We start from the raw sequence: 72,089 nt of genomic DNA on the forward strand, positions 1-72,089 counted from the left end.
AGTTATATATGACTGTCAATATAGTAAACTTCAGGGGGTGTCGTTGTAATTAACCCCAAAATTAAATATGCCTGTGCAGACAATTTAGTCATTTCATTATTTTAGTACTAGCCACTCCCATGCATGTGCGCGTGGATTGGATCTACGTGGGAAGAGGAATGTCGCAATACACACTGGTCTATCTCTCTACAGCTACTAAAAAGCTGCCTGGCGGTCATAGTATATAAATACAGCGTAAGAAAATGTATAGTCCATTTTTTACTACTTCAGAAATTAATCCCTTCCCCCCCCCCCCCCCCTCCCCACCCTCCTTCTCTCTCTCTCTCTCTCTCTCTCTCTCTCTATATATATATATATATATATCGTACACAATCAGTGCCCTGGATCCATACCTTCCCTCAATCCAACACACAAATCTTAGATCACTCCATTCTAGGGCTTTCATTTCGCGCCACCTGGGAACCAGAGTCTCAAGTACACATGCACACTTATTTACAAGTTTACAAGGTACTATGTATTGAACTCCTCTAATTTGTGTGAAATTTGAATTGATTTATAGGGTTTTTATATACTTGTATATGAGGAAGTTTTTTTGGTTTCTGAATGAGTAGATATAATTGATTTTATGTGATTAGTAGTGATGTATGAGGTGGGTTTTGTTCAATCTTGGGTTAAAATCTGATACTTGGGTTGAGACCGTTGAGCTTGGTTGTGATTGACATGGAAGAAGAGGAATTTGTGGAAATAAAGGGTCTCATTGGTGAAAGGTTGTTTTCTTGAAGGTGGGTTTGTGTTGTTTGTGTATAATGGGTTGTGTTTGTTGTAAGCCCTCTGCTATTGATGATAGTAGGGAGAGTCCAAGGGAGAGGTTGTCGAGTAAGACCTCGTCAGACTTGCGAGTACCAAGGTTGAGTTCTCTGAGGAGAGAAGAAGAGTATAGAGTTAAGGATCGATCTGATAATAATGATGGTAGGGCAGTTTTGATTGACAAACAAGCAAATGGTTCGGTTCGGTTGCATAGTGAGAATTTTGAGAGGAAGAGGGAGAAGACTGAGTATATTGTTGCCACACACCACCCTGCCGTGGGCAGCATTCCGAAAGCTACAGAAGGAGAGCAGGTTGCAGCAGGGTGGCCGGCATGGTTGGCAGCAGTGGCTGGTGAAGCAATCAGGGGATGGGTACCACGGCGGGCAGATTCATTTGAGAAGTTGGATAAAGTATGCTCCTTTCCTTGTTTTTGATTGCAGAATTATATTCATCATGGATTAAGAGATGAATTTATTGTTACTGTGTTCATGAGTAATGATTATATTTTATTTTGTGCTCTTGATAACCCCTCAACTAGAATTTGTTTATCACTTTATAGAAATTCAAATTTCGGAGACAAATTTTTTATATGAAAGTTAGTGCCTATTAGCTTGGTAGAAAATGTAATTTCTTGAACTAAATGAATGAAAGTTAATAGAAATGTCAGTTTGGATGCACTTAACAGGTATATAAGAGTTCTTAATAACAAATGACACCCTATTATGGTGAACTGATTATAAATTCCAGAAATAATCACAATCCTTGATGATTTTGTACTCATCTGCTTTGAAGAACAGTGGGAATGTTAGAATAGAATTTTAAAGATTAAGTGAAGCTCCTAAATTTTAGTTTTGGTCTTGTATGTACTAAATTTTCCCACACTTTGAAAATTTTAGTAATGGAATGTGATAAAATTAAAGGCGAAGACACTAAATGGTCCAATATCATCCATATTTTCTAATATATATATATTTTTACCAAGCATATATTAGCAGGAATTGGGATTATAATTTTGCAAGAACCAATTCAATTATGCTTTGAAAAAGGGATTTATGGATGTCAAGTAGTGTTGGGCATTGAGATCTCAAGGCAAAAACTAAAGTGCAATAAACACTAAAAAGTTTCATTGGTTTTTGTATTAGGTGGATTTTATATGGACAAAGAGTTATTGTTGAAAGATATAAAAAGTTGAAGTAAAAATTAAACATGAAGAACACAAGAATATAATGTGGCCTACATCCATGGCACACAAAGCCCAAAGGACTACATCTCTTCAATTACATTCTCTCTTACTTTTGTTTACAATAGTCATCTCTATTTTTAGGTGAAAAAAATATAAACATGTGATAAATATGAAAAATATATTGGTGGAGAGATTCCCAAAATCGATCCCATGAATAAAAAAGAGAGCGAAAAAAAAAAAATCGATCCCATGAATCACTCTAATCAATATTCTATCAAAGGCTTAAATCACTCATATAATGATATTCTCCAACTCCCTCCCCATCAAGTTGGTACTTGGCACACGGAGAGTTCAACTCAACTTTACCAACTTGAAATGACATATGAGACGAGAATATCCTAGACAAGCTGATCTGATTAAAAATCCGAGATGAGATGAGATGAGTCGATCTGATAAAAAATCAGATCTGAGACGAGACGAGTAGAGAAATGAGGCATGAACAATGGATCTGAGATGAGGGGTATGGTGTAGGTATAATAGACCTACTTTGATACCATATTCGAAGATATAAAAATTGGATAGAGAAATTAAACATGAAGAACACAAGAATATATAACGTATATGCATGCTGCTTGTAATGTATATATATGTTACTTGTGCACCTGCATGCTGGTCCGTGTGTAATTCATAGTTAGTCTGAAGCCTCTAAAAAAAGGAGGGTTGCATTAGATTGCCGGCAGGTGAAATCTTTAGTTCAAGCATAATAAACATAAATACTGCAAGTTTAAATATAATGTTGACAAAAAAGTACGAGTAGCTAGCCCAAGTAATTGTTATGAGGAGTTTTTGCATTGATCTACTCAGTTATTCAAAACTCTCGAGGTCGAGGAAGTTATTGGTTCAAATATATGTTAATTGTTTGACTACTTTGCTTCCTTGCCATCTATTGTTTTCTCATTTGAATTCTACGAAAAAGCCCCTCCCACCCCTCAAGTTTGGTATTTGGCACATGGAGATTTTAACTCAACTGTACCAACTTGAAATTACATACGAGACGAGCTGATCCGAGACAAGCTGATCCAATTAAAAATCTGAGATAAGACGATTCGATCTGATAAAAATTCAGATCTGAGACGAGAAGAGTAGAGAAATGAGGCATGAACAATAGATCTGAGATGAGGAGTATAGAGTAGGTATAATAGACCTACTTTGATACCATATTGAAAGATATAAAAATTGGATAGAGATATTAAACATGAAGAACACAAGAATATAACATATATATATGTTGCTTGTGCACCTGCATGCTGGTCCGTGTCTAATTCATAGTTAGTCTGAAGCCTCTAAAAAAAGGAGGGTTGCATTAGATTGCCGGCAGGTGAAATCTTTAGTTCAAGCATAATAAACATAAATCCTGCAAGTTTAAATATAATGTTGAGAAATAAGTACGAGTAACTAGCCCAAGTAATTGTTATGAGGAGTTTTTGCATTGGTCTACTCAGTTATTCAAAACTATCGAGGTTGAGGAGGTTATTGGTTCAAATATATGTTACTCAACTTTATATATATATATATATATATATATATGTTACTTAACTTCCTTGTTTGAGTACTTTGCTTCGTTGCTATCTATTGTTTCCTCATTTGAATTCTACAAAAAAGAGAAATGTTATTTTAGTGGTGTAGACAAAGATAAGATTATTTTATCGCATTTATCCACTGATACCGCATCACGTCCTCTATTACTTGTTGCTGTACTCCATAAGTTGGCTTTACCTGTCATTAGTTAGTTTTGAGTTATTTGTCTGATAATCTCCCATTTTACAGATTGGCCAGGGAACTTATAGTAATGTTTATCGGGCTCGCGATCTTGATCAGGGGAAGATTGTTGCTCTGAAGAAAGTAAGGTTCGATAACCTGGAGCCTGAGAGTGTTCGCTTCATGGCGAGAGAAATTCACATTCTACGCAGGCTTGATCACCCAAATATAATAAAATTGGAAGGTCTAGTTACATCTAGGATGTCTTGCAGCTTGTACCTTGTTTTAGAGTACATGGAGCATGACCTGGCGGGGCTTGCTTCACACCCTGGTCTTAAGTTCACGGAACCACAGGTACTTATCGGAAGGTTTTTGTTATTTTACCTATGGCTGCATTTCATACTCAATGTTGTTCTGTAGAACTGCAAGGAAAGGTGACATTTCTACTAAGTGGATTCCTCCAACAATAGTTTCACATTATTATACATGTCTTATACTGCAGTACTTAATTACAGATTGATCCTATTCAGTCCTGAGTTATTGAAAAATAAACTGTTTATTTTTTACTTTTTTACTTTGGAAAGTCTCAAATAGTATTTATTTCTTTGCAGGTTAAATGTTATATGCAGCAACTTTTACAAGGACTCGATCATTGCCACAGTCGTGGTGTGCTACACCGTGACATAAAAGGTTCCAACCTTCTAATTGATAATAGTGGGATTCTGAAGATTGCGGACTTTGGTTTGGCAAGTTTTTTTGATCCTCGTCAGAGTCAGCCACTGACAAGCCGTGTTGTGACTCTGTGGTACCGGCCACCAGAGCTTCTACTTGGTGCTACTTATTATGGGACTGCTGTGGATTTATGGAGCACTGGTTGCATACTTGCTGAATTATATGCCGGCAAGCCTATTATGCCTGGAAGAACAGAGGTACCTAGTCTATTATTTTGTTTCCGTCAGAAATGCAGGATTAATGCCTTTTACATTATTTGTTCTGGGGTCTGGATGGTTCATTTTACTGGTTTTACAGACGTACCTAATCTAATATTCTGTTTCTGTCAGAAATGCAGGATTGATGCTCTTTACAGTATTTGTTCTGGGGTCTGGATGGTTCATTTTTACTGGTTTTATCATCAAAAAGTACCTTTGATTTGAAGTTACTTTACAGTTTTTTGTTGCCCATGAGCTTCAAGTGATTTTCCACTCCAATATATTTATGGGCAAAATTTTGTAGCAAATTACTGTTTTTCTAAATTTTTTTTTTTGATAAGTAAGATTTTATAAAAAACGCTCAAAAAGGGGAGCGGAACCCACAGAAACAAAAGGGCTACAAGGCGCTTTAAACCTTCAAAGAGGCCAAAAATACAATAATTTCCTCAATAGATCTATAATCTCTCCCTGAAACCTAACAAGAAAGAGTGGAAATAATAGAGAACTTAAGCGTAGAAATATATTTCTTCTTTCCATCAAAATATCTCCTATTTCGCTAGAGCCAAATGCACCACCAAATACAAAGAGGCTTAGCCCTCCAAGTCTCTTGAATGAGAACCCCAACAGAGACACCTCTCCAAGCCTCGATCAACCCTCTAGAGGAACAGGGCATAACCCAATGGATCTCAAATAATCCAAGCATCAAATCCCAACAGTCTCTGGCCATGTTGCAGTGCAAAAGAAGGTGGTCAACTGTCTCCTCATTGCACAAGCACATATAACAATGATTGACCACCACCTGATTCCTCCTCCTTAAATTATCCTGGGTTAAAATCTTACCCAGGACGGAAGTCCAAGCAAAAAATGCAACCTTAAGAGGGGCCTTAGATCGCCAAATAGACTTCCAAGGGAAATGGCCTCCAGAATCAACTGAGAGGCACTTAAAAAAGGACCCAACCTCGAAACGACCCTGAGAGTTAGGAACCCAAAGCCAACAATCCGAATCCCCAACGATACAGAACTTTTAAAAAACGAGTAACATCCTCAATCTCCCAGTCCTGAAAGTGCCTCATAAACTGAACATCTCAAGTCAGTCTCCCGTTATAAAGGTGATAACAGTTAACCACCATGGTCTGTCTGTGAGAAGCGATCTAATAGAGCCGTGGGAAAGCGAGAGCAAGAGGAAGCTTCCCACACCAGAGATCCTCCAAAAATCTGATCCACCTACCATCTTTGATCCAAAAGCGAACATGTTTGCAAAAATCATCCCACCCCCTCCGAATAAGATTCCAAACCCCCACCCCCCTAGGACCACGAATCTCAGTAGAACACCACCCACCACTGCTTTCTCCAAACTTGCTTGCGATAACTCTCCTCCAAAGCCAATGCCTCTCAATCCCAAACCTCCATAACCATTTTCCAAGGAGAGCCCTATTGAAAGGTAACAACCTCCTTAACCCTAAACCTCCACACCGAATCGGACGGCACACATGCTCCCCCCGAACCAGATGATATTTGAACTCCTCTCCTCCCCCCCCCCCCCCCCCAAAAAAAAAAAAAAAAGAAAGTTGCGTTGCAATCTCTCGATTCTCTCAGCCACATAAGAAGGAATCTGGAAGTTAGAGATGAAATAAGTGGGGAGGCTAGAAAGGGTACTCTTAATAAGAAGGAGCCTGGAAGTTACTGCTTTTTCCAACCCGCCAGCCTCCTCTCAAATCTCTCCACGACCGGATCCCAACTACCTACACATCTTGAAGGGGTTCCCAAAGGCAACCCTAAATAAGAAATGGGAAAAGAGCCAGTGCGACATCCAAGAATCTGAGCAAACACCTCAATATCAGGGACATCCCCAACAGGCACAAGGATGCTTTTACCAACATTCACCTTAAGACCAGAGACAACTTGGAACCAAATCAAGACACATCTCAAATATCTCAACTGGGACGCATCAACATCACAAAGCACTAAAGTATCATCCGTAAGCATCAAGTGGGAAATCTCCAGTTGGTTAGCAACATCCCTGCCCACCCCGAAAGTCTCTCAAAAAACCCAACTCTACAGCCTTCTTTAGCAATTTGCAAAGAGCCTCCATCACAAAAAGGAACAAGAATGAAGAAAGCGGATCCCCTTGTCTCAAGCCCATCGAAGAAGAGAAAAAACCTGTCGGAGCTCCATTCACAATGACAGAGAATCGAGCACTAGAGATACAGAAAAGAATCCATCTCCTCTAACGCCCGCCAAACCCCATCCTCTCCAATAAGTAGAGGAGGAAGCTCCAACAAACATGATCATATGCCTTCTTAATATCCAGCTTACATAAAACACCCGGAATCCCGCAACTCAAACGGGAGTCCACACATTCACTAGCAATAAGAACTGAATCCAGAATTTGATGACCTCCCACAAATGCATTCTGAGAATCAGAAATAATGCCATCCATAACTTTCCTCAACCTAGAGGCCAAAACTTTCGCAATCAACTTGTAAAAATAGCCCACCAAACCCCATCCTCTCCAATAAGTAGAGGAGGAAACTCTAACAAACATGATCATATGCCTTCTTAATATCCAGCTTACATAAAACACCCGGAATCCCGCAACTCAAACGGGAGTCCACACATTCACTAGCAATAAGAACTGAATCCAGAATCTAATGACCTCCCACAAATGCATTCTGAGAATCAAAAATAACGCCATCCATAACTTTCCTCAACCTAGAGGCCAAAACTTTCGCAATCAACTTGTAAAAACAGCCCACCAAACTGATAGGGCGAAAATCCCTAACATCCATCGCTTCACCCTTCTTCGGAATAAGAGCAAGAAAAGTGGCATTCAAGCTCTTCTCAAAAGAACCCTGACCATGGAAGGCGTGAAAAGAGTCCATCATCTCCTCACGGACCACCTCCCAGCACTCCAAAAGGAATCTCATAGAGAAACCATCTGACCAGGGGCTTTATCCCCATTATAGCTCTTTAAAGCAGACAAAACTTCCTCTTCCGTAAAAGGCTCTTCCAAAGCAGAAGACTCCTCACTCGAAATAGAATCAAAGTGTAGTCCATCAAGCAAAGGGCGCCAACCAGCTGGTTCAGTGAACAACTTCGAAAAGTAATCAGTAAAACCCTTACAAATCTCCTCCTCCTTGCAAAACATTACCCCATCCACCCTAATCCTCCCAATGTGATTGCCCCTTCTATGAGCATTGGCAAGTCAATGAATTTTTTTGGTATTATTGAGCCACAAAGCTCTAGACTTTTGTCTTCACGAAATCTCCTCCATGGCGGCGATCTCAGCAAACTCTGCCTGACACTCCACCCTCCTAAGCTTCACGGGAACCGGCAAAAGACCCTGACCCTCCATCTTATCAATATCAGCAATCTCAGAGAGAACACGATTCTTCCGCCAAGCCAAATTTCCAAAAACCTCTTTGTTCCAAACTTTAAGATCATTCTTCAAAAGACGCAGCTTGCCTGCCAGAGAATGACTAGGGGAGCCACTCACTCCGTATCCCACCCACCAGGATCGGACTTGCTCCAGAAAACCCTCAGCCCGAAGCCACATATTCTCAAATCTGAAAGGGGACTTTCGGCTACGCAACCCACCACAGTCCAACATCAATGGAACATGATCGAACAAAGGGCGAGCCAAAGTGGATTGAACAATATCGGAAAACTTCTCCTCCCAATCACTCGACAAAAAGAATCTATCAAGTCGAGAGAGAGTAGGAGGATAGCGACCACTAGACCAAGTGTAAGGCCCACCCACCAAAGGCAAATCAAACAAACAAAATGCATCTGCCCCCAGTCAATCTCTCAAAAGGGGAACGCACAACATTGAAATCCCCACCGATACACCAAGGCATCGATCATCTCCTACGAACCTCCCCCAATTCCTCCCAAAGTAAACGACAGACACAATCCTCTGGAGGGCCATAAACACCAGAAAAAACCCAACGAAAACCATCCTCCACCATAGAGAGAACGCAGGAAGCCGAGAAAAGCCCAACTTGAGAGTCCAACAAAGTGACCCATCGATTATCCCACGTAGGATACCTCCCGAAGAGCCAATCACATTCAAAGCAAACCACTCCACAAATCTCCCTCCCCACAAGCTTCGAACAATCACATCCGTCATTGAGGCAATCTTGGTTTTTCTAAATTGAATTAGTTTTATTTTCTACTTGGTTTATTTTATGACATACAAATCAGATTAGAAACTGGAGTTTCAGGAGTCTTAATTTAAGGAACATTAGTGAATTGATATCAGGGAGTTTCCTTCTTAACGGGACAAATGACTTGTAAATATAGTTGTCTGATGCCGTCTGATGTTTGGTATTAAAAAAATGTTCTGGCTTTGGCCTTTGTTCCTAGATGGCAGACTCTCTTGTTCTTGCTTTTGTTCTTGGGCTGCGCTCCCCTTTGAGTGCACTTTTATGCAATCTTATCAACAAAATTAAATAAAAATTGATATTAGGTATCCCATCTAATCCATCATTAATTCATGAGGATTTAGTTCTAGAACTTGATTTTTGTTTAGTGCTTAGCAACTGCTGTGGAGTGAGTTGAGTAGCTCAGTATTAAGAACTGAAACGTTCAGTTTGAGAGATGTGATGCCATCTCAGAATTGAATTATGATCTACTCCTGAATATAAACCAAGTGATTGCTTTTTCTCCTTTGCTTTTTGGTTCATAAAAGATAATTTTGTTGCAAGAGAAGGATTGTTGGGATAAAATCTAAATATTGGGGTAGAAAGGATCATCTGAGAAGGGGCAGAATGCAATATTGGGTTAAAATTTATGGTTTTTTTGCTTATGCAACGATAACAGATTACCAAGGTTTAGTAAGGCACTTTTTTAACCACCAGTGATTCTGATTAAACTTGACCCTCAATGATTCTTGATTCTTCTCTAGGTTAATCAAAAGATGGTATGAGGGATCAATACATACATTCTTCTTTTCCTAGACCAAGTTTAAGTGAGGATCGGAGAGCCATGCAAGGTAAACCAAGTATGGCAGAAAAACTGCAAAAAGAATGTAAATGAACAGTAAATCAATAGACTATCCACCTTTTGGTGCTAGAGGAACATACAATTCCACGGTGAAGAGCAGACCATTTTCTAGCAATGAGGTAATCCTCACCAAATTATTGTCCTAAACATCCTATCACATCATCCCAGAAGAAATTCCACCATTAGGTATCTGGTCCACCCACCTCCTCGCAAGCATCACATCAACAATTACTTGTTTATATTTGATTTTATAGTGAAATAAATAAAATGAGATATCTTTTTTTTTTTTTTTGATAAGTAATAATTGAAAAAAAAAAGGCGTTCAAGAGGGGAACGCATCCCTTATACAACCGTGGAACCGGGGTTTAAGGCCCCAAAGAATCCAAAAAAATAAAATGAGATATCTGAAATAGAAGAGCCGCCTCTAGCCATTTTATCTCGCGATTTAAATGGGAGCCTTATGCCCTTGCATACTTATCTGGCCATGCATTCTGACTCACACAACTAGGAACCCTCAGTTTTTACTTTTTATCCATACGGGCTTGGCTGTAAACAGACCTCATGGTTTCCATGTGCACATTATTACCAATGAGATCCCCTCGTCATATACTTATTGCGAAGGCATACTGATGTAGTATGTACACAGTCTAAGTTAGATGCATTAAGGCGATATACAACGCGTGGGGCGGGGTTGGGGGAAGGTCATCCCGCCCCGCCTCGTTTATATTGAGAATTTATCATTTTACCCTTAATATATGTGCGCGCGCGCGCGCCTTGCCCTACTCTTCCCGTTACTCAAATAATACTTTGTTGGAAACTTTCGAACTTATCAATGTTAATGTTATTTGGTTTGAAAAAAATGTTTATTTGACTTATATTTTTAAATCTGATGTTTTAAAATTTGAGTGAGAAAATTAGGAAAATAAAATTGGGTGGGAGTTTAAACAGGACGGGAAAACTTAAATGGGAATGGGAATGGGAGGGGGGTTACAAAACGGTTTTGAATGGGGATGAGGCGGGGAATCTTAAATGTAGGCGGGGACAAGGAAGGGCCCCCTTGCCCCAAAATCACTCCGTTGCCATCCCTATTATTGACTCTTCAGGCCCACTTCGAGGTTTGTTGACATAACCCAGCCCCCTGGTTACCTAGGTGTACTTGGCTTAGTGGCTGGAGTTTGGCCTTGTCAAGGTAACCTCACCTCGAAGTCTGGCAAACCTTGACATGACTTAAAGAGAGAGATATATCATGTGATTTCTGAATGCCTTTATGACGTGGGAAGTTGGGAACACCCTTCTGAACTATCATAGAATCTTGTTGGAAATGCCTAGCCACTTTGGTGACATCCTGACCATATCACCTCAATGGACTGTTTTAGAGGTGGTGGTGACACACAGTTGGGCCACGTGGTGATACGTAGTTGGGCCCTCACTATTGTCACCTGACTGGACGTATACATTGCAGCATATTATTGGACCACCTAAGAGACGTGGGACAAACCCATTGGACTCCCACATCGGCATGAGCGGGTCTTGCCTCCATCTGCAGATTATATATACACCTTCAACACACTTGGGAAGATGACTTAGAAGACTAGTTGTTCGTTATGCACCATACTTCATATAGACCTCTAAATCCCACCTCTTGACCTTGATACTCGGTTTCTAGATCCAACCTTACAAAGTCTGCGATGCTCTCTCGTTGGCTATCTGCCATTCTCTCCCTCATAAGTCAGCCTAGGTTTCCACCCTAGCCTAGTCCAGCTGGGATATCTATGATATTCTCTATCCTAATTATGTACTCGACCAAACACTACCCAACCAATACCTACTGATTTAAAGTGTAACTAGCATAGAGCCTCACATCACATCAGATATCGATAATGCATTGGGTTCCGCTGGGGCCTGTAAGTTGTAACTGGGTTTATATACATTTAAAATGCATATTATACTTTGGTTAATCGTTTGACTTTGACCTCAAGTCACATGGTTGTGACATCAAATTGTGTGCCTCAAAGTTTGATTTTGTGGCTTGGCATTGCACACAGAAGTAATGGCCATTGGCTGCACACCTGCGTATGGATTTGGAGCTGCGATAATTGTAGACGACCTGTAGCATCAGATGATGTTTGACTGTTGTGCTCGTGCCTTTTCCCCGTTATGGCTGTATTACAACAGTGACCCACTCAGTCAGGATGCTATATTTAGGTGGTGGTTTTCTCATAGGGATGTTTTGTGCTTTTGGTGAAAGTGGTGGCACTGGCAAAGGCATGTACTTGGAGGTAGTGATGGCAGTTATATTGGAATTTTTTGGGTGGTGGTAACGTGTTTATGGGAAAGGTGACAGCTACAGTTGAATGGAGGCAGGTGCTTTGCGTTATATTCTAATATTTTAAACTGAGAATTGAAATTAAGCCTTTTCTCCAATGTATTGGAAGTAGTCTGATTCAGTTTGCTCACCTTTGATTTTTTACTATCCATAAGTTTTAGAGTTGAAATCTTCAGCGTGTGTCATTTTTGTTCTTTCTTCGCAGAAGGGTGACATGAATGTGATTGAACACCATAAATGTGCTCATGGATGTTATCCGTACTCCCTTTTACAGATTAAAAAGTTCTGTTATTGTTGTTCATGCAGTTATTAATCGAGTAAAAATATGATTTTCCAATCTGCTTCTTTTTGTTATTTTGTCTCAATTTTCTTCTATATAAAATGAATGGCTGTTATAAGTTAGAATCTTTCTCCCTTTAGGTGGAGCAGTTGCATAAAATTTTCAAACTTTGTGGCTCACCCTCTGAGGAATACTGGAGAAAATCAAAGTTGCCTCATGCAACGATTTTCAAACCCCAGCAGCCTTATAGACGCTGTGTTGCTGAAACATTTGAAGACTTCCCTGCACCAGCATTAGTGCTTATGGAGACCTTACTTTCTATAGATCCTGCTGATCGCGGATCTGCAGCTTCTGCTCTGAAGAATGAGGTATGGAGTTTCTAAAAAATGAATTTTCTGGAAATGTTGTGAACATGATCTTCCTTATACAGCTGATATATGAACTATTTTGATCTTTCCCTTTAGCTTTTCCCACTCCCTTCTCCCCCACCACCAAACAAATCATTTTTGAAAGTATGTTCTATTACTATTTTGCATCCCGCTTTGGTGTTGCTTAGTGTATCATATATTTGAATTGAATAAATTACTTTCTGATCCTACTTTGTTGTCTGGTAATAGGCTTTTAGTGTTGGTAAGCAGGCATGATTAATGAACTGTAAATTTTCTGGATTTGTCACTTGAACTTTTGTGGTCCCCAAAATCTAGAGATTTTGAGGAATAGTTTAGGCTACTACAAAATTGTTGCGTTGGTCCACCTGTCAATGCTTTGTCTTGTATTGTTGTGTACCATCTTGTTATGGATGTAATAACTGTTGCTATCATATCTGCAAGCTGCAACCTTCTTTTCTTTGCTTAATATATATATTTTTTAAGTTATTGAGGAGCATGTTTGATTCTTTGTTGTGGAGTATTTTACGTCTTCATCCATTTTTTTATTTCAGTTCTTTACAACAAAGCCACTTCCTTGTGATCCTTCAAGCTTGCCAAAGTATCCTCCCAGCAAAGAGTTCGATGCAAAAGTACGGGATGAAGAAGCTAGAAGGTGCATCTTTATTATTATGTTATATATATAACAGCCATTTCTGTTATTCGAAACCATTATGCTGGAGTAACATTCTCATTTTATAAGCAACAAGGCAATAACTACAGATTTATGCATCATGTCAAAATCAGTTATGTCCTAATTGCTTGTTAGTTGTAGGTTTGACAGTTATGGTCGTGATGTTCTAATTGCACTCGCAATATGAATTCTGCTACTTGTCAGTCTGATTTTTGGATTTTGGTTACCTTAACTTCATCATGTGATATACTATGAATTTTTAATGTTCATTTTTCTGGTATACATTGATGATCCTTGTTTGGTGCTCCAATACTACCAAACAGATAATTGGTAAGAGTGGTTTATGTTCTGAGAACCTTTTTTTTGTTGCTGGTAATTATAGACTAGCAGCAGCAGGGAACAAGGGCCACAAATATGACCTAGAAAGGAGAGGAACAAGAGAATCACGAGCTGTTCCAGCGCCTGATGCCAATGCAGAATTGGTCTTGTCAATGCAGGTAATCTTGGTTTTTCTGAGCCATGTTGTGCATGGTGAAACATTTTTCTTGTTAATTCTTGTTACTTGTTTCATTGCATACTTTTATTTATTTATTTTATTTTTTTCCCATTTGAAACTCACACACCCACTTTGCCACTATGGAGACTTGAAGCCTCGACCTTCTACTCAGGCTACTTCCTTTTTAATCATAGCTCCTTTATTTCATCGTTGCTATAATAAAGGGCCCCTCAACTCTCTGGCACATGTACTGTCTTGTTAATCCCAAATGTATTTTCTTTTTAAAAAACTTCTATTTTTACCTCAATTCCTCATAAAGTAATTCCTCCTGGTTACAGAAAAGACAAGGTCAGTCCAATTCCAAGAGTCGGAGTGAGAAGTTCACCCCTCATCAAGAAGAAGTTGCTTCTGGCTTCCCAATTGACCCACGTATGCCATCTCATGCTGTGGAAGAATCAAGCATTGATCCCCAGGGACATATTCATAAGAGGGCTTCCCATTCTGGGCCACTGGTTCACCGTGGTACCTGGGCAAAGGCTGGGAAAAACTTGGATGATGCTCCAAAGATTTCGATGGGGGCCGACTTATCAGCAATGTCTGGTTTGGTAGCAGCAAGGAGGAATTTGTTATCTGAGGAATGCAGAGGGAAAACTGGTCATTCACAACAGGAAGTTCCAAAACTAATAGGCCGGTTTCCTGGATCCTTCAAGGAGGCTTCTGAAACCATGATAAAGCGGAATCAAAAGGTTCAAGGGCAGAATGTGGCAGGTGGCCATCAGAACGATGATGGAAGAAACAGCAAGAATGATCCAATTATGGTAAGTTGTCACACTCACTCCCCCCACCCACGTGCCATCCATTGGTGAAGAGTGGCTTGTGAAACAGATAATGAATTATGAAGCTGAGACACTTTTACTGTTTCTGATTTTTGCTGGTAACTTTCATTTTCTAAGAATATGCTGTGTTCTTGTTTATGTATCTCCAGCTTGGTTATGGATCAAAGGGTAAGAAAATTCACTACTCTGGGCCGCTACTAGTTCCATCCGGCAAAGTGGATGAGATGCTGAAGGACCATGATCTCCAAATCCAAGAGGCAGTAAGGCGAGCGCGCCTTGACAAGGCAAAAGTGAGAAAAGTTCAGGCTGATGGAAACCAACTATCAATTAATTCATTATTTGTTTCTGGTCACTAAGCTGGGTAAATAAATCCCAATTAAGATGAATCAAGAGAGAAATCACTCTGAGTAATATAATGGTGATTCTCTTGTAAAATGAGTTATATGGTTGGTGGTGGGGTTGTTGTACAGCAGTTGTTCCACGAGAGATGGGAGGTGGAATATTTTAGGCCATCTTATAGTTTACTAGGAAACCCCCCTCTCATTCTCTTTGTATTTGAGCAATCTGTTACAATTTATTCTCTCTGCACTCTGTAACTGCAATTCCTAGAATTTGAGCTATTCTTGTAGAGCTTATTACTGCCTAAAATAGGTATTGTTCTTTCTATGGCACATGGAAATTGTATCATGTTTGCTTTCACTACCAATGGAGGTGGCAACACAATACTTGGGTGCCATCTAACTTCTTTCAGTTCTCAGTTTATGAGTGGGCCTTGTACACGCTACTTTAGTTGATTGGGGGCTACAAAATCATTTTCTTCATCTCACTACTACTACTACTACTACTCTTGTTGTGTGGACCGGTGGGAGTACTCGTACTTGAAATGCAACATACTTATGATTTTCATAGTGGGTTGAAACTTGAAAGTACTAATTTAGAAGAATTGAAGATAATTGATGTTGTCATTAAGGGTTGTTATGTTGTTTAATAACACTGCATATTGTTGATTTATAAAATTCCACTAAATTCATAACTTAATTTTTTGTGGTTGTAAATTGTCGTTAATTGTGGGTGATACTAATAAAATATGAAATTGGACTTCCATCTCATACATGATAGTAAGATACAAATCTCGAGTGATTAAAGAAAGAAAAATTGACTTTAAATAAAGGACAAAAATAAATAAATAAAAACATAAATCTATGAGCCGGTGGTCCATAGATTTTTTTCCTCATAAAGTAAGTAAGAAATTTATGTTTTTCTCTCTTTCTTAATGTAGTAGTATATACAGTAGTTGGTAGGTGCGGAGTAGTAGCCTCAGGACAAAAGGCCTCCGCGGCAGAAACAAAAGGTCCCGGTCGTTTCTCAAGTTGCTTCGGAATTAGGTTTGACAGAATATCTTTACGAGCCTACCCTCGTTCGACCTCATTGCCACGCCTTATCTCTCCAGTGCCACGTGCTACGCCCTCAAGGTGTTATCATTTTAAACAGTTAATCTGCATTATCTGCCTTTTTGCAACGCACTCTCTCTCCTCTCTTTCTCTCTCTAAAATTTTGGGTTCTAGGGTTTAACAGTGATTTAAACCGGTCCTGCTTGTTTTAATTTAATGTGATTAATTAATGAACGACCACTTTCTCTCTCTAGACCACTCTCTCTTTCACAACAATCTCATATCTAGGGTTTAAAGCGAATTACGTACTCAGAATCAATCGTCTATGTCTGGATTTAGCTGTGATTAGTTGGCATTTGGTCATTATTGGACTCTGAATTTATATGGTGAATAAATACTCTGCTGAATTTGATTGATTAGTTCAAACAACTATTCTCTTGAACATATGTTGAAATTTCGATCATCTGTTTGTTTGTTTGTATGTTTTTTTTTCTTTTTTCCTTCGTTGGTGTAAGAAGATGTAATATTTTAATCAGAATCGTATTGATTCAAAATGCTATTTCAGGGTTTGGCCTGCAAACTAGGAAGCTGAAGATCAATCTTGAAGAAAAGGTTAGCGCATCTAATTCTATATTAATTATTTCAAATCTTATTTTTAAAATAATATTTAACGGTAATGTGCTTATTACGTAAGTAGTTTTAGTCTTATTTTAATTGATCAATGATCAGTTTAAATTTAACTTTGTTGAAACTTATTTATTGGAATTTGAAGATCCTCTAAGTCACATGTTCTTAATCTTTTATAAATTCCTTTTTGCTGGTCCACAAGTTGGTTGAATTTACTTTTTTGCCTCTGCTTTCAGAGGAGCTAAGAGGACGTGGTTGTGCCACGTACATCTGGAACAAAAGCGGGAACAAGTGGATTATAGATAACGAGGGACTTAGGGTTTTTAAAAGAAACAATAAAGTATTGAGTTTAGAAATCAAATAAACGGTCTGTGTTTTTCGTAGAGAGATTTTTATTTGTTTTTTATTTCTTCACTGTTGGAGAAGAAAATCCTGTGGATTTTACGAGGCTGTGGTGCTTCGTTTGGAGAAAGCCCATTTGTTGCAAGTTTTGATGTGTGATCTCTGTTCTTTGGGTGGTGCAGTGGAAACAGCATCTCCTCTCCTGGTTGTCCTGGTGTGCCTCTCTTTCTTTCCATGTATTTGTATGTATTTTTGCATGTCTATGGGTATGTTATGTAAATATGTGTATTTATGTATGCTTGTCTCTACATGTGTATGTGATACTTTTAGCATGAGTTGCTTTATTTGGGATTTGGAGAGTTCGAATTTTCTTTCTTTTTGATTGTTTACTGGATTTTCTTTGATGGGTTTCAGTTGGTGGGGGCGTTCATGTTATTTATGCTTTAAACTCCTTGCTCAATGATCATCTGCGTTTTATGCCAGCAAGGAAATTGTGTTTAGGTGGAGAAGTGAGATCTTTGAGTTTTGAAGTGGATTGCTTTTGGCCGTGTCTGCCCCTAAGATGTGTTTGTGATTCAAGATGGTATTAGTGGAGGTGAGGGAGTGTGGTGGAAGCCGGAGAATTCCTCCATTTCTTGGTTGCGTGTGTTCTGGGCTTCATGCAGCTATAGGTGGATGATAATGGAGGGTTCATCTGAGTCTAATTGGCGACAGTCTGATAGTTCTAGGGGATTGAGTACTTCGGCAGTCTCCGATAGGAATCCGAGATCGCTTTTTCGTGCCAGAATAAACAGACTATCTTTAGATGCCTCACATGATTCTGGTTTTATATCTGGAAGAAAGGGGAGGGATAGAGCCACACTGCCTTACGCTGATTACCTTAAAACCCAGGAGGATGAGGTAGCAGTGGATCCTATTGTTCGTGCTGTAGAGTGGAGTGATGTTAGCTTGAGACAGTGGTTGGACAACTCTGAACGATCTGTTGATGTTCTTGAATGCTTGCACATATTTACACAAATAGTGGAGATTGTTAACCTAGCACATTCACAAGGAATTGTTATTCAAAATGTGCGCCCTTCCTGCTTTGTCATGTCTTCTTTTAACCGCGTGTCCTTTATAGAGTCTGCTTCCTGTTCGGATTCAGGTTCAGATTCCTTTGAGGATGGGTCAAACAGCCATACTACCGAGTTTAAGGGTTCATCTCCACCGTTGCCCCATGATTTACATCAACAGAGAAGTCAGTTAGGTGCTGAAATTTCCCATTTCGAGATTAATTCTGCAAATGCTAGGCAGATTTTATCAGAAAGTAGTTGCTTGCAGTCAGGTTCAGCCTATGTGATGCAATCACTGGAAGAAGGCAGTAATATTGAGCATGCAGAAGAAAAGAAATATCCCTTTCCAATGAAAGAGATATTGCTTATGGAAACCAATTGGTACACTAGTCCAGAAGAGTTTGCCAGTGAGCCAAGTTCTTGTGCTTCCGACATTTATCGACTAGGGGTCCTTCTTTTTGAGGTCAGTAATCTAGATGTGACTTTTCATAGTAGCTTAAACTGGATCAGTGTTTAAAGCTGTCGTGTTGTTTTGTTTCTACTTTTTTTTTCCCTTTTGAATCTAGATTGAATTTATTACTTTTGTTGGTTTTTCTCCCACTCTTAACTGATGGTAATATCTTATTTATGAACAGTTATTCTGTACATTTACCTCGACAGAAGAAAAGAGCTCAACTATGTCTAGTCTGAGACACCGTGTTCTTCCTCCTCAGTTGCTATTGAAGTGGCCTAAAGAGGCTTCATTTTGCCTATGGTTGCTACACCCTGAGCCAAGTAGTCGGCCAAAGATGGGGTAACCTTTTTCTTACAACATGCCATTTTTGTATCTCAGTTGCATCATGACATGAGCGTTGTGCCTATGAATATTTCGTCTTTCAGTTTTTGTCATCTAGCATATTAGTTTACCATGGTGATAGGTGTTTCCTACTTTGAGGTTTGGTATACGGTGAGACACAGAACGGTGGTAACAATTATTTGTAGCATTGGTGTTGATGTTTATTTTCAGTTTTTGTCATCTAGCATATTAGCTCTTTGTGTCGTGGATGTAGGCCCTAGTGGCTGAACCACGTAATATCCTTGTGTTCTTCGTGTTTCATTTATTTATTTGCTTCCGTTTTATGCTTTACAACAGTTTCTATATTAAAAGTGTGAAGATGATTTAGGTAGTGTTTGGGGGGGAAGCTTCTAGGAGACTCAAAGGATTTCGAACTCCTAAAAGTGCTTTCTAAGAAAATATGAGTTATCAAAAAAAAAAAAAAATGGTTGTTTGGTGAGACGAAGTAAAGGGACTTTCACGAGAACTAAAATTATTCAAAAGGCCTTTCAATGGAAGCTTGTAACAGTAGCTTTTGGTGCAAGATGGGTCACTTAAGCGATAACTTTATCCCTATTTTACTAAATGATGTACGTTCACATTTTAACTCTAAGGTGAACTTGTGTTTCTGACACCGCATTACTAATGAGGCTGCCAATCAACCAGCTTCAATGATTCTTTCAGGGAGTTGAATTACGCTGCCTCTGAATATCAAACCTGCTTATGGAATGTTGCCAATTTATTGATAACCTTGTTTCTAGAAAGGGTTGAAAACCAACTTTTGGTTCAACAAAATTGTTGAACAGTTGATAAAAATAAATGTTTGAAACAGCAACAACTCATGGCGGCTTGGCCTGTTCTCGTGTTTTTATGTGTGTGTGTGTATCTATATATATATACATTGATATATACACGTTGTTATCTCCAAAAATGGTTGATTCCTCAATTGGAAAGTATATGCACATAAATATGTATGTATAATTCATTAAGTGGGGATCCGACTTTAATCCTCTCATACTACTAATTGATGTACCTGAGATTCATTTCCTCTAGCTCCCGACAAAGATATTATATGGACTGTATTAAAAGGGTCAGTCATCCTAAAAATTAGGATTCATTTCTTGTCGCAAATATTATCTTGTAGCATACCATATCTCAATGGATAGACGTAATTTTCTACCTTGTTTACATTCCCATATAAGTGTAACTAACCAGGAAATGACCTTTCTAATTTTGCGTGTTATTGGCCACAATGATGGTTTCCTCCCTCAATCTGCTCCTCTCTATTGGTTTATCTCTGTAATTTTTGTAGTAGTACAAAGAGATCTAGAAAACTGTATTGCTGACATTAGTGTTGTCATCTGTTGGATATATATTGAGTTACATGACACTTTTATTCTCCCTCCCTCTCTCTCTCTCTCTCTCTCTCTCTCTCTCTCTCTCTCATATTTATAAATTGAAAAATATTTTAAAAAATAAGGTGCCAAAGGGGCTACTCAAGTACACAGGATTACCTCAAAGAGCAGCCTTAAAGATATGTGCTTACTCTTACATACCAAGAGAAATAATAATAAAATTCATGCTGAGATTATATGAATCATTGTGTGCAAGAAAACGTAATTATGATCAATATTTTTTGGTGAAAAGTTGTCTGAATGTCATTTTGTGCTGGAAATTTGAGTAGATATTATTTTTTCACTGCTAAACTTCTGGGGTTATATTTACTAATCATTTTTTGCTACCTGTAACTTTAGCTTTGTAAGATAAAAACTTTTAATGTTCTTTCCTTTTCTAGTAAGATTCTCATACTTAAATTTACTTGCAAGATTTTTTTCATCCTTGTAACAAAAAGTTTTCATACTATTAACTTTCTCCTACCGGTTATGACAGTGCATTGTTGGAAAGTGAATTTCTTAATGAACCAAGAGACAACTTGGAAGAACGTGAAGCAGCAGTAGAGCTTAGAGAGAGAATAGAGGAGCAGGAATTGTTGCTGGAATTCCTTTTGCTGATGCAACAAAGAAAAAAGGAAATTGCAGATAACTTGCATGATACAATTTCCTTTCTGTCTTCTGATATAGAAGAAGTCACAACGCATCAAACAGTTGTTAGGCAAAAAGGAAGCTCGTTTCCTGAGTTGGGTAAGGATTCAGCTTCCGATCTCCCTTCCATGAATATTGTTGACAATGATGATTCTTGTAGCTCTGGGTCCAGAAAACGGTTTAAACCTGGGCTTCACATTCATGATGGAGAGGAATGTGATGATCATCTAGATGAGGGTCAGAAGTCAGAGACACCTGCTGAAAATAAAGAAAACATTCTTTTTAAAAATTCTCGATTGATGAAGAACTTCAAGAAACTGGAGTCGGCTTATTTCTTGACAAGACGCAGGCCAGTTAAATTAACTGGCAAACCATTGTGCAGGCATTCTCCAATGAGTAGTGATGGTAAAGGGTCTATCGTTGTAAATGAAAGAAGTTCTGTAAATAATTTGTCATCAAAAGAGCGGCATAGCAAGGGTAGGCAAAGTGGATGGATAAATTCATTCCTTGATGGCTTGTGCAAGTATCTGTCTTTCAGTAAGTTAAATGTTAAGGCAGACTTGAAGCAAGGTGATCTTTTAAATTCTTCCAATCTAGTTTGCTCTCTTAGTTTTGATCGCGACGGAGAATTTTTTGCATCAGCTGGTGTAAATAAGAAAATCAAAGTATTTGAATATAATAGCATCTTAAATGAAGATCGTGATATTCATTATCCAGTGGTTGAAATGGCGAGTAGGTCAAAGCTAAGCAGCATATGTTGGAATGGCTATATTAAGAGCCAGATTGCTTCAAGTAATTTTGAAGGTGTAGTGCAGGTTGGTCAAGCCTTAAATTTCATTCACCTTTAGGCTTTTAATTTTTAATAGTAAAAATAAGTGGTTTGTGTATTACATGTTCAGGTATGGGACGTCGCAAGAAGTCAAGTATTTATGGAAATGAGAGAGCATGAGAGACGTGTGTGGTCCGTCGACTTCTCATTAGCAGATCCTACATTGTTGGCCAGCGGGAGTGATGATGGTTCTGTTAAGCTCTGGAATATCAATCAGGCAATTCTATTTTTGCACTTGGTGGATGTCAGCTTTGAAACTAAACGTACTGCAGTCATCTAGTTACCATTGCTGTGTAGATTTAAATCTGGATGTGTAATAAGTTGTTTCTCTTACATGGGTTGCTACTGCAGGGAGTAAGTGTCGGTACCATCAAAACGAAGGCCAATGTCTGCTGTGTCCAGTTCCCTCTGGATTCTGGTCGTTCTCTTGCATTTGGCTCAGCTGATCATAAAATTTATTACTATGACCTCCGTAACTCAAAGATGCCACTCTGTACATTAATTGGACACAACAAAACTGTGAGCTACATCAAGTTTATTGATTCAACGAATATTGTTTCTGCATCAACGGATAACACACTGAAGCTTTGGGATTTGTCAATGTGCACATCCCAGGTTCTTGACAGTCCTTTACAATCATTCACCGGCCACATGAATGTAAAGGTATGTTTTCTTGCTATATCAGCTAAAGATTTCTATCATTTTGTTTCCTGTTGGTTTCAATTCTTGGCTGTTAATTTGTTTGAATTCAAAACATTTTGAGTTTTGTTAGTATAAAAGTAACTAGCAGGCAGGAAAACCTTTTTGAAGTCTTATTCAAGGACAGGGTATGACTTGCTCTAATTGTTGACCACACATCATTGAACTTTTGTCTCTCTCTGGACCTTCATGTGCCTCATGACCTTTTTTAAATTTTTTATTATGAAGGAAAGCCTCATGTTCTGGATGATACTAGCAAGTAAATTGTAAATGCTGGAGTTTTTGGTGTTCCTATGTTCAGGAAATAAATAAATTGTTCCAGTAATTTGTCACACTCTGCTGGTAAATTCTATATGCTGGAGTTTTTGGCGTTTCCACATTCATGAAATTAATATATTGTTCTAGGGAACTTGTATAAGTTTTGTGTGAAAAGAGACTTGGTTGAATCCTGGGGATTTTTCCCCGGTTCCTGAACATTCACATGTTCTGCCATCTTCATGCATGCAGGAATTACACCAAAAAACCATTTTAGGCTATACAAAATTGGCCGATGTTGGTTGTTAAAAATCGGTAGTTTATCACATTAGTCAGAATTGGGACATACACTGAAATGTCTTGATGTTAAACATAATTGATTAGACTTAATTAAAATGCAGGAAATTTCTGAAAGCTCATCCAAAGCTTTGAATGTTGAGTGCATGAAATGTGGCTGTGGGAACCATTTACAATTTGAATAAGTTACTGGAAAGGGAAATTCATCAGTGTGTTTTACCCATCCCTGGTGAAGGAAGGGTTCCTTTTGACTGCAGATTTAATAAATGAATCTGAACAAAGAGATAAACTTGTCTAATATTTTTACTTTTTAACATATATGTTTTCAGATTTAATGAACTACAAATTTACAAGATACAGTTTTGTTTTGTTTTGTTTTGTTTTGAAAAAAAGAAGCAGCAGCAGCTTCAAACGTTTACATCTATGCCTATTGAAACTACTGGCTGTTTCATTAGTTCTTCTTTGTAGCTGCATATGTTATTTATGCAGTTTGAGCTTTGTCGTTTAATGTCAAAAAACTTGAATATCATAAATACCCTTCTGCGTATCTTGTTTTGCAGTTTATGATTATTGGACCTTTTAATATAGTAGTTGGACTTGGTTGTAATTGTGTCTAAAATGAATTGTAACTGATGGGAATTCCCACCTTTTTTCTTCTTTTTCTTTTGTTTATTTTACTCTGTAGGCAGGATTTGGACATAGACCTACCACTTCCACATCCCACCCCTTTTACCTCATGAGCCAATGCCCAAGAATGTGATTTATTTTCCATTAATGTTGAAATATATAAATATTTCTATATAATTGTGGAGCAAAATCCTCCACCAATCACGGAGATCCGGTCAATTTTTTTCCAACTATAAATATTTCTATATAATGGTGGAGGAAAATCCTCCACCAATCACGGTTCCTCCTTCGACTATATTGTACACCTTCCATATATTCTTTTCTTTACCGTGCCTATATATATTGTGATACCCCCTAATTTCGGAACACGGGTTGATCAAGTCCGCGCACAAAATTAGGGAATATCAAACCAATTATAGTATTTAAACAAGCACGGATTACAAAATGAAATAAAGAATAAAATAAAACGCTGAAGAAATCCAATTAATAGTAAATCCATTAATAACTTCCAAATGGTTACAACTCGGGAATCCCGTAACTCAAGGACCCCTTAACCAAAAGTTAATATTTAGAATTTCAACCAAATAAATACTAATATCAACTGAAACAAAACTAATATCCTACTTTTAAGCAAATAGAAGGAATGGATAAGTCCTCCAGCTGCGGATCCTCAACCTTGAGACTTGACCTTCTAACAACCTGAAAAATAAATCGCGGGTTAAACCCTACGAGCAAGTTTTCTCTACCAAGCCTCTGAAAACCAATAAACAGATCATCTTTACCAAAACCATCCCTAATTAAGCTTTAACTTTAATATGCGATGCTACCAATATATATATAAATCCTTATATATATAGTACAAGAATCCTATCTGTTAATAGAGCATTAAATTGTCAAAACCACTCACCAATAATTAATTATTAGTCATACCTAGACCAAGCCCCCCCTTTTTATAATTTTCTCATAAAGTAAACCCCACTCACCTTAACTCCATCCTAAACAGTAATTTAGTCATCTACACATATAGCGATTTAAATATGCACCGGCAAATCAACCATGCCATTTATAAATATATTTATTTATATACTAGCAATTCAACCATGCTTCCTTCAATATATTTACTTTTACAATTAATTAGCAATTCAACCATGCTTCCCATATATGAAATTTATTCATAACCAATAAGGCAGTATATCAAAGCCTTTGGCAACTCATCCATGCCTACAATTCAACCATGTACTAACTTAAAACTTAACTCTAGGTATAATTATACATAGACTTCACATGCATATAATAAGCATGTCCTTAATTTAATAACCGTGTATCTATTACGCTTTTAAATCAACCATACCATACACGAATCAAGTCATACCAAACAAGATTTATAATATTTAATAATCTTAAATAATATATATATACACATATATTTTATAATATATATATATGTGTGTATCATACATTCCATACCAATCGTTGACTATTTAAAATCATATCTACCCTCCTTTCATTGCAAAAATATTTAATTAATTGTATTTATACCACTAAATGCTACTAGGTATCTTAGTAACACTCTGAGGCTCTCAGAACATCAAGAACACACCCTCTAATGATTAATTTTAACCCTAACAAGCTTAAGATAAATACTGGAACTTCACCGGAGTCTCAAGCAACTTTCCAGGACCTCACACGCATCCCCACGTGCCTTCACGCGCCGCCACATACCCCTAGACTACTCCCACGCGCCTCCACGCGCTTCCCCTTACCGGCAGGCGCGTCCACGCGCCTGCACGCGCCCTCACGCGCCTGAGCCACTCTCGGCGCGTGTTGGCAGCTCCTAATTGGTTGCTGTTGGTTGATTTGGTACGCCGCGCTACACTGGATAATCCCTCCTTTGACCAGACCTAATGAATGGTCTAGATGCTCAAGTGCACCATCCCTCCATGCACCGCGAAGCATAGGATTATTCTAATCACTCATCAACTTAACCCATGGCCCAGATCAGTGCTACACCAACTTACTCTAAGCCGCACCACACTGGATTGCACACCCTATTTGCTACAGCCGCCTCCAGTAATGTCATATGTTAAACAATTTAACATATTTCTATATATAACAGTATATATAAATAATTTCTATAATAACATTAAAAATATAAATTAATTCCAGAAAATTTTAAAAAAAAACTCAGAAAATTCCAAAAGATTTATTTATTATTTTGGGCATAAATGAACATATACAATTAAATTAAAATCCATTTAATTTAATTAATCGTGCTACACAAGGTTAACGCAAGATATAAAAATTTAAAAAAAAATAAAATTTAATTAACTTAACCTAACCTCACATACAAGATCTAAATTATCAGAACAATGCATACATATATTCACATGTTTAATTCTATAATTTTGTAAAGAATAAATATGCTCCTCCAATCTGAATAATAATTTAATTTAATAAAATAAAATTATAATTTCGATAATCAAGGTGATAAGTTTATGAGTTCTAAGAGGAGAAGTAGAGAAGAACTCGCCTTTTCTTTTCCAAATTTGGTCTCCTCTTACGTTCTTTGATCCGCCCTCCTCTTCGCTAGCCCTTCTTCTTCTCTCTCTAATTCTCTTATTTTTCTAACGTGGAAAAACTCCTAACCCTAAAGTCTTATGTGTCTATTTATACACATCCAAAAACCTAAATCCTTTTCCCATTAGGATTATTATCATATAAAATAAATAATATTTATCTTTTAAATAATATATATACATACATATATTTTAATGTAAATATATATATATATTACCTTCCATATATAACCATTAGTTAAATAAATTATATATACCTATATATATCAATATATAATTATATTGACATATATACCCCTCCACATGATTTAATAATGAATTAATATACACATGTAATTATATAGGTATAATTATGCAAAGATAATTATTAAATATCCTCACAACCACGGGCCTTTACCAATTAACCCAACAAGGCTTCCTTCAAGCCCAATACCACATCCGTTGGTCCAACTTCCTTTAATCCCAATCCAAATAACTTAAATACCTAACATAATGAAATTAAATAAAGTTACACCAACATAAAATCACGCAAATCAAATAAACAATTCACTAACTAGCATTCCACAAATCAAACACCGTATAAATTTAACAAATAAAATTACAAAATATAATTTAATTAAAACAATACAATTTACCTACGCACTTAATTAAATAAAACAAATCACAACTATCAAGCACCTAATTAAATAAAACAAATCATTTAAAAATAATAATAATAATAATATAATATAAATTAATTTAATTAATAAATCCTTTTTAAAATATCGGGGTATTACATATATGCTCTTTGTACTAAGCAATATACAAATCTGAATAATAAAAATGTAGGCCTTAGTGGCTCTTTGTCCATGGATGTAGGCCTTAGTGCTGTACCTTGTATATGGTTGTGTTTCTCCATTTTTCTCTCTTTCCTTTTCCTATTTGCATTTCTTATTTCCGCATCCAAAATTCAACATGGTATCAGAGCCTAATTTATCTTCCTTGGTTCGGACCCCTATTTTGGGGTATTCCCTTATCATCTTAAATGTTGCTAAGGGTTTTTCGATGCTATCTGTGACTTGTTTGGGCTGTCGGTTTGTTCGGTAGTAATCTTCTTTGCATTTGCCGTGTTTCCGACAATTTTTATTGACTTGTTTGGGCTGCCGGTGTGTTCGGTAGCATTGTCTTTGTCTTTGCCGTGTCTCCGACAGTTTTTATCAACTTGTTTGGGTTGCCGGTATGTTCGGTAGCATTGTTTTCGCCTTTGCCATGTTTACGGTAGGTTTTTGTTGACTTGTTTGGGTTGTCGGTGTGTTCGGTAGCATTGTTCTTCGTCTTCTCTCTTCTTTCTTTTTCATTCACACTTGTTACTCGTCATCTCAATGACAAGCTGGGCATTCATGCTCCAACTTGAGGGGGAGTATTGAAGATTTAATGGAGGAATCATTGGAGGAGAATCTTTCAGTAATTGATATTGTTTCCTATTATTGAAGATTTGGTGTTACTAGACGAATCATAGGAGAAATATCCTCTTTGTTTCCTATTTTCTAATTATTTCCATTCTCATAATTTCTTCTCCTATATAAAGGAGCCTCCACCAATGTATTGTATATAAATAGAGAGAGTATTATAAAAGTGATGTAGCCCTTTGGGCTCTTTGTGCCATGGATATGTTACCCGGACTCGGGTACGGGTGTCGGACACGGATGCGTGTCTAGGGGTCGGATTCATCAATCTATTAATTTACAGGATACGTGGACACGGCTCAAAAGTGTCCATATATTGGACACGGGTACTTGGACACTTTGGAAAGTTAAAAAAAATTTGGAAGATTTTTTCATGTTTGAGACATCAATCATAAAAATAAAAAAATAAATATATCAATTGTAATTTTTTATAAACATTTTATAATTATTACTACCATTTGTTTGCCTCATTTGATTGGTGGCATGGCTATAGTCATGGATATGCATTCCCGTGTTACTATTTGATGGGAACCTGTAATCAAAAATTTTAAGGGCTCCTTTTGAGCGAGTTTGGGATTGGGCTAATATGCCTTTGTATTGTCATCTTAGTCTTGACCTTTGGTCCTGTACAAGTCAAAGCACAATTAACAAGGAAGCCCAACTCAACAATATAAACGATGTGTATATCAGTCATAACTCCTAATAAAGGTAAAGTAACAACTGTATACCACACACAGTTGTAGGTATTGCTTTCCAGCTGTAAGGCATTGAATTTTTTACTTTTATTAAAAGCCCATTATTGTCTGTATCTTTTTAGAACTAAATAAATAGGTTAATAGGTGGCATCATCCTGGCCATTAAAGGTTGGGTATTAACAATTGCGTGAAACCACGCTCAGATAGGTACATGTAAAGTCAACGCGTGCGATTTCACAAACAAGAAGTTGTCTTCAACCTTTAGACCACCGATTCGAATCAGAGCGCCATTGTTAAACCAGGAAGCTTCGTATAGCTGAAGATCTAATAAATAAAACACGAAAAAAATCCCTAATCCTCACAAGCATCGAGTTACACATCCTTTTGTTTATTTTCGTCATCAGCCTTGTTCGATTGAAGAACGGAGGGTCGGACACGTATTCCATCTCGGTGTCCGTATCGTGTCCTGTCGACATGGACACTCTGGCCGTCGTCGACGAGTCCAGGCTGTGGACGTTGGCCCTAGTGGCTGAACCACGTAATCTCTTTATTCTTCTTGTTTAATATGTTTTATGCTTTGTAGCATGGTATTAGAGCATCGATCCTATATTTTGGGGGGGAGTATGAAAGTTATTATCATGGAGCATATTCTCTACGTCTTCACATTCTTTTTCCGATTTTGTTCCGGCCATTTTTTCGGCTTAGTTCCGGTCATTTCCCGGCGTTGTTCCGGCCATTTTCCCCGGCGTTGTTCCAATTTATTTTCTCCTGCAGGATGGGGTTATTTTCCCCGACAAGATCTGGTCAATTTTTTGGCTTTGTTCCAGACACCTTCTTATCATCTTTCGAGGCGTTTCTTTTACAAGTTGGCATGATATTCATGCTCTAACTTGAGGGGGAGTGTTGAAATATATAAATATTTCTATATAATTGTGTAGGAAAATCCTTCACCAATCACGGTGATCCGGTTAATTTTCTTCCAACTATAAATATTTCTATATAATGGTGGAGGAAAATCCTCCACCAATCACGGTGCCTCCTTTGACTATATTGTACACCTTCTATATATTCTTATCTTTACCATTCCTATATATAGGTTCTTTGCACTCAAGCAATATATAGATCTGAATAATAAAAATGTAGCCCTTAGTGGCTCTTTGTGCATGGATGTAGGCCTTCGTGCCGAATCATGTATATAGCTGTGTTCTCCATTTTTCTCTCTACCCTTTTCCTATTTGCATTTCTTATTTCCGCATCCAAATTTAACAATATCAACTTATCTACTATGATGCCACTTCATTGGAGACTTAAACAATCTATGAAAGCAACAGATCATCATAACCTATGTTACCCGGACTCGGGTACGGGTGTCGGACACGGGTGCGTGTATAGGAGTCGGATTCGTCAATCTATCAATTTTCAGGACACGGGGACTCGGATTAAAAGTGTCCAAATATTGGACACAGGGGTACTTGGACACTTTAAAAAGAGAAAAATTTGTAAGTTATGTTTGAGACATTAATCCTAAAACTAAAAATATATATATCAATTGTACTCTTTTATAAGAATTTTATAATTATTACTGCATTTGTTTGCCTCATTTGATAGGTGGCATGTCATGGCTATGCATTCCCCTGTTACTGCTATTTTTATGGAACCTGTAAATAAGAAATTCTGAGCTGTAGGGCTCTTTTTGTTTAACCAAGGGCGAGTTTGGGCTTGGGCTAATATGCCTCTGTATCTTGGCATTTGGGCCTGTACAAGTCAAAGCACAATAAAAAAGGATGACTAATTCAATATGGGCTTATATGTCTCTGTATGTGCATCTCAGTCATGGATTGATGCTTGGGTTTTGGGCCTGTACAAGTCAAAAGCCCAATTAAAAAGGAAGCCGATTCATATAGCAGTACCATAAAAGCAAAGTTACAGCTGTAACCATAAAAGGAAGCCGAGTCAAAAGTCCATAGTAGGTCCTTTTTTCCACGTGAGATGCAAGACTTTTTACAGCTGTGTCCCAGTGTCTCTTATCTTTCCAGATCCAAATAAACAGGTGTTGTGATCCTGACCGTTAAAAGGTTAGATATTAAGTTCGTGAAACCACGCACAAGATGGCACAAAAAATTGCACAAAAGCAGCGCGTGTGGGTTCATAAACAGCAAGTCGTCTTCAACCTTCAGACCACCGATCCGAACCAGAACGGCCATTGTTGAAACAGAAAGCTTCATATGCCTGCAGATTTAACAAAAAAACACGAAAAAAATTCCTAATCCTTCACAAGCATCATAGTACACATCATTTTATGTATTTTCGTTATTAGCCGTGTCCGATTGAAAAATGGAGGGTCTGACACATATCCCGTGTCCGTGTCGTGTCGTGTCGTGTCGACCCGGACACTCTGGCCTTCTCTGACGAGTTCAGGTAACACAGATCATAACAAATCTCCGGCTCCTTTGAGTTACAAGTGGTTATTTGAAATCGAGTTTTCTTCTAATGGGAAATCTTGGTAATGCATTAATAGGCACCAAGTTGGTAACTGGGTTGACTGGCAGTGGTTGACAAATCTCAAACTACTTAACGAGTTGGAGCAAATTTTTTGTCACATTATATCTGGTACTTCTGGATTCTGGAAGGATGCTCACCTTATCCATCACCCATTCAAGTTTTGATGATCACTTCTGAACATGATGAGAATTTAGGGATTTAATCTATTCGTTATTTAACATTTAGGTGCCATGTTTGAACCAAGTTGACTTGCTTTTTGTTAGCATATATGATACCACGATTTATAGTATGACTTACCATAATAGCAAAGATTTGACTATGCATATAATAGCATATATGATACCACGATTTATGGTATGACTTACCATAATAGTAGCGATTTGACTATGCTATAGAATAAGTTGTGATTTGATTTTGATTTGATTTAGTTTCTTTTCTTGTAATATGAGCATGTGCTCATTTTATCTATGAATACTAGAGCTGCGAATGACTAATTAATCTCATTCAAGAAAGGAAACTGATGACTCAAATATTTGATTTGAAGATGAGAATTTTTTTAATCAAGATTGTTGAAATTCTTAAATATTTGATTTGACTTGGAAATTTGATGACTCAAAAAACAAGCGGGCTCCGGAATGGTTTTCCACCATTTATTGGCTGAATTTGATATCTAAGTGTGGTAATAGTCTTTGACTTACAGTTATCGAACTCTCTCTCTCTCTCTCTCACACACACATTACTTGCTTTTAACATATTTTTCAGAAACAAGAACAATAAAATATACACACATATAGACATATATATTTTACCCTTTTCACTTCTTATATTACCTCTTCCATTCTACCCATAATTTACCTATATCCTGCAACACACAGAAATGTTTGAAAGATTGAGCCCAAATCTTCATTCCACCTGGCAAAAAAACTAAACAATGAGAAGGATTGCAGCAAAAAGAATTGCAAGATTGCAGCAAATCAAATTGCAATATTTTTGGAAAAAGAGTGATAGCTAACCTAATGTCATTATATGTGCAATTTGTTGGTTTATGTGGGGTGGTATATTTTCATTTTGGCTGCAATAAGTTGAAATGAGTATATTTTAATTTATCTTAAAGTTTATGATACAAATAAAATAAATGATTAACATTTGTCATTACTGATAGATGCATTATAGTTAGGGCTCTTGGACTGACAATTGAACTGCACTCACTTGAGTGAATATTTATGAACACAAAATTTCAACATGTTTGGCAACTTCTCTTTTTACAGTATAATAATTTGAATTTGATTGTCTGTGAAGATTTCTTGTTAATTGCCAATGATATCCTTTGTAGCCTTGAATTTTGATAGTACATTAATGAAAATATTTCATTCCCCTGCTATTATCGAATTCTGTCCTACAATTTCTCATGTTGCTAATGTTAGAATAGCAATCTCTTTTGAAATTTCTTCAATTTCTGTGTTATTTATCCTCTATAATCAAATTTGTCCTGATATAGAATTTGCATTTGTGAATTGCTTGTTGAAATCTGCTCATGCTTGGCATAAATTTTGTTGCTGATGCATGTTGACTTCTTTCAGAATTTTGTGGGGCTGTCTGTATCGGAAGGTTACATTGCTACAGGCTCGGAAACAAATGAGGTACTTCATATTTTAACCTCACATTGCTATTGATTATGCAAACAGGAATTTACCATTCATTTTCTTATTTGAATTACCATTTACCAATTATTCTTTTTTTAATGTTCTCTTTCCTGTTAATTAAAAGATCCATTAAAATGAGGTAATTGTCCTTCACAATTACTTTCTATTTTCGATAATTGAAATTTCCTCTTTAAGGGCCATTTGCTTGATGCATGCATAAAAGCTTGGCTCAGGAACGCGAGGACAAGGTTCAAGTCCGAGAGCAGTCATTTTGTGCAAAAAAATAATGTCAAAGGTTAGGTGTCTTCGGCATACGTAGGCAGGACCAATACTGGTCAATGGCCTTTCAAAATTTCTTTTCAACTTCTTGTCACAAAATGAAACAGTAAAACCCAAGTGGCAGTTTATAATCAGGTTTATCATTACTAAAAGTACGAAAGTCCTATCATGCTTTGGGAATAAGGTATCCTGCTGATCACGTTGGATTCTGCTGTACGATTTATGGAGTAATTTACTTGACATGGGTTAGTAGTTGGTCAGGTACGAATCTGTTTTTTGTAGAGCAAACTTCAGATTTGACCTACCCCCATTCTTATGGTGCAGTGACCAGGAATTTTCCATATTGAAGCATCTAATATGAACCTTAATGAAGAAATACAGATCAAATTCTTGTACTGCAAAATGAGCTTCAAACTTATGTATTAAGCTGCATGGTTGGCGTAGCGAAGAATACCCTCATCGTTAAATATTGCATCAGAGATGGATCGACGTATCGACTGAAAATTGTTTATATAAACAAAACTTAGTTTAGGGGTTCCATATTATGCAAAGCAAGTCGAGTCCTGTGAGATCCCATAGTGTAATCCAAGTAATTTCACAGTATTCATGCAACACAAGTGGTTTCTGGAATCTTCCACTTGATTTGCAGAATCTATTGATTGTTAATTTGGCATCTGTTCATGGTGTATTTGATATGGCTGTTGGAAATTTGTCCTAGATTAGTGACTTCTGGACATGTTGAGTTTGTGCTATATTTCAATGTTACTTGATGGATTGGTCAATAGACTGGGAATTTTCTACGCACTTTGCCATCAACACATGGCCCCACCCTGCATCAGTTAATATACATTGTGAAACCCTGATGGGGGTAGAATATCAAGTATTACCTCAGTTAAATCACTCTTGCTAATTAACTGTCTGGTTATTCTGCACCTTCTTGGGTCCAAATATGGTACAAAAAGTTTATGATACTAACACAGAATCATATGAATAATCCACTTTGTACCAAACATAGAGGACATTTAAAAAAGAGTGCAAAACTTGAATGAGTCATACCTAGTCAATTTTAACTGTGCCACATCATTTGCTTTAATTGCGGTGCTTGGTTGGTTGCATTGGTTATCTGCAAAAATTAGTTGTAATATATCTGAGCCAATGAAATCCTTAACTTGCATGACCACCATCTCTTTTGGTTAATGCAATCACAGTAAAAAAATTTGGTTCCTCACATGTTTTTATTTATTTATTTAATTCCTCCCACTAATTGAATGTCAAGAAATTCATTTATTCCCCTGCCACTTCCAAATAGTAGTGCTACCGTTTTTTAATTGTCTATCTCTTGATCTTTTTACTGGAATATTAGTATTCAAGCCTGAATACTTTCTTTTCTGTTCCCCATATAAATAAAGTGGTAATTGCTTTGGTTGTCAAGTATGCAACTTTTGTTGATCGCACACCTGTTTAATTAAAGGGAATGTTATCAATTTACTTCTTTACAAAATTTACACCTGTGAAAACAGAGTATATTTTATGTAAAGGTTAAATCAACCTTCTTCCTAGACCACCTCTTTATTTTATTTTATTTATTTATTTTTAGAGCTGCTTGTTGGTTGATAGTGCATATTTAGTGCTGCTATTTCCGTTTGTTTTTCTGGTGCTGATGTTATTATTTACGGTACAGGTGGTCATCTACCACAAAGCCTTCCCCATGCCTGTATTGTCATTCAAATTCGGTAGCTCAGATCCACTTTCTGGTGAAGAAGTGGATGACCCTGCGCAGTTTATATCATCTGTGTGTTGGCGTGGTCAATCGTCCACCTTAGTTGCTGCAAATTCCACAGGAAATGTCAAGCTACTGGAGATGGTCTAATTTGGTCAAATGCCATTTGGGTTCTTGACTATCCTGTCAGAAAGTTTTAATGAAGTATATTGGGGAGAATTGTTTTAACCGGGATAAATGGGAGGAGGAGCTCAAAGAGCGCTGAAAAAGAAATTAACAAGGATGGAAAGGGGAGATGCTTGCACCTAGGATTTTGCTGAGATCTGCTTTATTGAAGGTCATAACAACAAAACAAATTTTGGCATTAAATCATAGTGAATGCAGGTAATGTGAAGAGTGAGGATCTTTGATCTCGTCGTGTATTGTAGATACAGATTCAAAAGGGAAAAAAGGTGGCAATTGGCGGTGTTATATATTTTGTAATGCTTACAGTTTTAGAGTCATTCATAATATATGTAATCTTCTTTTTCCCTTTTTTTTTTTTAATTTTATTTTTATTCCCTATTTTTTACTTTTTATGTTTTTCATCCTCAATTCAGGTTTTGTTTATTTTTGTTGCCAGAGAAGACGTGAAAGGGGGGGGGGGGGGGGGGGGGGGGGGGGGGGTGTGGTTTTGCAAGTGTAAAACTCGGTGTTTTGAGTTTAGAGCAACCGCTTTGTGTAAAACCATGAGATTGGATTTGTTTTCAGTCTTCCCTTTCTCAATGTCTCGTGGAGTAACTGGGTAATAGATCTTTTTGCGTGTCTTTTAAGTTCTGAAATTGGTGGAGGTTTTATATACATACATACATACATATATATATATATATATATATATATATATATATAACAGTTATCAAAGTTTAGAGGTTGATCTTTCCTGGGCTGCTGATCCCCGTTCTGGATGAATGGTGTATGGTTTTGAGGTTAGCTGTCATTAGAGCCGGTGGAGCAATTCTCAGGAATGTTAAAAATTTATAATGACAATGAGATATGGTAATGGTCGGTTTATTTAATTATTTATCTTTTTATTTATACTGCAAAATAATTGACACCCTTATTTTGTCTCAATGGGGATTTAAACCCGAACTTCTGCTTTGGGTGGCTGTAGAGCGGAACTTCTGCTTTGGGTGGCTGCATTCCATTAAGCTATGGCCTTGATAACGGCGGCGTCTCACTTTGAGCAATGAATTCAACAGTGTCTCGCCACAGCTGAAGTTGAACACGGTGGATGCAGCGACTTGGATGATAATTGATGCAAAGAGATGGGAAGATCCTGGGATTGAGAATTACCACCAACTAGACCAACAATGTCCATTCAAAAACAGGAGTCAATTGATGTGTTTTTGGTCATCGCTCTTTAACAATTTGGATACAAAGAAATCAGATTTGTAAAATAGAATGCCATATCATGATCCTACTCGGACTAAAATCCTCTCTAAGCTAAAAAGAGTCGGTCCAGTCCAGTTAGTGATGTATCACTCATCTAAATAAACTATCATAATATTCATTAATGTAGCAACTGCAGATAATTTTCTCAACATGGCATCTTCTGTGAAACCTCTAAGAAACTCATAGTTGGCTTTTTGAATTACAGCACAACCAAAATAGTAAACCACCAAAACAAATTAGGTTAATTTCAGTGACACCCATGAGGCTTGGACAAATATTACACTAAAATATCTTTAAAAAATAACTATCACTCAAACTCCAAATGTCTTTTCCGTCAAAAATGGAGCAAAATGATAACCTAATTTTTTAATGCTATTTATTCCAAAATATCAGCAATCTGAAAGGACAAAATTGCCCTCATTCATTACATCATCTCTCTCCAAAGCGTAAATCTTCTGTTTGTTGAAGTATGGAGGATTTTGTTGGCGAGTTGGACTGAGTCGGCTGGGAAATTGATGTAGTGTGGGCAGAAGATGAGGTTAGAGTGATGGGTGCTGTATAGGAAATAGATTTGTGGGTTGTTCGATTCAATGCAATCAGAGGTTGGAGAGAAGTACAAGCTTCTCTTTTTGATCCTGGTGATTGAAATATATATATATATATATATATATAATTGTAAATTTGTAAAGTATTTAGGGATATTTTAGTCTTATTATCTAATCCTATAATGTTAAAGAACTCTTTTGACAAAGTCAAAAAATATTAAGTAATTTTATATTTTTTCGTTCTGACATCTATTTCCTAATAATAACAAAATTTTGAAATGTGACTAATAGTAATTTTTAAAAGATGTTTCAATATGATATTTCGCCAACCTGATAGGGTGTTAGTGTAATTAATCCAAACAAATTAAGATACCGAATTATAGCACAAACCAAATTAGTAAACCACAAAAAGAAAATCCAAAATTTTCATGACAAGAGTGTATAAAGGAAAAAAGTTCTATGAATTGCAGAAGAGCGAAGAAGAAACTAGATTTTTTGAAACTCTATGAGTATAACCAGAACAGAACCTAAGCAACAATGGTGATCAAGATGTTTTTTTAATACAATATACTACCATGTTATTGTTGGGTTTGTGAATCGAACTAACATTTTCAGTTTTTGCTTCATCCAGCCGCAAGCAAAAATGCCTCGATGAAATCTAATTACACTGATTTTGACTAAACTTGGCTGACAAAACTAACCTACCTATAAGACGGCGAAGCCTTTCAGCTCCTGGACCTGGTTTAAGCCTGGTAGGGTTCCCAACCTTGGAACAAGGGGGACTGCCGGAACACCAGCCACCAGGCGTGAAGCTTCCGTTTTTACGACCAAGTAATTCCTTGTCGATCTTATCCAAGACAGGATCATTTTGTCTGAATTTACGGGCAAAGGCAGCACCACTTGCTATCATTCTGTTTGTGTCATTGAGGGAGAGGGTATGCGGGTGCTGTTTTGGGGGAATGTCCCAAGAAATGTAGTGCATGTCATGATTGACGGCAGTATGAGCAAACTCGGGCGCATTGCATACGACAGTTTGAAAGTAGCCTTCAGGAGAGGAGATAAAATTTGTGTAGTACATGAGTAGCATTCTAGGAAGGTTATCCCAACCCCAAACACAGTACTCCACAAATGCGCGTGAGAGGATCATCCATGCTGAACCTGCAATACGTTCTGACATCATGTAATGGTATACGACAATTTCCATAACATAAATTAGTTTACTGTGACGGAAAAAGGCTGGTAAAGTGTGTGCAAAGCAGTTCACTTTCTTCTAGTGATCAAACTAGTGATTCAGCTACATCCAAAATTCCAGATATGTAGACCACGGTCCTCCACTGATTAGCTTAAAGTCCATGGTTTGGTTCTATTTCAGGGTGGCTGATACTCAAAGCGAGCTTAATCCAAATAGAATTTCTTATGTAAAATGGTTTGATAGACTAATTTATTTATACTTTATAAATAAGCCTAACCAAGATCAAGATAACTATGTTTTGAGCAGAGCTATAGTTACAACAAAGAATGTTTAACGATACTCATAAATCCTGATTAATTCAAATAAATTATTGAATTAATTTCAGACAACATGATTTTTCAGCAGCATATTAAATGGAAATGTCATGATGAAAGATTTAACCGACTGCTAGAACTGTCTGAAAAAAATCCACAGAACATTCCTAGTCATCCTTGAAATAATTTCTAAAACTATCAGGCTAGACCCATTTTTGCTTTCAAGTCTGGAAAAGAAGTCGAGACAATTAAGATAAATGCAGATTTCGCAGTTAGTAACCTTTTCCTTAAAAAAATAAATAAATAAATAAATAAAAATTAGGTTCAAAGAGGCTAGATAAAATTCTACTGGCAATTGGAAGTTAAAAGTTAAAACTAACAAACAATACGGATCAAAAATTGAAAAAAGAAAAGGAGGTAAAGGAAAAAAGCAAACCCAATTGAAATTTCAAGAACAGATAATTGAAATGTGGGGTTTCATGAATATTGATAGATTGCAATTCTAAGAATCTAAACAGCGAACAGTTTCATTAGTTAACGCAAAGCTTAAAATGCTCCAATGCACAACTACTAACCTGTAAATAATTTAAAGGCAGTTGGCAAAGTTCTCCTTGGTGAGACCCAAAATATATCTGACTTCTTTGACCGGTAGAGACCAGGATCAACAATCAAAGGCATTGCCCTTTGATTCCTGCAAACAGAACCAAAACAACAACATTATACAAATACAGTTTCTTAATGTACAGTTTACTCAGAGATCTGTATATTATATATATATATATATAGAGAGAGAGAGAGAGAGAGAGTGAGAGCTTACTCCTTCCAACCTAACCGGCTTGTGTGCTCGATGAAATTCAGGTCTCGGTTTAAATCAGAAAACATGTAAAGAAGATCTGAGCAGAACAAGCTAAATAAATTAAACAATTCTTGTAAACAACAACAAAATACCTCAACCAAAAAAAAAATTATAACAATAAAAAATGCATATAAATTAAGAAAGGGACAAACCATCTTGAGTCACAAGAGGATAATCTGAAGCGCTGAGGTTAATAAACCAATCCCACTCCTTACTTTTCTTGAGAAGAATCGCGCAAGCATGAAGAGTGTTCGCAACCATGGTGGGTCCTCTATAAGTAACCATGTTAGCTTTGGTAATCATGTGAACATTCCCAACCTTGGAAAAAATTGGATTTTTTTCCACACGGGAAGCAAGCTCTAATCTCTCCTCTGCTGGAGATTCTAGATCCAGATGAAGAACATATTGGTTCAACGGATGATACAAAGTTTGAAGAGTTCTCCAAAGCTTTTCTAAATCACCTCTTGATCCCGAAACAAGATAAGCAAAACGAGGAACAGTGGACTCGGGAGGAGGGGGTGGAGCTTGATTGTTCTGTGTTTCCGCAAAAAGTGGTCTTGTTTGGTTTGCCAAACCATTATACGGTAAAATTGAGAAGAACCTATTAATTGTATGTAAGGAAGAAACAATACCCATATTGAAGGAAGTTGCAAGAAGGAAAACGCATACGAGGGAACTTATAAAAAGAGGGAAAACCCATTTCTTTTCCATGTTCAGCGACTTCATTGCTAAACTTTATCATGGGTTCCACCAAATAACTATCACATGCCAAAATTTTCTCAATCCCCAAACAGTAGTGACATTTGCTGTTGAGCTTATGAATGGTGGTCGGTAAATGCACAATTACAGATCAAGATCTTCAAATGAATTCCGGAATTTGAACTCTGAAAACCAATAATAAAAAAACCAACCCCATCCTATTAATTTAATACACACATTCATAAACAGCTAGTATAAGTAATGAAATGAAGAGACAATAAGACAAATTAATTATTATGCATCAATATTATATTTATAGAGAGTTGAATAACTAATTAAAAATAGAAACAAAGGAGATTAAACAATTAGTAAAATCTATATCGCAGACGGGAGCTAACATTTATGCAATTGTCAATCGCTTTTCATGATGAGGGCATAGTATTAAGCAAATCAATGCCAAATCTTCGCACAATCTGAAGAATAATCCATAATCACCTTAAGACAAACCCTTGTTTATAAACTCAATCTATTGGAACAGAGTCTTAAAAACAAATTGTATCAATAGGATTCACATTAATCAAAAAAAGCATAAGATCAATCACAATTATCAAACCCAAATAAAAAATCAAATCTTTTCAATAAGAGAAAATAAAGAAAATCGTAATTGAAAAATATTGACCAAAAATAAATATTTATACAAAGATGGCATGTGGATCAAATTATGAAAAATCGAAATCAGAAGCTCAACACAGTAGAAACGCAAAGCAATATTAAGATATATATATATATATATATATATAAATGATATGCACAAACATAATATATATAAATCAGTAAGAAGAAAGAAAGAGAAAAAGACAAAGATTCTGATATGAGAAGAAGAAAACCTGGGTTTGATGCAGAAGGTGGAGCCTTTGTTTGCGGCTTTGCCCGCGTCCCAGGATGAGAGAGAAAGTAGAGAGAGAGAGAGTGTGAAGAAAGCATAAAAAAAAAAATTAAAAATAAAAATAAAAATTGAGAGAGAAAAAGAGGGAGAGTTTGTGAAAGAAAGACTTGTGTATTATAAAAGATAAGAGAGAGACGACGTCAGAGAGGAGATATATACTAATTCTACTAGCCCAGTTTCGTTGATTATTAAATTCTTTCTCCCCCCTCCCACACTCTCTCTCTCTCTCTCTCTCTACATGTACATGTCACGCCTTTCTGTAACTGTTTTATGGGGGCACTTATACGGTAGTTCCTTTACCGCAGACGGCTTTTTTATTTAATACACCAACTGTTATATATATATATATATCATATATCAGCCGTATTAATAAGGATATACTTTGGCGCGAGTGCCCAACAATCCCTATTGTAACTATTGTTTCTTTTGGTTAAATTTTTTTACCAAATTTTATAAAATAATAATTTTATTATTTCTTTATATAAGAATTATAAAATCAAAGAATTATTAATTTTTTACTTTTAAAGTCACCTTTTTGGTGCGTTAAGGACTTGGAAAAGAAGGTAAAAATAATAAACGCTAATTTATTCTTGGAAGATTGATGCAATTTATCTAATTAATAAGCAATGCAGTTGCTCAGTTTTTTTTTTTTTTGACCCTCTAAAAATTTAGAGCGAGAAAAATCTGATAATTTAATTTTTAATATTTTATTAAATAACTGTTAATGATGACAAAAATAAAAACATGAACTCTCCTCTTCTATTTTATCAATACTATTAGATTACAGTCAAGCCCCGGGTGTCAACTGTTTTGTAGTTTGCAGTTGTATTAAAAAAGAAAGTGGTACAATAAATATATATATATATATATATATATATATATAGGAATGCGATATTTGCACTCTATTTTTTTACGATTACACTATACACTTAAACGAAAAGACAGTTAAATTCCTAATTTTATAAATAAATAATTTTTTTTTTCAAATACCACAATTACCCTTTTAGTTATAGAAAGATATATTTATCTCACCCTCTCTCCCCTATTTACGATTTGGTTCACTTCATAGCCTCTGTCAGTTCTTTCTCTACTTTTTTAATCGTTGTATATAATAATGGAAGATTAGCACAAGAAATATGTAAGACTACCAAAACTTGATGAGTCATTCAACACCATTGATGTAGATAGTGATTGTAATTTTTTTTTTTTTTTTTTTTTTTTTCTCGTATTGTGTATTTTGAGTTTAATTCGAATTTTTTACTTCATGTAATTTTTAAGAATTAATTTAGAATGTATTTAAATCTCAAAGTTTTTCTTATTGATAGAAAAGTTCTAACTGTGTTGACAATAAAATTTCAAGAACATGTATTTTATGGGAAAAAAACAAAAGAAAGGGAGAAAGATATGTATTATATACAACTATGTTTGCATTTTGACATGATATTTAAGCTTTTGTAGCTCTAATCAAGTTTTTGTATCCTTATTTTTTGTTTTTACTTCTCTTAAATTCAATTGAAACATAATTCTTAATTTAACTCTGTCAAAACTTATATTCATATAACTCACCTTTCAAATATTTTAGCCGTTTTTTTTTCCCTTGGAGTATAATTTTTTTTTACTTAAAGATTAACAATATATGATATTAATTGAAGACAACAGAAAAGGGAAAAAAAAATAATCCAGAGTTCTTTAAGAAAAATATTTTATAGAAAGAATAATTTCAGCAAAATAGAAGAATAACTTATATAGAAAGAAAAGGGGGAAAGAAGACGACGATGAAAGGATAGTTTAATCTAAAATTAGTTAATACATTTATGCCAAGTAAAATCTAAGAGGAAAATTGATTTATTACAAGGTTAAACTATTTAGGAGTAGGTAAAAAGATAAAAAATATATATTAAAAAAATTATAGCGAAAAAAGGGTAGTTATGGTATAATAAAATAAGGAATGATGTATTAATTAGCTTAGAGATTATTTTATTATTTACATTAAACATAAATAAATTAGAGTGTAAATATAAAAAAGTAGAATACAAATATGGCCTCTTAATATATATATATATATATATGTGTATATATATAAACAAGTTTTAATAATGAGTAAGCCTCCATCATGAGCTCTCTTTGTTTAAGTACAAAATTTAAATATTTATTAGATTTTTATCTTAAATATTTATTAAATGATTCTAATTGACTTTATTAATTAGGGTTAATATAAAAAAAGAGTTCATGTCTCGTCATTGGTATTAATCGTGATAAAAATAAATGAAAAAATCTGTATTAATTAGGGCAACTTTCAGGTTCTTATCGAAATAATTGATTAGGTTGTTATGTTATTGGGAATACTTGATTGTAGTAAAGTGGTTTTGACAATGATCACAGATTGATTACGATTATAATGAAGAAAATCACGAGTGGTCCACAAATCAACGGAATTAGAATATGTGCCTGCAGTGTAGGGTAATAAAATGAGACCATGCGCATTTTATCATTTGAACCTTTGAAAGCCTCGTCAAAGTGTCAGGGTTTGTTTTTGTGGCTGATATATCAATAACTTGCATAGTCAGATATATATATATATAAGGAACATAAAATAATTTTAATGCCCAAACCTAACCCATTGAGGAGGGATGTTAATAACATTCGCAACACCTGTAATGTGGCTAATGATTACATCTATTTGTCCTTTTTGACACACACTAATTACGTGCACAATTCTCATTAGAGAATGACACGAATCTTAACAATTTTGATAGACAATGAAAAATTTGAGAGGAATATTGTGGAGGGAAAAAACTCTCTCCAATAAGAAGCGTACACGTTATCACTATACATATTTACATTCTAAGGATATGTAAGGCCAGTCATGCTCAAGCCCAAATTGAGTGTATTTTTAGCCCAAGACCATTGTTATTTGTCTTCCAACCTCTATCAAGGCCGAATCAAGAAGTCATCAGCCCAACTTGTTAATATTTAACATCCGGTCCGTTACTCAAGTCCAGCCGGATCAAAGTATGTTCAGCCCAATTATTCAAGAATGTACAAGTCCTACCAGTTGAAGGATTTATCGTAGAAGGAAAATTCTGAGATAGGAAGTTCTGTACAAGGCAAGTTCTATGTATGGAAAATTAGACAATGGAAAGAACTCTATTAGTAAAGAATGTTTATATAGAAAGAATTGGAGGACAAGTAAGGCGAGTCCTACCATAATTTTACAATCTTTTGTATATAAATAGAGGCTTAGACCTCCAATAAAGGGATCAAGCAATTCTACGCTTCGACATATATTGTTCTTGTTTATTTTTACTATTGATTGAGTGAGTTGTTCTATTTTTCTTAATCATTATTGGTTGAGCGAAATTTTGCACCTACACTTTGGCGCCGTCTGTGGGAATCGTATAAAAATATACTCCCACTTGTTCTTCAAATCAAATCCTTAGTTGTATCTGGAATGTCAAACGGAGAGTCAGCAATGAATCAACAGATAGAATTGATGCAAAAGATGCGAGAGGAGTTCTTGCACCAATTTGAGACACTCCGGCAAGCAAACGATACAAGTGTCGCCCAGATAGCTGCGCTTCAGCAGCAAACTCATACGCTGCACACGGCAATGGCCAGGCTAACGCCACAACCACCACCAGGCGATGCTGCAGCACCACCCCCACCCAAAATTTACCTCTAGTTCACGAGCCTCCGGCCAACGGGACACCAGCCAACAGGGCTCGACCTAATGAGGTTCAGCAACGGCAAGGGACAAGGTCCGAGGCGGTTGCTTCGGATAATCTCCCGCGTCGCACACAGGACGAACAGGCCGAGTCCAGCCATAGGCTTACGGTATGGTCCAATGGCGTTCCAGATGGCGTACGCGTACAAGATGCCTTCGACGAAAAGAAGCTATTAAGAGTTCAGACCCAAGCCGAGATGGCTAGAGAGCACAAGAACTCCTTGGTCAAGACCCCCTTTACTGACGATGTGTACTTTGTGGAGAGACCAAGGAAGTTCACTATGCCATCCTTCACCCAGTTTGATGGGGCAGGAGACCCCTCTCGGCATCTCGATCATTATGCGTAAAAGATGGCACTGGACGATCATAACGATCCGTGGATGTGTAAGATTTTTCCTACCAGTTTAACCGGAGCAGCGTTAGAATGGTTCAGGAACAGGCCACACAAGTCTATCCCTGATTATGAGACCTTATGCACTATGTTCTTAGCCCAGTATTGCGAAAATAAGAAGCAGAAGAAAAGTATCGCCAGCCTTTTCACCATAAGGCAAAGGAAGGGAGAAACTCTGCAAGATTTCTTATCCAAGTTTAACATGGAAGCCTCGGAGATAGCAGATTGCCACCCTGCCACGGCAATCGAAACATTTAAGTTGGCAATGATCCAGGGAACCAAGTTTCACACATCCTTGATCAAATATTCCCCCCCGGATATGCAGACTTTGAACGCTAGGGCACAAATCTACATTCGGTTGGAGGAAAACGTAGCCCACCGTGCACAGCACGCTACCCTCATCACAGTGGAAAAAAAGGCTCGAGAGAAAGCTGCAAGTACAAGGATGTAGAAGGTTCCTCATGCTGCCACACAAGTCACCCAAGCGCCTGAGAAGAGGCAAAGGACAGAGGACAGGCTTACCCCTCTCCGTACTACCTTAGCGCGCCTATTCCAAGAGAATAAGACGAGGTTCGCAACTCCTCAGCTCATGAAACAACCCTTGGAGTACTCGGAGACCCTCAGAAGGTCACCTACATTGGCTCATCTTGCACAGCCGAAGAGAAGGAAGCATTGATCAGGGTCATTCGGTGCAATTCGGATGTCTTTGCCTGGGATCACTCGGACATGGTGGGGATCGATCCTACGGTCTCCTGCCATAGTTTGAGGGTTAACCCAGAGTTCAGGCCAGTCAAGCAGAGGCACCGACGATTCACACCTGAACGGAATCGCATAATAGCCGAGGAAGTAAATAAACTATTACAAGCAGGATTCATTCGAGAGGTGCAATACCCACAATGGCTCTCAAATGTAGTAGTCGTTCAAAAGAATAATGGGAAATAGAGGGTATGCGTAGATTATACCAACCTTAACAAAGCTTGCCCAAAAGATAGCTTCCCTCTGCCCAAGATTGATCAAATGGTGGATGCTACGACAGGTTATGAGAGGCTCACATTCCTCGATGCATACTCCGGCTATAATCAGATTCCCATGAATCCTGAAGATGAGGAGAAAACCGCTTTCATCACAGAGACGGGCACTTACTGCTACAGAGTGATGCCCTTCGGCCTAAAAAACGCCGGAGCCACCTACCAGCGACTTGTCAATAAAATTTTCAATAATCTACTGGGGAATACAGTTGAAGCCTATATCGATGACATGGTGGTCAAAAGTATACAGAAAGAGAATCACCCGAAACACCTCCAGGAGGTCTTTGATACTCTCAAGAGGTACAGTATGAAGCTGAACCCCACCAAGTGCTCCTTCGCCGTCTCTTCAGGACAGTTCCTCGGGCACATTGTAAATAAAAGAGGAATAGAAGTAAGCCCAGCTCAGGCAAAGGCACTCATACAGAACCAAGAGCCAAAAACCCGCAGGGAAGTGCAAGTTCTAACTGGCCGAGTTGCGGCCCTCAGCCGGTTCATATCCCGATTATCTGATAAGTATAAACCTTTCTTTGATGCTATTCGATCCAAAAACAAAGATATGTGGGGACCTCAGCAGCAGGAAGCTCTCAATCAATTGAAAAGCTACATGACAAAACCCTCAATCCTTTCTGCTCCAACGCCCGGAGACACTCTCGTCCTGTACTTGGCAGTATCAGCTGTAGCAACAAGCGCAGTGTTGATCAAAGAAGGAGGCAAGATTCAGCATCCAATCTTTTACACAAGCAAAACGATGACGGATGCCGAAACACGGTACAGCAAGACGGAGAAGATAATCCTGGCGTTAATTTATGCCAAGAGGAAACTTCGACATTGCTTCGAATCTCACAGCATAGTGGTACTTACAAACCACCCTAACGGGCTATCCTAGCTAAACCAGACTTGTCTGGTCGAATTACAAAATGGGCTATTGAACTTAGCTCTTTTGATATCACCTATGCACCAAAGGTATCTCACAAGGGGCAGTAAGTAGCGGATTTCCTACTGGAATATGAAGATCAATCTGAGGAGCCGACACTTCAAGAGCCGTACTGGGAGTTACGGGTTGATGGCTCTTCCAACCAGAAAAGGGCAGGGGCCGAGTTTGACATTACAACACCCGAGGGTACCAAGCTGCAGCAGTCAATTTGGCTAGATTTCCCAGCTACTAATAACGAGGCCGAGTATAAGGCGTTGCTTGCCGGACTTCGGCTAGCTAAACAGCTACAGGTACGGTGCTTAAAAGTTTTTAGTGACTCAGAGCTTGTGATCAATCAAGTGACAGGGCACTATTATCCCAAGGAGGAACGTATGAAGTCATACAAAGATGCTGTAGAGAATGCCATCCGGGAGTTCGATCAAATCGAATTCCATCAGGTACCACGAGATGAAAATGCCGAAGTAGATCGATTGGCCGCAGCCGCATCATCTTCAGACGAAGAGTTGATTCGGCTTGTTCCAATCGATGTCCTCGAAGAACCTAGCATTAATCCCCAGCAAGAGGTGATGGTGATCCCGGAAGTTCCACGCGAGCCATGCTGGATTGATCCAATTGAGGCCTACCTTAAGGAGGGAGTTCTCCCAAATCAAAAAGCTGAGGTAAGGAAGCTTAGGCTTACCGCGGCTAAATACTCAATCATCAATAACCAGTTATATCGAAGGTCATTCTCCGGTCCTTATCTCAAGTGTTTAACCCCTACTGAGGCTCTCACAATTCTAAAATAAATTCATGAAGGAGATTGTGGAAATCACTCGGGAGGAAGATCCCTGGCACACAAAATTCTAACCCAAGGCTATTTTTGGCCATACTTGGCTCGGAATGCCGAAGAATACTCAAGAAGATGTGACAAGTGTCAGCGCCATGGTCCAATAAAGCATCAACCTGCCGAAGGTTTGCACGCCATGGCTAATCCATGGCCATTCGCCCAATGGGGGATTGATGTAGTAGGACCGTTACCCAAAACCGTGGAAAAAAAGGAGCATGTGCTTCTGGCTACGGATTACTTCACCAAGTGGGTGGAAGCTGAAGCCTTCTCTAACGTCACCTACGAAGAAGTAAAGCATTTCATTTGGAGCAACATTATTTGCCGGTTTGGGGTACCAAAAGTCATCATAATGGACAATGGTAAGAACCTCGATAACAGAAGTACAAGAAAGTTCTTTAACGAACATGGAATCCTACAAAAATTGGTTGCAGTTAGTCATCCACAAGGCAATGGGCAAGTTGAAATAACTAATCGCACAATATTTGGGTGCTTAAAGAAAAAATTGGAGAAATTGAAGACAAAATGGTACGGGAATCTCCCCCAAGTGCTCTGGGCCTATCGAACCACTCCAAGACGACCCACGGGAGAAAGCCCATTTGCTATGGCATATGGATCCGAAGCTGTCATTCCTACCGAGTCAATAATCCCAACCCTTCGGACATCCTTGGTACTGGAAGGGAACAATGAGCAACAACTCGAACATAGCCTTGATCTTGTGGACGAGAAGAGAGATGCCGCAGCAATTCGGCTCGCGGCATACCAACAGCAGGTGTGTAACAGTTATAACAAGCGTGTCCGGTACCGTAGGTTCTTGGTAGGCGATTGGGTTTTGAAGCAAGAGACAACTCATGTAAAGAAACTGGAACCTAATTGGACCGGACCCTACAAGGTTACCGAAGTAGTGGGGAAAGGAGCATATCGTTTGGCCGAAGCTGATGGACGTCCCATTGCGCATCCTTGGAACGCAATACACCTTAAAAGGTATTTCCATTAGATAAGTTTGTCAATTTTGCTACAAATTCTTTACAAATAAGGCTGAGTATGTCCACAGTCAGCCAAACTTTTCTTTATTTTGCTTCTATATTCAGTACAATTCTACTCTATTTATTTCTTTCTATAAAAATGGGGGCCATACTACTGATCATGCAACTTTTATGCATGCAACTTTTATGCATGCGTCGCATTAGGCAATTTTTATGCATGCCAAGTCGCACTATGCAATTTTTATGCAAAGCAATGTTAGAAGCAAGCTGTTAAAATGCATTCGTCACAATGATTTTTAAGAAAAAAATATGAGTTATGGCCTATGGTTAAAACTTTTTATCCCACATCGGATAGAAATAGAAAAAAAATGCGGTTAATATATGCGTAGTCCACTACATTTGGTTGCCAAGAAGGGAGTATCAATGGAGGAGGAAAGTCTCCAAAGTCAACAAATAGGAAACTTCACAGCCACTGTTACTCGCTTTCTTGGCCTCTTATCATTTTTGAATCCTCGGCCTCATGATAAGTTGTTTGAGAAAAAATTATAAACAAACTTCCCCTCAGGCTCAGCGCCGGGGAGTAGTTCATTCGCCTCGGACCCTAAGTGTCCGGCTCGGCAAAAATCTCGCCTCGGACCCTAAGTGTCCGGCTCGGCAAAACCTCCTCTCAGGCTCCGCGCCGGGGAGTATTTAATTCGCCTCGGATCTAAGTGTCCGAGAACAGCTTCGGACCCTAAGTGTCTTATTCAGCAATATTCCTCCACGACTCAGTGCCGAGGAACAATTCACCTCGGATCCTAAGTGTCCGAGACAGCTTCGGACCCTAAGTGTCTTATTCAGCAATATTCCTCCACACTCAGTGCCGAGGAACAATTCGCCTCGGATCCTAAGTGTCCGAGACAGCTTTGGACCCTAAGTGTCCTATTCAGCAATATTCCTCCACACTCAGTGCCGAGGAACAATTCGCCTCGGATCCTAAGTGTCCGAGACAGCTCTGGACCCTAAGCGTCCTATTCAGCAATATTCCTCCACACTCAGTGCCGAGGAATAATTCGCCTCGGATCCTAAGTGTCCGAGACAGCTTTGGACCCTAAGTGTCCTATTCAGCAATATTCCTCCACACTCAGTGCCGAGGAACAATTCGCCTCGGATCCTAAGTGTCCGAGACAGCTCGGACCCTAAGTGTCCTATTCAGCAATATTCCTCCATGACTCAGTGCCGAGGAACAATTCGCCTCGGATCCTAAGTGTCCGAGACAGCTTCGGACCCTAAGTGTCCTATTCAGCAATATTCCTCCACACTCAATGCCGAGGAACAATTCGCTTCAGACCTCTAGTGGCTGGATCAGAACTTTTTCCTCCGGACTCCAAGTGTTTAACACCCTGTGGATATGGATATATCATAAGTTCATCATGATCCACCCCACATCAGGAACACACGAGAAAGAAAGAGTATGTATACGTCTACTGCAGGCAAGTCAAAGGCAAGAAGAGTTCACTTAACAGTTAGATCATTGTCCATATGAATCATCCTGAGATATCAATCAAACTGTCAAAAGGATCTCCTTCTTCCCATCATCCTTACTTTTTTTCGGATAGCATAAATCCGAAGCATAAAGACAATGTATTTTATTTGTCATAAAAACATTACCAGTCAGAAAAGTATGAACAATATCAAAAGCATACAGCAAAAACAAATCAGGTATTAAAAGCCTAAAAATTATATTTATTATCCCAAATATACTGTCAATAAAAACAAAATACATGGTTCTACTTCCTCTTCGGATCGAATGGAGTAGATTCAAAAGCATCCACTACAGTAGGACTTGGGGTAGGAGGAATTGAAGCCGCAGGGGCAGAAGAGCTAGGAGTACCCTTCAGGTGCGCCTTCACTATATCGGCAAAGCGGATTTCAGCTTCCAAAGCCTGTGGCCCTTCATCATATGGGAAGTGCACCCCCACCTGCTTGTCAAAAGCATCCGGATCCATTGTCCTAGGGCCTGAGCCCTGATTATAGCCAGACCGGAACGCTTTAGCACTAGCCAGGTGTGCCAGACAGGAGTAGCGCCCCTGCATTTGCTTCCCCGCCTTGAAGCAAGTAGTAAGAGCCTCGGTCAAGCGTTGAATTTCGGCCTGAAGAGAATCCACCTTAGCCTCAGAGGCAGCCAACTGCCTCTTATACACATCCTTGGCTTCAGAAGCTATCTTCAGATTGGTAGAGGCAGTGGTGGCTCTCTTCTCTGCATTGTCAAGATCCTTCTCCAGCTTCTTGATGGAGAGGGATTGGGCTTCAGCAGTGGCGCAGAGGGCCATGGTGTGGTATAGACCCTGTATAACAGAGGAACAAATATGAGCATAAACGGAAACATAAGTAAGCAAGAGTGACATAATTCTGAAGGAGCAATACAAACCTCTATGGCCCGGACCGGGGTAGAGGGGAGTAGCTGTTCCAATCCCATTTGGCTGATGGCTTCCTCATCCTTTGGGAGCCACATCCCTCGGGCCACAGCCAGTGCAGTTGAAGGGTCTGTGATCACAGAATCCCCTGAATGCAGGACTGACTTGTCATCCCTGGTGAAGGAAGGAGTCCAAGGAGCCCCAGTTTCAGCCAGAACATATGCCCTGACTTCATCTTCAGGTTCGGCCTCTCCAGCCTTTTTCCCTCTGCTTTTAGAAGGGACCTTGCCCTTACCAGAGGATGGGGGGTTGGGGCGAGATTTCTTCATTGGTGGTTCCTCAGCCTCCACCTCACCTTCAGTAGACCTAATAACGACCAAGGGTTGGGCATCTTTTGCTTGCTTTTTTAAAGCCTCAGCCCTCCGTATCTCCTCCTCAGTCATGGGGAAACTATCAAAGGATGGTAGAGATAGATCCATGAGGTCTGCAGCAACAGCACTGGAGGCAATATCCTTGAGGTTTGAAGAAGTTAGCAGGTCCTCGATAGGCGAGGGGTCACTCCAGACTCGTTCCTCAAGAAAAGAAAGTCTGTTCCTTGCTGCGGAGGATGGGAATGTAACTGAAAAAACACCAAGAAACTCATAAATACGGCGAAACATTAAGACTTTGCAAGGAAAACAGCCAGAACACTTGGTATAAAGGGAGGTTAAGTATTCTGTACCTAATTTCCCGAACTTGCGCTGGATGGGGAGCGTAATTGATTGGGGCACGAACCATTTTCCTTTAACTATAACCATCCTTTCTTTCCACTTCTTCTCGGATGAAGGAAGGCTCGTGCATATCCTCTGATGAAGGGGAGAGGTAAAAAAGAAGCGACCAGGCTCGGTCCCATGCTTAGATATATTATAAGTAAGCAGAAGGTCGGCAAAGGTCAAATCCAGAGCCTCTAATTTCCGGCGTACCAACAGTGCCGAAAGGATGCGAAAGAAATTAGGATTTACCTGAAGGGGGGCAAGACCTAATTTGTTGAAAACTAAATGATAGAAGGGGTGAAGAGGGAACCGGAGGGCGCTAAGATGCCCGACCGAAAGAAGCAACTCATTCTCTTCAATTCCCTCACCGGAGGTAAAATCGGCACCCTCGGGATATTCTACAATTTCTACTCCCTCAGGAATATCAAATTCTTCCATTACCGAAGCAACAGAGAACTTGATGCGGCGAATAGAGATGATTGCTTTCCTTTCTTCATGAGAAAGAACATTATCAGAGCCTGAGGTGGATGTCTCGGCTGGAAGGGGGGAAGTACCTAATTGATTCAACGAAAGACGATCTGTAGAAACCCTAGGAGGGGGAACCCTAATGCGAACGGGGGAAGATGAAGGTGTGGATTCAGAATCCCCAATGTCTATACGTTCGGGAGTAGATGAAGTACTCATAATGAAAGATTGAAGAGAAAGATGCGGGAAAAAACTAACCTGACAAGGCGATGGAATGAAGAACGCAGGAGTGCAGCTAGGGCGAATGTAACTCTTGCAAAATCTTATACGACGGAGTAATAATGAAATTCCTCGAACCATCTCTGAAGCAAAGTAAAAAACCGGTTCCAATTCCCTCTTTAATGGGAGCCGTCACCCAATTAAATATGAAATTTGGGGCAAAGTGTGGAGGGAAAAAACTCCCTCCAATAAGAAGCGTACACGTCATCACTACACATATCTACATTCCAAGGACATGTAAGGCCCGTCATGCTCAAGCCCAAATTGAGTGTATTTTTAGCCCAAAACCATTGTTATTTGTCTTCCAACCTCCATCAAGGCCGAATCAAGAGGTCATCAGCCCAACTTGTTAATATTTAACATCCGGTCCGTTACTCAAGCCCAGCCAGATCAAAGTATGTTCAGCCCAATTATTCAAGAATGCACAAGTCCTACCAGTTGAAGGATTTACCGTAGAAGGAAAATTCTGAGATAGGAAGTTCTGTACAAAGCAAGTTCTATGTATGGAAAATTAGACAATGGAAAGAACTCTATTAGTAAAGAATGTTTATATAGAAAGAATTGGAGGACACGCAAGGCGAGTCCTACCATAATTTTACAATCTTTTGTATATAAATAAAGGCTTAGACCTCCAATAAAGGGATCAAGCAATTCTACGCTTCGACATATATTGTTCTTGTTTATTTTTACTATTGATTGAGTGAGTTGTTCTATTTTTCTTAATCATTATTGGTTGAGCGAAATTTTACACCTACACATTTTCATTATTTTCAATGTGTACTTGATACAAGAATATATAGACAATCTTTCTTAAAATAAGGAAAAGAAATCAGGTATTTCATGATTAGTGGGATATTTTAAGATTCGTAATACCCAATTTGCATAACAGTCGATAAAAAGGATGACCATCAAGAACTTTTGTGAAAATATCGGCAAGTTGTTGAGCGGACGAGACATGTCGTGAAAAAATGAGGCAGCGAGATGTTTTCACAAATGATGTGACAATCAATTTCAATGTGTTTAGTGCGTTCATGAAAACTGGGTTAGCAGTAATATGAAGTGCCGCTTGATTATCACAATGGAGAGGAATCGGATGGGAAGAAAAAGACTGGAGGTCATAAAGCAGAATCTTGAGCCAAACAAGTTCACATGTGGTGGTAGCCATTGCATGATATTCAGCTTCAACAGATGAGTGAAAAATAGTAGACTTCTTACTCTTCCATAAGATAGGACTATAACCAAGCATTATAAAATAGCCAGTGGTGAAGTGGCGAGTCATAGGGTAAGTTGCCTAATCAGAGACACAATAAGCAGAAAGCTAGAACGAGCTATCAGAAGACAAGAGAGCACCATTACTAGCCGTTTATTTTAAGTAACGCAAGACTCGTAAGGTTGTATCATAGTGAGGTTGTTAAGGTTGATGCATAAACTGATTGAGAACGTGAACAACAAAGGTAAGATCTGAGCGAGTGATGGTCAAGTAGATGAGATGACCCACATGACGACGATATAGGATCGGATCTGGAAGGATTTCTCCCTTTTCATTAGAGAGGCCTAAGTTAGGTTCCATGGGGGTTGTAACAGATCGAGCACCAAGGTAACCACTATCTCTAAGGATATCAAGGGCATATTTTCTTTGACTAAGAAAAATTCCTTTTAGAAAGCGAGCAACTTCAATCCTTAAAAAGAACTTCAGAGGCCCAAGATCCTTGATGTAAAACTTGGTATGAAGGAAGATCTTGAGTTTTGAAATAGTAGCTAGATTATTTCCCGTGATGATGACATCATCAATGTACATAAGAACAGCCGTGAAACTTTCACCAAGAGAGAAGGTGAAAAGAGAATGATCTACAATATATTGAACATAACCAATTTCCAAAAGAGCAGAAGAAAATTTTGCAAACTAATTCCAATAGGCTTGCTTCAGGCCATATAATGATTTTTGCAAATGACAAACACGACGCTCCCCCTGGTGAGAAAATCTGGGAAGAAGGGCCATTATGCACATCTAATTAGTGTAGGGACCAATTCCAAATAGAAGTAATGGTAAGAAGGTATCTGACAGTGACCAGTTTGGCAATTGGAGCAAAAATCTCATGGTAGTCTAATCCTTTTGTTTGGATGTATCTGATGAGCGCTGAATATTGCATATTCAAGCCCCTAAATATACGTATGTTAAGACCTAAAGTGATACTTCTATCCATTGTTAGACTGATTTATATGTATTTCGTGTTTGTAGGTACTTTCCTGAAGAAGCAGTTAAAACCGGACTTTTATGATGAAAAGAATGATAATGAAGTTTACCGCGTCGTTGCCGGTTATTCAAAGCAAACTGAGAGCTTAAGTGGTGAAGTTTAGAGGAATTGAGAATCTGAAGCTCGAGCCTCAGGCTTGATGCTCAAGCATTGTACCTTGATGCTCAAGCATTACCATAGGGTGCTCGAGCCTTAACCAAGGGTGCTTGAACCTTGACCCTCAAGCTCGAGCATGAGACGTCGGAATTTGAAGGAATTGATTTTCAAGCTCCCAGACCTCATTCCAAGCCTTAAGGATCGAGCACTAACACTTAAAGCTCAAGTATACAGCCCCAATGCTTGAGCCCAACACCTTGGGATCGAGCATCATGGAGAGAGGATCGAGCACCATCAACAAGAAGACATTCCGAACAATTTTTGCTTCCAGAGCTCGAGCATCAGCTTTGAGGATCGAGCACGAGCAAAAGGATCGAGCACCAACACTGCAGACTCGAGTATGGTTGAAAACTCTAAATCTGCTTTAGTATTTTGGCCATAACTTTTGACTCGGAACTCCAAATTGAGCAAACTTAGTGGATTCTGGAAAGCAGACTCGAAGATTAACGTTTTTGTCTCTAATAGCCATCTCCAAATTCGCACTCTAAATAGTTCAAAATCACGTTAGAAAGTCGGACAAAGTTGCTGACAGGTGATGCTCGAGCCTGAACCTTAATGCTCGAGCCTCGAACTCTGATGCTCACGTATGGATGTCCTGGAAGTCGTAAATACATGCGGAAATAACCAAAAATCATCTTTTTTTGTTTCCTTATGGGCCTAGATTACCCTAGAAGACCTAAAAGCTCATTCAACCCTTAGTAGAAGTTAATTCTTCTATAAAATAAGGCACAATAGCTCTTCAATAATCCATTATCTCTCTCTCACGGCGGCTTTTAGGGTTTTGAAGAAGAAGATCCAAAAGGAGTTTTGGCGGTCCATGGCGATGAAGACCATAACACCACAGATGATATCTTGCGTCGTCATGAGTGGCTAATTCCTCTCTTAGGGCATTGATGCAACCCGATTTGATTATTATGGTTTGATTGTTTATACTTTGGGAATTTAATAGTTTATATATTTTGATTATATAATTTTGAGCAATTGAGCCAACTCAATTGGTGTTTTAATAAATTAATTGTGATACCCCTCGGATCCGAGACACTGGTTGATCAGCCCCAGACCCAAACCCGAGGGAAATATCAAACAATTAATATTTTAATAAACACAGAATACAAGATGAAATAATAAGAAGTAAAATAAAAATAGCTGAATTGAATATTAATGGAAATTCTCAAAATATAATTATTAAAATCCCAATAATCCAAATCCTCCAATAGATTAAACAACTCGGGAATCCATCTCTAGTGGACCCCTAATAAAAATCCAAACTGAAATAAAACAACTGAAAGAATATCCTGATATAAGCTATGGAGAGAAATCCTACGTCGTCGGTAGAGTGAGTAGAAACCTCTGCTTAGCACGAACACGTCTAAGTCTGGAACTGTCGTGTACCTGAAAAATAGAAGTGGGTCAGGTCCACGCACAAGTTTTATACTACTACAATCCAAATAGAGGCCCGATACGCATGTACACCCTAAACAATTTAACAATTGCTAATAGTCCGTAAATATATATATAGTCACACTAAAGGACTCTCACTAGATACAGGCCGGTCTCAACCTGAATAGAGGTAACATGCTAAAACGCACACGAAATGGGCATGTGTACTTAAGCCTAAACAGGGTACACCTCCAACCATTGTAACCAGCTATGCATCCCAATGCATATACGCTCCCTAACCATCAATTTTGAGATAGTAGTGCCGCTTAACTAGTTGTTGCCATGACACTACAATTTAATAGGACTTAACTTTTGGTTAATCCATTCCTAAATCCAGAGTGGGTAGCTTTTGGTTTTTTGAATCCAAACCGTCCCTAGTATGCCACCGTCCCATACCAGTGCATACTCTAACCATCCAGCAGTTAATAACACAGACGACTAAAGTAATTATCAACTAAATCCATACATCCAACAATTGTTACCAACAATAGTAATGTAAGCATCAATAAGTAAAGTAAAAGTATAAACATAAACATGCTCAGTACATGCAGTTCCATAAAATCCGGTATACTATTAATTTAAATCTTAATAGCGTTCAACAGCCAGCAGTTGATATTACAGATATTAAAATAAATATCAACTAAGTTCATACCTCCAACAATTGACACTAACTGTAATCATTAAACCATTAAAAACAGAATTACAGTATGCATATAGACATACTTAATCTATAGTGTTTCCCCAAAATCCGGTAATCCTAAGTTGGTTTAACTCTTAATATTATTCAACACCAACTCATTCAGAATAGTTATAATTCAGATACATGATCATGATATACAGTTAAACATATTACAATTATATCATTCGTCTAAGAAGATTACTAATTCAAAGAGAGTTAAACATTACTAGCTTTCCAATTTTTAAACACAGTGAAGCTGTCTGATTAATTCCTTACAGTCCAAACTATTCTAAGCACAGACTTAATTAACACCACATCTGGAGCCTTAATCTAATCATATACATCAATTAGACCTTTCATATTCATTCCTGAACTCAACTGGAAAGTCTAGAATCAACCACTGCATCCAAAAACTGAATGGAAACAAAGAAAAATCAAAAACTCAGCAAGGAGACGTCTCCAAAAAGTGGAGCCGCCTCCTTTAGGCCTTGGAGCTAGCTCCCACACTTGGGAGCTGCCTCTAACTCAAAAGGAGCCCGCTCTCTGCCTCGTCTCTTCGTCTTCCCTCTTCTTCAGACACCTTCTGCAACTTCTCTGCCCTATGTTATAGTTCCCCGAAGTTGTAACTCAATCCCAGTAGGTTCCCAATCCATGTTTAAGTCTTTAATACATTCCATGCATACGTTTAAACAGAGAATTAAGCAAGTAAATAACACGTTTTAACAGGTTTTGCAAGCAAACAAACATACTGTGATAATCCAAGTTTTATCATAAACAGATAACGTTTTTATTGATTAAATCAATCCTGGAATTATTTAGGAATGCAAAGAACACGAAGCCTAAGGGAGAGAGTAAGGATAGAACTTGCCTTACACCGACATTCGTCTCAATTTTCTGGCAAATCCTCTGTTTGCTCTATGTTCTTTCCCAGCCGTCTTCAAAACTTCTCTCAACCTTACAATGTCGTAAGTTTATTCTAAAACCCTAGGTAGACAACTTAGGTGAATATTTATAGCCACGCTAATCCTAGGTTCTCTTAAACCCTAACTGGATTTACTCGGCCCATAAAGAAATCTAGGTTAAATTCAATAACGGCTGTGAACTATAAACCTAACGTATGCATCCAATCCTACAGTCACGTAAAAACTAATTAAATTTAATTAAATAAGTTCATACCATTAAAGCGACAACTAATTAAAACAACTAATTACAACAAAACAATTAAATAACAATTAAGTAATTAATACAATTAAAGCAAAAAGTAAAACAATTAAATAAATTAACTACAACTAAATCAATTAAATAAACATATATACACGTAAACAATAAAAATAAAAGTTAAACAATAAAGAAAATATTTAAACAATAAAGAGAATACCAGGACTATCCTTTTTGAAATTAGGGGTATTACAATAATAGTTTCTAAATAGTTATTATCTTGTCTTAGATATAACTGTTTATAAACTGTTTTCAACCCATTCTTATTGGACGGTATCTGGCGGAGCCCTACCGAATATAAGAATGGAGATCATGTAATGGTGTTCAAACATTTTTCTTGAATGAACTCTTTCATAATCTATGCTTAAGGAAGACGAGTTATACTGCAACATTAGTTAGAAGTAGGTAGGCGGATAATTCGTGCCAACTTTTGATAGGTTATAGTTAACTAAGTTCAATGAAACATCTTTCTTTAAAACCAAATTAAATGAATGTTATTGAGTTTAATTCTTATGATATATAAATTGTTGAAATCTCAAGGTTGAACAATTAACTGTAGTAGGAGGATCGTGGTGAAGTCAATCCCTAAGTATTTCTACCCTTGATCTTCTCTTTTAATTTTTTTTTATTTTTTTATTATATATTATTGAATTGCAACACAACACACAAAATCAAATCATCTTTCTAAATTAAAATAGTATTAATTGAAGACTCGATGAACCACCACAATCCTTGAGGTTCGACACCCTCAACATAACCCTATCCTATCAGAATTCGTTGTATTGTGAGTGGTATTTTATTATTGATAAATAAAAACACACATCAGTATCCCTTAGCAACCAACCAAGCCTTATATCATTCGACAGTGCCATTTGTATTATGTTTCATCTTATAGACTCGTTTGCACCCAACTAATTTCTTTATAATAGGTAAGGACTGGAGAGTACCGGTATTGTTTGCTTCTAAGGCAGTAATTTCAAGTGACATAGCCTCATACCAAGAAAGAAACTTAATGGCTTCAGAGAACGATTTGGGTTCAACATGATTAACAACAGCAAATAGAAAAACAATGTGATTTTTTTAAAAAAAAAGTATGCATAGGAAGAGATGCAGATAGGGGATATGCCTTACCTTCAATGCACCGTTGAGAGAGGTGAGTAGTAGGTGGAGATGTCTGAGGAATGGTGGGAATAATGAAATCACGGAGATAGTTTGGGGGTTTAATGGTGCGGTGTGGTCGCCCAGTGGGTGAACCAGATGGAGGTTCAGGTTCAATTGATGAAGGCTCAGTATTATAGGGTGGACGAGTGGAATCCATCTAAATATGAATGGTATGAGTAGAATTATCCTCAATAATTTCTGGAATCAACACATCATTTGCAGGGCATGGTAAGACAACACTAGAGGATTCATTGTCATTTACAGGGCATGGAAGGACAACATTAGAGGATTTAATGGTGGAAATGGATTGAAAGGGAAAACAGTTTTCAATAAAAGTAACATCTTGGGATGTGAAAATGTGCCTCGTGGAAATATCATATACCTGATAACCCTTTTGCCCAAAAGGATAACCAACAAAAATGCATTTTTATGCTCACGGAACAAATTTATGTTGTTGATGAGATGTGGGAACACGAGCATAACATAGATAACCGAAAACACGAAGATGACCGTAAGAAGGTGCAACTTTTAAAAGCATTTCAAAATGAGTTTTACCATTAAGATTGGGGGTAGGTATGCGATTAATTAGATAAGTGGCAGTTAAAATACATTCAACCCAAAATGCTAAAGGAAGATGTGCCTGAAAACGTAATACCCGGCCAATCTCAGGAAGATGCCGATGTTTACGCTCAACAACTCCATTTTACTGTGGTGTGTTAATGCAAGTACGTTGATTAAGAATTCCATGTTTCTGATAGTAGGCCATCATAGGATTAGAGAAAAATTCAGAGCCATTATCAGAGCGAATAGAGCGCACACTTGTACTAAATTGTGTTTTAACCATTTGACAAAATTTTTGAACGAGTATGACAACTTCAGATTTAAAGCGCATAAGTTAAACCTAAGTGCAACGAGTATGATCATCAGCACTAGTGAGAAAATAATGAGGACCATTTTGAGAAGCAGTATGATAATCACCCCATATATCAAAATGAATTAAAGCAAAAGGTTCAGTGGGTCTATGGGAACCTACTGGAAAAGGACAACGAGTTTGATTTACACGTATACAAACATTACAACTAGAATGACAAGAAAGAACTCCATGACTGATAGAGGAAATATTATTTAAACGATCATTTGAAGAATGCCCTAGACGCGAGTGCCAAAGATGGGTGTGACCGGAATGGGAAGTTGGTATGGCTCTAGAAATGGGTGGCTGGTTTGGCAGAAAGTGATATAGGCCATCACCTATTTCACCTCTCCCGATCAGTTTCTTGGAGGTAAGGTCGTGAAAAATTAGAGGTGGCAAATTACAACACGACACGAACACAAGTTAAGAAAGTTTGATTTGGCATAAACGGGTTTGGCTCATAAAAAGGTCGACACGATTAATCTGTTTACTTAACCGTGTCGGGTTAGGGTTGAAGGATTCAACTCATGTAACCCGTTTATGACCCATTTAATTCAACATGTTATAATCGTGAATATGACATATGTAATATATTACCTGTTTAAACCCGATTACTATGAATAGTTAAGATAGTTAAGTTATTTAAACATAAACCTTGTTAATACATTATGATTTTTCTTTTTACTTTGAATATTTGGATTAATTATGACAATTTTTTTCTATTATTTAGTATTTAATTAAATATTAAATGTCTCGTTTTGATAAACAGGTCATTAAACGAGTTAACACGTTTACCTGTTTAATAAACGGGTTGGGTTAGTGTTGAGTATTCTTGACACGATTATTAAATGGGTTGGGTTTCAGTTTACCTATTTAGTATATACTCTTACATCAATACGACATGAACATGACCCATGAATACGAATTGCCACCCCTATGAAAAATACAGTATAGGGGATAAAAAATAACCACACAATTTAAAATCTAAGTTAGTTTACTAATGGATAAAAGGTTGAAATGAAATTTGTGAACACAAAGAACATTAGTAAGGGAAATTGTAGGAGTTAAATTCATAGAACTCATATGTGTGATCGGTGCAGTATTACCTGTGAGAAGTTTAACAGGTCTAGCATGAGGAGTGGGTATACCTTTTGTGAGGTGTGAGGCAGAATGAATCATATGGTCTGTAGCACCACTATTAATGATTCAAGATGAAGAATGAAGAGTTGAATTATACGAAAAAAGACCAGCCATGTAATTTTTTTAAAATGTATAGTAATTGAACCGGCGGTGAATATGAAACCGATGTGAAAAAACCTGCAATGACAAACAACTGCAATGGATGGGTTTTAAGGATAAAACCGCGACAGCGGTGATGATGGCGATAATCGAATTCCGGCGAGCAAGGAAAACTGAAATAGCGGCGACTTGCAGTCACGATTCCGGAAGTGGCAAGGAAGGAACCTGCCGGTGTCGAATGAATTCGGTGATGAAATAGTGGGAAGACAAGGTTTTGGATCGGCGATGGTGACCATAGATTCGGATCAACGGCAAAGATGGCTGAAATGGCCATAAAGATGGTGACCGTTGTTCTTAACGACGGTCGCGGCAGTGACTCTTCAGTTCTAGTTTGGGTTTGTGCTATGGTGAAGGCTATTTGGTGGTGGTGCTAATGGAGGTTGTTTAGTTGGTGAGAAATCGAACATGACTCACAACTTTAATTAAGCAACACAAAAAACGGCTGAACCTTCAACAAAGAATAATAGTGATGAAAAAAAAAAATCGATGAAGATTTTGCCGAAATTGTTTAGACAAAGGTGTTTGTTCAAGAAAGAGGAACGCATGTTTGCTCTGATACCATGAAAAAATTGAGAGGAATAAATTTTCATTATTTTCAATGTGTACTGGATACAAAAATATATAGACAGTCTTTCCTAGAACAAGGAACCTAAAATAAGGAAAAGAAATCGGGCATCCCATGATTAGTGGGATATTTTAACACTAATCATTGGATATTTTAATAGACAATTAACGAATTAAGAGTTAAAAGTTCTGAATATCCCTTGTCAATAATATATCTTTTTTAAAAGGATAATACTTGCCTACTCACCGGTGAGTAGAAAACTTATACTCACCACGAAACAATAAAAATAAATAATTTAACAGTGGTTAGACCTAAATGAATCCGAATTAAATTCTAATTCTCTCTCTTTTTTTATTTTTATTTTTTATGCTTTTATCTTGTGGAAGATCTAATCTCATCCATTCTGTCCCCGTCCCCCCCCCCCCCCCCCTCCCCAACTTTCTCATATTTTTAGAGAGAAAAACTAGTGTAAATCATTTTTTCTTCTGACACTATCAATCTACAATTAATTTATAAGAATTTAAGTGACAAAATAATATGATCAATCTCATGTTGAGATTTTGAAACACAACAATTAAACATGGAATAAAGAAACCACCACTCGATTCTCCTCCACTTGGGGGGAAAAGTCAATTCTATTTTTCACGAAGTAAACTATACACATCTAAATAGGCAAAGAAACAAAAAATGTCAAACTCCAATTACCATCCAGAAGGATGTTTTAATTTGTAATGTTATAAGCACTTGTTGCTAGTATTGGTCATGACAACATTGCCCAAATTTTTTTGCTTAAGAAGTAGGATATTCAGTTGATTTGATGTTAAGTGATGGAAGGGTGGCAACAAACTATTACTGATAAGGGGAAAAAAAAACACCTGCATCTAGTTCTCTTCCTTTTCTAATTCTTCAGAACCATGAGTTTCTCTCTCTAAAAATATAAATGACGGAGAGGGCGAGGGGGACAGAACAAATAAGATTAAGCGTGAGAAAGTGGGAGATGGAGAGAATTAAAATTTGATTCGGATTCATTTGGGTTTAACCCGGATAGCTATTAAATTACTTATTTTAATTTATTTTAAATGTAAGTACATTTGTTAGATTAGTATTGCGCCACATACGTGGTGAGTATAAGTTTTCTACTCACCGGTGAATAGGCAAGTATTATCCCTTTTCAAATGTCACACATTTGTTGTGTGTGACATACCCTTTTTTTGCAATTGAAATATTAGTCATAGGGTTCACATGTAATTTTTGAATATCCCTTGTCAATAACATATCTCTTTTAGAATGTCACACATTTGTTGTGTGTGACATACTCTCTTTTTGTGATTAAAATATTAGTCATATAGTTCACATGTATTTTAGGTAAATGTCAAATTTTAAAACGAAATTGCATCCCATGTCGATAGCGTGTTAAGTGGTGTACCGAAAATTAATATTACTTTACATTTCTCATTTTTCAAAGAAAATGATATATTATTTCATTCAACTTGCTCTTGTTTTGGGGTATTCGATTAAATTGTGAGCTTATTTCAAATTCATTTGTGAATGGAGAAATAAATTTAGTTGTTACCAATTGAAGACACATGGAATATAATAGATTATCAAAGTTATTTGTGAAAATAAAATGTTACTTTAGATGGTTCTAAAATAGATTTTGTTTTTGTTCATCGTTTCGAAGGGAGGTGAACTACCCGTTATTATCTATTTGTCTTTTGACACTTGCACTAATTACAAGTACAATTCTAATTAAAGCAATGACATAAATCCCAACAATCTTGTGAGACAACCGACTAAGTACGTGTCGAAATTTTATAAATTTCTCTTGTTATTAACATTTCTCCTTTTAGAATGTCACACACAATATATATGTGCGAATATGGATTAGAGTTTATAAGTTTTTAGGTAAATATCAAATTTTAAAATGAAACCTCATCGATCAACAGTGTCCCACACGTGGTGCACACATCATTAGTATGTTTCACATTTCTCTTTTACAAAGAAAAGGGTCTATTATTTCATTCAACTTGCTTTTCTTTTGGGGGGTCTTGGATTAAATTGTGATTACTTCAATTAAAAGTTTATTTTGAATTCATTTGTGATTGAAGAAACAAAATTAAGTCTTTTTAATTAAAAACACAAGAGATGCATATATGTCTTCATTATTACAATAATGTATATAAATCTAGGGAGACAATATTCGCATTCCACTTTTCTCTAATTGCACTACATTTACCTTTTTCTTTTAAAGGGAATGACAATAAGGTCCTTGAATTTGTTAATGCACTATCCCTTAGTTTATAATGTCATAACTACCCTTTATACAACTTTAACATTTTTTTTACCATACCACATGTAAATTCTAATTAATTTATGTTAGACATTAATCACAAATAATCATAAATTCCTAGATCTTAGAATTTCAATTAATTTCACATCCTTATAACGCATAAATATATATAGTTAGATATACATGTTGGGAAACGTGCTAGTTTTAAAAACTTTTCGAGGGATTTTAATTCATAGATCTTGATTCATTACATAGAGACAAGTTTTATGCAAAAATAAAACATGATGTATTATTCAATTAAAAGATTGAATACTTACATCAAGGTTTGAGTAAACCTTAGATCTTTCCTCTAAAGTGAATGTTCTCACTTATTGTAGATCCCTTTTGTTAGACACCTTTTCCATGGATCTCCATCTTCTTGGTAATGGTCTTACCTTTAGGAATCACTCATAAGCCTCCATGAATGACCTTGAAAAACTAGGCTTGTGGGAGCCTCCATTAGATGAGAACACTAACCCTAATTTTCTAGAGAGAGAAAATTTATTCCTTTTTTTCCTTCTCATAAAAAATCACCCCCAAAATATACATAGACCATGTATATTTATAGGCAACAAAAAAAAATAAAGAAAAGGAAACAACAAATCATTCTCAATCTCTAATTCACATGTCTCAAATCTAATATGATTCCAATATCAAGTTGGGCTATGAGTGAGAATCCATTGGGCCTATTATTTTATTGGCTACAATGAATTAATAATTGGCCCGGTCCATGGACCCAATTCAATTAATTCATAAATTAATTTCTACTCCACTAAAAGAAATTAATTGAACTCCAATTAAATAATAAATAACCACTAAGTCAATATTGCACTTTGACCCCTCTATGCAAATTAGTTATCGGATAAATAAAGCCATCAATCCGACTACTTAATTAATATATTTATTTTGGTACCATTGATTATTTCTGACTCGATCACAATAAAAACATTTGTTTGACAAAAATAATAATTTAAATAAATAAATATATAATAAATCATTTTGTCTAAAAACATACGAAGGCCTTCGAATTTACTTTGTGATCAACCATAATCAATACAAAATAAATACAAGTAGCAATGATGCAAATATTGAAAATATAACCCTCTAACTATTAATTACATAACTACCCAAAGTGTCGGTTTAAGGATCCCGAAGAATCCGCCGAACAAATCAAAGTAATTATTAATGAATAAAAGAGTCTATAATTTTCTCATACTTAAGAGTCAAATGCCATGACGGTGATAGGGAGCAATTGCATACGACGGCTCTCGCAATATATCTCAACCTAACGCGGATTCAGTTCAAGTCTTAATTAATTATGAGTCCATTCATAATTACCGACTATGAACTATTTATGATTACTATTTATATTCATGTATTGATCGCCATCACATACATATACAAATATCTCTTGTAATCAAGTGGACACTATCAATTCTATAATGTATCAAAACATAATACATTGAATTCACCAATTGTATAAAAACATAAATATTTCAGAAACGTCATGAACTTATGTCACTTTAATCCAAATAGGAATTTGCTATGCCAGGGTATATAAATCACAACAGCTCCCACTTGCCCTCATAGCCAATTCAAATTGCACCTAACACCAATGTTATCCAGATGATGATCAAAATTATTGATCAATGACACCTTTGATAATGGATCAACAAAGTTGTGTTCCAATGCAATGTTCTGGCTACAAGTACATTTTCTTGCCGGATAATATCATGTAGAACATGATACTTCCTCTCAGTGTATTATGTTCCTCTATAGAACCTTAGGTCATTGGTTTAGACTAATTCTGCACTATTGTCGCAACATAGCTCAATAGGCAGGCTAGTATACTCCACAACCTCTAAATCAGTGAGATCAAACCAATAGGCTTCATTTGCCGCCTTTAAGGCTGCAATGTATTCCACCTGCAGGTTTGAGTCAGCAGTTGAAATCTGCTTAACAATCTACCAACTGATTTCCCTTCCATTAAATAAACATACACTAAGTCATAAACCTCATAGTATCTACTTCTGATTGAAAATCAGAACTAGCATACCTGACTATGACCATATCATCACATCCATAACTGAGTATGATATCCTTGGTCCTCCTTAGATACTTAATGATATTTTTCACAACAGACCAGTTATCAAGTCCAGGATTGGACTAATATCATCTGACTATCCCTACAATGTAGCGGATGTCCTATTTGGTATAGACCATGACATATATGAGACTTTCATATGCCAAAGCATATAGTTTTAGTCTCATTTCCTCAATCTCCTCTGCTAGTCTTGAAAAACTACTTAATAGAGAGAGCAATCCATATCAATTAAGCAAGAACTCATTCTTTGAGTTATGCATACCAAACCTGGTCAAAACTTTATCAATGTAGGATTATTAAGATAAGCCTATTTTCCTTTTAACCTGATCTTGCAAAAGCTTGATCCTAAAAATATAGCTTACATCTTGAGAATCATTCATTTAAAAGTAATTGAACAACTACCTTTTTATTGATGACAAAACTTCCATGTCATTATAAATGAGTAGGATGTCATCAATATATATAGAATCAGAAAAATAATGGCATTCCCTTGTACACTCATGATTTATGCACTAAGAAATCTTCTGGTATCTTTTTGTAGAATAACTTGCCTTCCATAGGTATCATCCTACTAGAAAGTTCTACAAGATCCCAAAATTTATTAGAATTTATAGATTCCAACTTTGATTTCATAGTAACTCGCCAAAACGATCTGTATCCATATCGGTTCACGCTTCCGTGTAACTTACTGGGTCCAACTCATGTTTAACAAGAATGTCCATAACGGTCTCACTTAAAAACATGATTCTGTCGAATTGGATAATTATCCTCCCACTACATCAATGTACCGATGAAGGAATCTGTGTACTAGATGATGCTGACGCATCAATAAGGAATTCATCTATAATTCTAAATCTCTATACTAAGTGTGTTCATATGTGGTACATCTGGTACTCTTACCATATTCTCTAACACTATGCTACTAGGTATGTGATTCATAATATGATTCTCCTATAGATAAACAGTGAGTGTAAACAATCAACTTTTATCATTGATATCATAAAATAATCCGTTCTAGTGACATTTTAGAGTAGCTATCAAATCTATCATGCGTATGATCTGTTTCTAACTTACTTGTCCATATCAAGCGCACATGTGCAAGACTACCCCATATGTGCATGTAATTCAAACTAAGATTTAGTCAAAAACACAGCTCAACGGTATCCTTGAGACAGACTAAGATGGAATGCAGTTCATAATGCGCATCGATGTCATTAACGCTAAACTCTTAAATGAAAGAGATAATATGGCATAACTGATCATAGATCTATTCATGTTAAGTGGAATTATGTTATTCCTATTTGACACCTAAATTAATTTAGCATCAATTGCGGAAAACTGGTACACAACACCCTCATTGACCATATAGTCTTTGCACTATCCCAAGAAATACTCATATCCTCGATCAGATCGAAGTGTCTTGATAAGTTTACCTAATCTGTGTTCCACATCAGTCTTGACCCTCTCGGAATATACCAAAAGTATAAGACTTGTGTCGCAACAGGTAAATTTATCCAAAACGTGAGTAATCTTGATTGGATGTTCATAAGACCACACGTGTCCGTGTGTACCGACTCCAATTGTTCTTTATGTCTATTTCATTTGGCTGATTAAGCCCTTAGAGTTATCTATCCTTCAAAACAGGATTCACAAGTTTGGTTTAGGCTCCTCTGCCTCACTAGGTAATAAACCTTCTTTGAATAATCTTTGAATCTCATTTTGATTGATTACAACCTAAAAATAAACACCAAAAAATACAATGAGCCAGGAATAACAAATTTTCTCTTAACATTTAATGTAAAAGATGCAACATTAGTTTCTACATCCTGCAAATCATAAGAGCTTGTGATTATAGTATATTAACCATCTTTCAATGCACCAGAAGCAATCGCATATCTATTCAATCTTATAAAACCAGTTTTATAAAATAACAATCCAGTTTTTATAAATCACAAGTGAAACAAAAATTATATAGCGTCTAACTTCTGTACATAAAGATAGTTCTCTAATACTAATATCATCATACTATCTTATTTTAGATGTAATACTCCAACTGACTTTGCTACAATCTTAGCATCAGGTTAAAAGACAAATATATATCCACATCATCGAGACTTCTGGATTCCTGAAATCCTTGCAACGAATTGCAAATATGTTTAGTGGCTCCAGAATCTATCCATCAGGAATTAATAGATGCAACCACATAACATGGCTCAATGATTAAATATATATTTTCCTATGGCATGTTATTGCTTAGACAGTTCGTCCTTAAGTGTCTTAGTTAACGGCAAAAGAAACAATTTCCTTCGCCTTCAACATACACTGCCTTATTCCTTTTAATCTTTTTTGAATACCCATGTTTTGTGCTAGCCTAGTCCTATTATCATCATTCTTCTTTACTTTGCCCTTCCACTTGGGCCTAGAAGAAGATGGTATAGACTAGGTTAGATTAATAGGAACACCTATACTTTTGATTATCCCTTTATCTGTTACCAATTCTATAAGAATATCAGCGAGTGTGAACTCAAACTGATTCCTTATTTAGTCTACTCTGAAAGAGCCGAACGAATTTGGTAACAAGGCAATAATCATGTCAATTTGAAACTTACCATTCAAGTCAGCCTTATTGACCTCCAGTTCAATTTTTAAATAATAAACAATCATTTTTCAAAATCCGATATCAAACTGGAGATCCTCAGGCTATCTTGATGGTATTTAAATTTGACACAGTACTTAGGCTTATGCCCTATCTAATCTCACTAAAACATCTCATTAAGTATCTTAAAATAAAGGAATTAGGTATAGGAGTATTAAATACATTTTGTACTCTTACGTTGTGAATAAAATATCTAAGTTCCTTTTCCAGTCATTATAAAAGAGGTCCACATACATTGAATATGTAAGCAAGCAGATAAACTGGATTATACATAATTAATCTGATTATAAATGCATTCATACAATATGCAAGGTGAATTATTAATACTATCATGCATATTTAAAATTAAAATGAGTTTGTTAGCCACATAATATAACAAATCTCAAATAGAATAAGAGATCATTATCATTATTGGTAAACAATCTATTTTAATTAATGTGGGTCCCTCAACTTCGTAGCATAATAAATCATCCAATCAATACGTCAATAACTTATCCTGATGGAGGAGTTCATTATTACTATTATTGGGATTCATTTGCTATTAGGTGAGCACTTCTATTAAAATAATAATATGTGGGTCCCTTAACCACTGCATGAAAAATCGGATAACCAATGCGCCAATAACTTATTCGGTTGGCGAAGTTCATTATTGCTATTGGCGGGCAATTCCCATCATCTCCATATCTCTTAAGACAATGCCTTGTCTATCTATATGAAATGATTCCTAATTATGTTTAGCCTTTCTAAAATTACCTAGTGTAGACCACTCCGTTGGGGAGCTAACACTATTGATTTTAGATTGAGTGTATAACGTCATTAAAACTCTAATGAAAAATAAAAATATTAAATATCTTGTCATTATAATTTAGACTCTTCAAATCATGCGTAGGGCCTTATTTTTAAAGATCTAATTACAATAAACATTTAATATTATTGTTTTCATGAGACAACTATTCTTGTAATATTAAGACTCTTCAAATCATGCGTGGGGCCTTATTTTTGAAGATCTAATTACAATGGTATTAATAACGAAGGCCATGGGGTAATGTATAAAAATCCCCGCTCCCACTCAATTTTTAATCATTCATAATTAGGGTTTTCATTTTATTCAAATACATGATATGATGCATGCAAAACGTCTTGATTTTAATCCAATTAAATTTAGAAAATATTTGGACTTTAAATGATTCACTAATATTTAATTTGAAGCACAATTTAAAAATAATTTACAAAAATAATTTTTCGTTTATCAATAAGTGCCCTCAAATTAATTAGTAATCAGATTCACTTAATTTTCATAATTTAATTAATATAAATCAAGTCATTTAATTAAATATCATGGATCCAATGCATGAATAATAATTAATACACAATTATCTATTCCATGCATTACATACATCAATAAATGACAGATAAAACAAATAAAAATGGCCAATAGAATCAGCTTTTAACATTCTATTGCTCTAAGTATTGCGCGAGGGTCCTTCGTCTGCTTGCAAACACCTGAAGAAGGTTGGTATGCGCCTGAAGAGGTAAAACAGTGCATAGAACGCGCCCGGAGAGTGCACAGCATGTACCCACGCGCTGGCACGCGCTGGGGAAGTCTAGCAGCGCGTGGCACACGCCTTCATGCGCTTCCACGCGCCTGAAGGGTGCTGGAATGACCAGCGCGTGTTACTCACGCGCCTGGATGCGATTGGGGAAGCTTACAGCGCGTTGCACGCGCTGCAACGCGCCATGTGGCGCTAGTCTTTGCTGGCGTGTGGTCCCCAATCGCACTTGTGCTCCATGTATGCTAACTCTCCCGCGAAGCATTGGATCATCTCACCCTTGTTGACTTTGATCCTACGGCTCCTGTTGCAGGTGCAAGAAGACCTTGTTGCACTGGAGCAGCTGCCACTTACTCCGGCGCTTCCCTTGCGGCCGGCGACTCTCTGGTCGCAGGAAAATCGCCGAAAAATAATAAAAATTTATAAAAAATTTCCAAAAATTAAATTTAAGTCCAAAAAATTCTAGAAAAATTTCGAAAAAATTCCAGAAAATTCCTGAAGCCTAATTTACAATTTGAAATACAATGGAAAAAATTAAATTACATCATTGAACTTTCAAACGGCTAAATCAAAGTCTTAATTACATTCATCCAAAGATAAAATTACATTCAAATAACCTATAAACTTCATCCATGGCCCAAACATACATCATCATTCATTCACAATTATACATACATCATCATGTATCAATATATATCAACATATTAAATCATACATCAACATACATCAATCAAAATATATATGAATATAATTCTGGATCCATGAATGATGAATTTTGATAAAAACATGATCTCTAGTAATGAATCAAACCATGCTCTGATACCACTGTTGGGAAACGTGCTAGTTTTAAAAACTTTTCGAAGGATTTTAATTCATAGATCTTAATTCATTACATAGAGATAAGTTTTGTGCAAAAATAAAACATGATGTATCATTCAATTAAAAGATTGAATACTTACATCAAGGTTTGAGTAAACCTTAGATCTCTCCTCTAAAGTGAATGTTCTCACTTATTGTAGATCCCTTTTGCTAGACACTTTTTCCATGGATCTCCATCTTCTTGGTAATGGTCTTGCCTTTAGGAATCACTCATAAGCCTCCATGGATGACCTTGAAAAACTAGGCTTGTGGGAGCCTCCATTAGATGAGAACACTAACCCTAATTTTCTAGAGAAAGAAAATTTATTCCTTTTTTTCCTTCTCATAAAAAATCACCCCTAAAATATACATAGACCATGTATATTTATAGGCAACAAAAAAAATAAAAAAAATGAAACAACAAATCATTCTCAATCTCTAATTCACATGTCTCAAATCTAATATGATTCCAATATCAAGTTGGGCTATGAGAATCCATTGGGCCTATTATTTTATTGGCTACAATGAATTAATAATTGGCCCGGTCCATGGACCCAATTCAATTAATTCATAAATTAATTTCTACTCCACTAAAAGAAATTAATTGAACTCCAATTAAATAATAAATAACCACT

General features: G+C 37.1%; 3 protein-coding genes and 1 long non-coding RNA gene across 8 annotated transcripts; 3 read left to right on the forward strand and 1 right to left on the reverse strand.

Annotated features, from left to right (window-relative positions):
• The first annotated feature begins 312 nt into the window (after positions 1 to 312).
• On the forward strand, positions 313 to 15,365 carry LOC132308554 (probable serine/threonine-protein kinase At1g54610). Its single transcript, XM_059806667.1, has 8 exons — positions 313 to 1,217; positions 3,818 to 4,102; positions 4,360 to 4,677; positions 12,428 to 12,655; positions 13,228 to 13,328; positions 13,729 to 13,843; positions 14,181 to 14,660; positions 14,828 to 15,365. Exons 1-8 carry the CDS (start codon positions 807 to 809, stop codon positions 15,032 to 15,034), a joined length of 2,145 nt encoding a protein of 714 aa, XP_059662650.1. The 5' UTR covers positions 313 to 806; the 3' UTR covers positions 15,035 to 15,365.
• Positions 15,366 to 16,185: 820 nt separating this feature from the next.
• On the forward strand, positions 16,186 to 35,077 carry LOC132308555 (protein SPA1-RELATED 3-like). 5 transcript variants are annotated; one of them, XM_059806668.1, is made up of 10 exons: positions 16,190 to 16,455; positions 16,635 to 16,681; positions 16,933 to 17,252; positions 17,453 to 18,553; positions 18,726 to 18,883; positions 20,795 to 21,761; positions 21,846 to 21,992; positions 22,127 to 22,438; positions 32,452 to 32,511; positions 34,475 to 35,077. In XM_059806668.1, exons 4-10 carry the CDS (start codon positions 17,714 to 17,716, stop codon positions 34,661 to 34,663), a joined length of 2,673 nt encoding a protein of 890 aa, XP_059662651.1. In that variant the 5' UTR covers positions 16,190 to 16,455; positions 16,635 to 16,681; positions 16,933 to 17,252; positions 17,453 to 17,713; the 3' UTR covers positions 34,664 to 35,077. The 5 variants fall into 5 exon arrangements, with proteins under 5 accessions (XP_059662655.1, XP_059662651.1, XP_059662652.1 ...); XM_059806669.1 differs by having other exon boundaries at positions 17,522 to 18,553; XM_059806670.1 differs by lacking the exon at positions 16,933 to 17,252.
• Positions 35,078 to 35,179: 102 nt separating this feature from the next.
• On the forward strand, positions 35,180 to 36,093 carry LOC132308557 (uncharacterized). The gene is made up of 2 exons (XR_009482444.1): positions 35,180 to 35,548; positions 35,664 to 36,093. It is a non-coding gene; the product is annotated as an uncharacterized LOC132308557 (long non-coding RNA).
• Positions 36,094 to 36,931: 838 nt separating this feature from the next.
• On the reverse strand, positions 36,932 to 40,734 carry LOC132308558 (beta-glucuronosyltransferase GlcAT14B-like). The gene is made up of 5 exons (XM_059806674.1): positions 40,438 to 40,734; positions 39,004 to 39,735; positions 38,813 to 38,888; positions 38,571 to 38,686; positions 36,932 to 37,647 (listed from the first exon to the last, which is right to left on the reverse strand). Exons 2-5 carry the CDS (start codon positions 39,575 to 39,577, stop codon positions 37,148 to 37,150), a joined length of 1,266 nt encoding a protein of 421 aa, XP_059662657.1. The 5' UTR covers positions 39,578 to 39,735; positions 40,438 to 40,734; the 3' UTR covers positions 36,932 to 37,147.
• Between the last annotated feature and the right edge of the window lie 31,355 nt (positions 40,735 to 72,089).

The sequence above is a fragment of the Cornus florida genome, unplaced genomic scaffold (assembly GCF_030987335.1).
Source record: "Cornus florida cultivar Cherokee Brave unplaced genomic scaffold, ASM3098733v1 CherokeeBrave_3.0.0_Hap2_Chr05, whole genome shotgun sequence".
Lineage (NCBI taxonomy): Eukaryota > Viridiplantae > Streptophyta > Magnoliopsida > Cornales > Cornaceae > Cornus > Cornus florida.

What these genes read in the sequence shown, in the direction of transcription:
- LOC132308554 (XM_059806667.1), top strand. Translation starts at nt 807, where the DNA reads ATGGGTTGTGTTTGTTGTAAGCCCTCTGCTATTGATGATAGTAGGGAG. An exon ending in TTATGCCTGGAAGAACAGAG is followed by an intron (nt 4,678 to 12,427) that starts GTACCTAGTCTA and finishes TTCTCCCTTTAG; the next exon opens with GTGGAGCAGTTGCATAAAAT. An exon ending in CGGGATGAAGAAGCTAGAAG is followed by an intron (nt 13,329 to 13,728) that starts GTGCATCTTTAT and finishes TGGTAATTATAG; the next exon opens with ACTAGCAGCAGCAGGGAACA.
- LOC132308555 (XM_059806668.1), top strand. Translation starts at nt 17,714, where the DNA reads ATGATAATGGAGGGTTCATCTGAGTCTAATTGGCGACAGTCTGATAGT. An exon ending in TAGGGGTCCTTCTTTTTGAG is followed by an intron (nt 18,554 to 18,725) that starts GTCAGTAATCTA and finishes ATTTATGAACAG; the next exon opens with TTATTCTGTACATTTACCTC. An exon ending in CAGGCTCGGAAACAAATGAG is followed by an intron (nt 32,512 to 34,474) that starts GTACTTCATATT and finishes TTTACGGTACAG; the next exon opens with GTGGTCATCTACCACAAAGC.
- LOC132308558 (XM_059806674.1), bottom strand. Translation starts at nt 39,577, where the DNA reads ATGAAGTCGCTGAACATGGAAAAGAAATGGGTTTTCCCTCTTTTTATA. An exon ending in TCCTCTTGTGACTCAAGATG is followed by an intron (nt 38,889 to 39,003) that starts GTTTGTCCCTTT and finishes TGTTCTGCTCAG; the next exon opens with ATCTTCTTTACATGTTTTCT. An exon ending in AGCCGGTTAGGTTGGAAGGA is followed by an intron (nt 38,687 to 38,812) that starts GTAAGCTCTCAC and finishes TTCTGTTTGCAG; the next exon opens with GAATCAAAGGGCAATGCCTT.